This window comes from Pinus tabuliformis, chromosome Q (genome assembly GCF_031772625.1).
Source record: "Pinus tabuliformis cultivar Carrire ecotype Pingquan chromosome Q, CPIR1, whole genome shotgun sequence".
Classification (NCBI taxonomy): domain Eukaryota; kingdom Viridiplantae; phylum Streptophyta; class Pinopsida; order Pinales; family Pinaceae; genus Pinus; species Pinus tabuliformis.
In genome coordinates, this window is record NC_142296.1 from 843729300 (window position 1) to 843801388 (window position 72089).

Consider the following 72089-nt stretch of genomic DNA (forward strand, 5'->3'; position numbering starts at 1 on the left):
TTGTTCTGGAATAGTATTCTTTTGTTAAAGTTATGTGTTTGGCAAAAGAGTCATTCACCTTTGTCTAAAGAGGTGGGCACTGCCCAAGTAGGAATTCCCTTATTGCAACAAGTAGTAACCATCTTTGGGGAAAAGCAAGCCTCACCCATTAAAACAAATGTTTTGAAGGATAAGTAGGGGCAGCCTCCAAAGAAAGAGATTCTATTGTTGTGATATAGGGTAACCATATTTGAGTAACCCAATGATAGACATCGCCGAAGAAAGAGATTGATTTGCGGCAGCAAATAGAACCCTCTTCGGATAATAAGAAAGAGGCAAGCCTCCCTCAATAATACCAATGTTTTGTCTTTGAGTAGTGTCCTTCTCTTGTCACAAATAGCTGTTCGTTAAAAGTTGGGCCGACGGGAAGACAAGTACCGCGTAAGACCCCTTAAAATAACGAGAAGACTAGTATCGTTAACATTAGATTGGCAAGATGACAAGTAGCTGTGAACACCCAAAGAAAAGCAGAGGTGGGGGAGAGGAGGGGCAGCCTCGAAATTCTATCCTATACCTGGGGGCATGCAAACCTTCTGGAGTGCAAGCTAGGGGCGGTTATTTATCTGGTTTTAAGATTAACCGTTTTTTGAACTTACACAAAGGAAGGATGAGTTGGAGCATAGCTGTGGTAAGGCGCAAGCTCTATAAAAAATGGATCCTTAGAGGAGGCATTCTTATTTTATGACTGGTATTTCGAGCAGTTTTAGCACATAGTTCATGCTCGTTAAAAAATAAACGCAAGATCCGAGCAGTTTTAGCGCATAGTTCATGCTCGTTAAAAAATAAACATAAGTTTATGAGCAGGCTTTCCTTTAGAGTTCAAGCTCATTCAGAAAAAATGAACCGGTAAATACCTTTTTGAGATCGTAAATTCATCAGCCATAAAAGCCTTGGTCGTGTTTGTGCACCGTCACCTCCACCGTCATTTGGCCGATCATTCACTTCCATTTGTGTGTTTACCCATTTTGAGGAACATCTGCGAAGAGTGATTTCACCTAGCCATCCTTGTGACACTGCCGTGATTGGAAAATTCCAACTTGTACCTGGAATCAGTTGCTATCCCTGTTTATCACTCGTTCCTCAAAAGACGAGTCTTCTTTGAGCTCTTTTCACTGACTCGTAAAATATGAAAAGTTTGCCGAGTTTTGGCCTTCCAGCTCGTTAAACAACCGGAGCGCTATCCCTCCTCTAGATTTTAATCTTTTTGGACCTGAGGGATTATTGCACAAAAAGATCGAGCGCTTGTTTTGTTCGGCTCGTTAAAGCAATCGAAAATTCATCCCTTCTGTATTGTTTTATACTTTTTCGGACTTAAGGGATTAGATGACAAAAAAGGAATTCTGGAGTTGACTTTATGTACCTTTTCAGACTCTCTAAAAGTGAAAAGGACCGAGTTTTCCTTGTCGTTAGACTCGTTAAAATGATTAAATAGCGACAAACTTGTCTTTAGACGAGAACGAGTTTCCCTATCGCTAAGCTCGTTAAATCATAGCGATGGGCTTGCCCGAAGGGCAGGTTATAGAACAAGCATATGTTATCCTCCTCAAGCTTGACAAAAATAAAGAGGTACTGGTCAGAAATGACTGGGGAAAAATTGGGAGAACATCAAAGTTTAATGGTAGCAAGTCGCTCTTGAACATGACACTTTTCCTCCGTACTACATCGGGTTGGGTTGTTTCATTCACCGGTCTCATCACCATGGTCTTCGCCAAACCGTCCACTTTTGGGGTAATGCTACCGATCCATCGCATCAGTGTCGTTATGTGTTCAAGAGAGGTCATTCTGAAAGTGTCAACCGTGTCCCATCCACTGCCATACATTATCCTTCATCCATTCATGATCGCCACCCTGAATCATATATCACAGTTTGTTTTCACCTCCACTAAAATCATTAGCTCCGTTCCGTGTCATTGATGTGGGATTCATTAAGGCCCTCCTTTGACGGATCGCTTCTTGTCGACTTCAGCTCATTATCCAAGAAGTTGATCTAGGAACAACCCCATCAGTACTTTGAAGCTTGCATGCCTCAATGGCAAGTTTCTCACTTCCGGCGACAGGTATACATCAATGACCTTCGACCAGAAGATTTTGCGTGGCGTTCGACGCCAAGTCCTTTATTCACGCCACGTGAATTGTACTGCAGTACCTTGAGGGTCATTATCATTATCGGTGATTCCTCTCGCGCTTGTTAACGGTTTTCATCATTGACCGGTAATCAAGCGATGTCTTTCCATGTTCGACTTCAGCGAAATTCTCACATGGATCGACTCGTACTTAGAGTGAAGATCGAACGAGTTTGAAGACCCCGGATCTAGTTTCATCCATCCGGGCTGCGATACATATTCAGGAAATATAAAAGCATTTGTCATGTACATCATTGCAGCAAATGATCATCCTACTCAAAGGATGATAATTTCAGCAGAGAATTATCAGTCTACCATCAGACGATCGTCTGTTCTATGTACCAAAATGTATTTATAAAGCTGAGCATGGGAATGCCCGCCTCAGCTAGATCATGAAAACAAAATGAAAAATAATGTATTGTATTGTATTGTATTACAGGGCGCCTCCTCAGCACTGGAATGAACTTCGGACCCTCTAGATAAAGCATTTCACCCGATAAACGGCCTCATACTTTAGGGGGCAACTGTTATAGACATTTTTGTGCCTCGCAGCATGGAGCATGAAATGTCAATAATTACAGGGATCCTCAGTCCCTAAACATGTTGTTCTTACCCCTAGAAGAACAAGGTCAGCAAACCACAGCACTTCCCATCAGTTCTCCACCTGAAAACACTCAAAAACAGGCTATTTTTGGATCATGTCAGCTGCTCCACTGAGCATCTGCGCTGGAATGCAACTGCTCCTCCTTGTACCTGCGCTGAAAGTCAAATCTAATGAAGGCTACCTGCGCTGGGCGAGATTGGCCAAGTGGCACAGTCATTCTGCAAGGTGTCAATTGCCCAGGAAGCTTCCAAACTGACACTTGGTTCAAGGGATTTGCCCTGTGATGAGTAAGAGGTACTTGATCTCCATGTGTAAGCAAGGATCTCCAAGTGGACTCAAGAACTGAAGTTTAACTGAAGAGGGAGAGGACACAAGGCAGCTTTATGTCAGTCTCAAGCTGACTCATCCTTTCTTCTTCTATCCTATATATAGAGCTCTTCTATGAGGTCTAAGGAGGCTGGAATTTTGTGCAAAGCAAGGAAGTGCTGTTGGTTTACAGTTAGAGCTATTGGGTGATTGCTTTTATAGAGGGGAAGAGGAGATTTCTTGCTGCTGGGGAGGTGCTGCTGGATTGGAGCCATTGATGGTTGTAACCTTCTCAGAACCCTTTTACTTCTATCAATAAAGCTTTGAATGTTCTCCTATATACTTGTATTGCATTGATGTATTGTATTTACTTGTATATCTGATTCACTCTAATCCATGCATCAGTTATGAGTACATGTTTCTTGTAGTTTTCCTTCTCTTGTTTGTGCAGGATCTTTGTGTAGCTGGGCCGGCAAAGGGAGCAAGGAGCTGGGAACAAGAGACAAAGAGAGAGGATAGGATCGACAAAAGCGAAAGACACTGGTTGGTCAATCTTTTCTTCCTTCTCTGTACTTTCATAAAGGAAAATATCAAAGCTTTACTTTCAGTTGTTGCTAAGGACTGTCACCCTTAGAGTAGGGATAGGGTCATCCGAGTCGGATACTTTTCCCCACAACAGAGAGCTACTCTACTGTATTAATGAAGAAAACAACTTGTAATGCTAACTCACATCAGACCCTAACTAACCATCTAAACAACTATGTGAAGCAGAATTGCTAAAAACATCACTAATCTAGTGCTACTATCTAAGTTGCAGAAGTAAAAAGCATCAAAACTAGACTAAGGGGTAAGAAAAGGAAATTAAGCTAAGTACGTGTTTAAGCGGAAGAGCAGTCGAAGATCAAAATTCGTCAAAAGGGGACGTAAGGGACTGACAGCGCATAAGAAACGTTGGATCAGTCGGGTGAAAGGAAAACGAATGGCTGAGATTGGATCAGGAGGGTATGTCAGTAGATGGGCGAATAGGGTTAACTAACAGGATGGATGGCTGAGATTATACCGCGGAGGCTAAGTCAAGAGATGGATGAACAGGATTAATCAATAGATGGATGGAAGAGATTAGATCACAGGAAAAATAAACGTGCGGAAATGGTAGCGGGTTTGCAGAGGTGGTAAGCTGTATTTCTTGTGCCCTCAAAACCATAAGTTGTATTTTGAAATTTCATGCAATTAGCCTTACTGAGAGACACGTAGCACGAGAAAACCACTTTTCTCGTGTGCTCTTGATAGATAATGGTTGGACAAAAATCAGCGTGATATGGCGCGATAACCGTTGGATCTAGCTAGGCAGATCAACGGTGGAGATGGGACAAGCTAGTTGGTGAGCGGGTGATGCGATGGCTGTTAGGTAAGGAGATAGATCAATAGAGGAGATTGGAGCACATAAAGGAATGTGCGGAAATGAGGGAGCAGGTTTAGAAGGCGGTAAGTTGTATTTCGTGTGCCCTCAAAGCTGTAAGGTGTTTTCTAAAATTTTACGTGATTAGTCTCCCTGGGTGACACGTAGCATGAGGAAACCACTCTTATCACGTGCCCTCGGGCAGATAATGATTGGATAGAAATCCACATGATATCGCACGATAGCCATCGGATCTGGTGAGACAAATCAACGGTGGAGATTTGACCGAGCTAGTTGGTGAGCGGGTGCGCAATAGCCATCGAATCAGATAAGGTAGATCGACAGTGGGGATTTAAAGTGAATAAAGTCAGCATTGAAAATGAATTGGGTGGTGATTGGTCAGGTTTTGCTGTGTAAGGAAATCTACAGGTAAAAAACCGATTACAATGTGAATTAACAGCTTCTACTTAGGTGTTGCATGCTAAAGGAGAATATGCATATAAGTGAGGTCTTAGATAGAGGGTGAAGGAACAGATGACCAGGAAATGAATGAATGACCATGAAATGAACCATGTAACTACATCAAACAACAAACTCCATGCAAAACTAAACCTCTGTGTTTTTGGGGTTGCTTCATGGTTTCTTCCTCACGTCATGGTCCTAGAGGGAGGAGGTGAGGCCGAGACACCTATGGAAAACCTTATGAATCTTATCTTTGCTAACCTGTGAATTGAATGAAAGAATAAATTATCTACTCTACACTACTGTAATGTGAATGCAACTATTTAAGCAAATGAACAATTAAACAATAAACCTCTGTAATGAAAATGAAGCTACTTAAACAAATAACCAGTTAAACAATGAATCATCTACTCTATACTATGGTGATGCAAATGCAACTACTTAAGCAAATAAACAACTAAACCATGAAGCTATGCTAGTGTTGTAATGGAAATTAACTACTTAATCAAATGAATAGGAAACCATGAATCTATACTACTGTTGTAATGAAAATGCATCTAATTAAGCAAATGAATAGAAAACAAGAATCTACTCTAGCATAACAATGCAATAAAGAGGAGCTTTGGCTGCTAGGGTTAGGCCCTAACCCAAGAGCTTCAGCTCTCTGAGTTAACTCATTGTTGGCTTAAAACAATTCTCATCTTCATTATAAATAAAAAATTGTTACAAGACTTGCAGCTTGAAAACAAAGTAGAGTTCTATAGTGAGAAGTCTGAATTCTTGCGAAGTCTTCGTAACTAAAAAAAACTGAGGTCCTAAGCCTATCTACTTATACATCTGAAGTCTCCAATGACTTCCTTCAAAATTAGGGAGGCATAGCTCCCAATTCAATGATAAACTCGTGCTTTCCCTTTCACTAGCTTGACCGCCTTATAGCATGGAGGCTTGGCTCCCAACCCAAGATAAACTCTTACTTTCACTTGCTTGGCTGCCTTCTAGTACACATTATTTGGCTTTTTCACTCTCACTTACTTGGCTGCCTTCTAGAAGGGGGGTTTTTTGTACTTTCAGCTGATGGAGGGATATTAGAATGGAGGGGTAGTAAATGAGGAGGATTTACCTCCTGTAATTCCTCTCCCTTGTCCCATTCGAGCTTTTACCAAGGTCTTCACCATAGTTCCTTGCTTTTATCTTTTATCCTTACCTTTTCCTTTCTTTTATCCTTTATTCCTGCATTACATGCACATTAGACCATAATGCAAAATATCCATCTCTACTCATCTCATAAACAAAATATAATCAAAAGTATGCAATAAGTTGTGAGAATAGTTGGTTTGACTAAGCTAGGAGGTGAATTAAGGTCAATTAAGGCCCATATAATTACTCAATGATGAGGCTCATCACATAGTTGAAATTGTGTGTTTAATACTATATAGATCTGGCTCCTAAAATAATTCCTATCAGAGCTCATCTAGATTTGAATCCTCCCAATATCCTAGATAATCATGAGAAATTGATAAGGAAGAAAAGCTTGATAGAAAGTCAAGGGAGTAACAGTCCTCTGCTAAGAGCCAATTCTTTTCCAGACAGCTTTTTTACCATTGAAAACATTCAATTTGATCTACCCTTTGAAATCAGTTTGTTTATAACCAAATATTAAAGCTTTTCAGCTGAAACTATCATTGATGAGTTGGTGTTAAGAGCATACATATCTCAAAATCAGTCTATAGACTAGGATTTTGACAAACAAGCTCTCCAGCAGTTTGAAAAATTAGAAGACCTAGTGATAGAACTAGACCAAGCTATCCATAGATCTTACATCTAGCAATCATTTGAAATTTCATCCCTATAATTTTCTATTTCCTCTCCCATTACACAATCTTTACATCCTATTTCCACTAGTTCCATCTCTTCAACAATTTCCACAACCTCCCCATCAACATCACAAACCATAATTCAAACTATTTTAATCCCTTCCACATCTACACCTCTTACAGGTTCATCTATTGTTCACCCCCATATACAAATCATGGCAACTTGATATGCTCCCCTAGTTTTACCTGCCCAATTACATAACATGCCTCAAGGCTATCGAAATAGGATTCCTAGGTTTGATGCACTAGATCCATCACTAGACAACAACATGTAGATAAATTGAATGGCTACTTTTACCTTCAGGAGGTTGATGAAGAAGATGTGAAGATGAGGCTTTTTTCCCAAAGCCTTCATGGAGAGGTAAGAAAATGGTTTAAATTTTTACCATCAGCTACCATAAATAACCTTACTACGTTTCATCAATATTTTCTCAATAGATGGGAGACTAAAAAGAATCCCCTCGAGATCTTAAATGAATATAAAAATCTAAAAAGAGGCCCCAATGAAACTGTTGAAGAATAATTTAATAGGTTTAATCGAGTCTATAATTTCATTCCAGTTGCTATAGAGCCCCCACCAGGGTTAGCCCTTATTGATTTCCCTGAAGGATTTGATGTTGACATGGCCTACCAATTAAGAGAAAGAGACCCTACCACACTTGAATATGTGAAAAGTAGCGTTTTCAAAGTAGAGGCAAATTTATTAGCCAAAAAGCCAAGCTTAAAACATAAAGAAGAGTTACCATTAAGGAGGAACCTTCCTCCTCTTCATCAGACTTAAAACTACACAACCTAGTCAAAACCATGGAAATAATGATGGAGAGGATGACAGTGGTTGACAAAACCCCTCCTAGGCATAGCCAAGGAAATTATCAAAACAGAAACCAGAATTTCAAGAGAAATCCACCTTTGATAAATCAAAGGGAACAAAGGGGCCCTAATGATCAACAACTTAGGCCTCCTTTCCAGGAAAACTATGTCAAATAAGAAGTGGAGCTAGAAGAATATTTAGAGGAAAACCAAATTAATTTGTTTGGGGAGACAAAAATTGATCATATATTTTTTACCAAATAAGAGAAAGATCAATTTTTGCTTTCACAACCAGAAACAATTCCATTAGAGTCTAAAGAATACAAACAAGGTTATTAGAATGCCATAATGGAAGTGCATAGGCAATATAACCTAAGGAGAAGAAAAACTGTTGATACTCCTCAGAAGAAAATCCCTGATACTCCTTCCAAAAATACTACTGATAATCCACCCAAGAAAAATTAGAATTGTGTCCCTTCTTCTAGTCAAACTCAAGATGTTCCTTCCTCCAATCAATCTAAAGAAGATTCTGGAAAAGAAAACCTTAAAAAACAGGATTAGAACATCAAGTAAACAGAGAAGCCACAAACCTCTTTCAACATAGAAAATGAATTGTCTAAATTTAAAATTCCAATGCCCCTCACTGAACTGATGAATAAGAATACATATAGGACACAAGTAATGAAAGCATTAAAAGTAGGAGAAGGAACAAATGTTGTAAACCTCACTGATGACAAGCCTCAACAATTGTTTGGTCCAAAGGTAGCAGGTAAACCCTAATATGGAATTGTTCCCACTTTCTAAATCAATCTTAATATCCTTGATAAAATCCTTCACACTTCCATGCTCGAATTTAGTGCCTCACATAATTTAATGCCCCAAGCCATAATGGAGAAATTGAATCTTGACATCACTAGGTCATATAAACATTTGTATTCATTTGATTCCAACAAGGTAAGATGCATTGGTCTCATCAAAGACCTTTGTGTCACCCTAACTCAAATCACTGCCAAAATCCTATGTATGGATATTGTAGTGACAGACATACCCCAAAAGTATGGAATTCTACTCTCTAGATCATGGGGAGGGGGAAGCTGAAAGGCACCCTACAAATGGATATGAGTTATGCTACCTTACCTATTTTTGGTTCAACCTAGGAGACTTTACAAAGAAACACTAATGAAATACATGGTTAGCAATCAAGATAGACCAAACAACCATCCCTTTGTATTTATTCCATTCAGACCTAGATTCTTTTATCTTGTATAATGAGAGAGGAATAGAAGAAAAAATCCCTAACTTTGAAAGTTATTTGTGTGATATGGAAGAAATCAAAACATACATTGTAAAATTGGATGAATAAAATGAGGCTTTATGGAACATGGATTTTGATGGAGCTGTAAGAAGGGAAGGATCAGGAGCAAGTGTGTGGGTTTTCAATTCACAAACTAGAAAAATAGAAGGACATCCATATAAATTGAGTTTTCAATGTACCAATAATATAGATAAGAATGAAGCCTTAATCCTAGGATTGTAGCTTTTGAAAAGATTAGGTTCCAAAATAATTTCACTTCATGGAGATTCTGAGCTCATAATTAAACAAATCAAAGGGGAATACTAAGCTAAACATCCAAGGTTAAGGGCTTATAGAAATGTTTTTCTAGATTTCCTTGAACGTTTTTTTGAATATGAGTTATCTGTAGTTCCAAAAGGTCAAAATATCACAGCTGATGGAATGGCTACTTCAGCAAGTACTTGCAAAATGCCCTATCACCCAGCTCACCAATACACAGTTGAAGTTAAAAGCAGACGAGTTGTCCCAGATAATATTAGGTACTGGAAAGTTTTTGGTAATGATGAACAAATTCAATTTTTTTTGTAGTCAAAGGATGAATTTGAGTGTGCAAATATAGACATAGAATATGATGTAGATAATAATGTAGATAAGATGATGAATACAGTAGAATTAGATAAAGATCAAGAAGAGTTAAAAATTTTTCAATTGAAGGATAATGTTTTGCCTAGAGGGTTAGTTCCCTTAGAAGAGTTATTTGATTTTAATAATGTGGCTAAAAATCCTAAAATAGAATCTACTGGAGCCCATGTGGAAGAATGAAATATAAGAACCGAAGAAAAGCCTAAAATAGTTAATTTTTCCAAATCTTTACCTTTTCCTGAAAAACAAAAGTACATAGAGCTTTTCAAAGAATTCATAGATGTATCTTCCTGGAGTTCTGAGGATTTATAGTCCCATGACACCAACATTATACAACATAAAATTCCTATAAAAAAGGACCATAAACCTTTTAAACAGAAACTCAAAAGGATCAACCCAATGCTTTTTCCCCTAGTTGTGAAAAAAGTTAAAAAGAATTATGATGCCAAAATCATTGTATCGTTATGGTTATCAAAATGGGTATCAAACTTAGTTCCTACTAGAAAAAAGACTGGGGAGATTAGACTATGTATTGATTTTATAAATCTCAATAAAACTTCTCTGAAAGACAACTACCATTTTCCCAAATTAGACCACATCCTGTAGAAGGTAGTTGGATCAACGAGAATTTCCTTATTAGATGGATTTTCTGGTTACAACCAGGTTCTAGTACATCTAGACAACCAAGAGAAGGTGGTGTTTGCAACAACTTTGGGCACTTTCATGTATGTGAAAATGCCTTTAGGTCTAATGAATGTTGGTGCTACATTCCAAAGAGTAATGGATATTTCCTTTGTATATGAATTAGGTAGGTTTATAGAGATTTATTTAGATGATATCATTATCTTCTCAAATACAGATGAGGAAATTTTAGGAGAGTTCTCAAAAAGTTTCTAAAATTTGGTATCTCTCTTAACCCTACAAAAACATTATTTGGCCTAGAAGAGGGAAAACTACTAGGACACATCACCTCAAAGGATGACATAAAAATTGACCCTAGCAGAGTGGAAGAAATATTTAAAATAGAACCCCCTAGGAACAAAAAATAAGTCCAATCCTTTATTGTAAAAATAAACTTTCTTCGGATATTTATACCAAATTTGGTTGAAATCTTAAAAGCAATAACTGACATGTTAAAGAATGATACTAAAATTAAATGGGATAATGATGCAAAGGATTCTTTCACTAAACTAAAGAAGGCATTAACAACTGAACCAATTCTAATAAGTCCTAATTTTACAAAGGGTTTCATGATATTCTCTTTTGCATCTGATCATATAATAGCAGCTATGTTGTTGCAAAATAATGTTCAAGGACATGAACAACCAATTTCCTGTTTTAGTAAACTATTGAGAGATGCATCCCATTGGTAAAGGAACTTAAATATTTTAGGGTTTATATTCTACATTCACACAATATTGGTTTTGTCCCAAGTGTAGTTGTCAAGGACATACTCACTCAAACAGATCTAGATGGAAGAAGGGGCAAGTGGATTGCAATCATTCTGGAATATGATATTGAAATCAGACCAACAAATCTTATCAAGGGTTAAGGGTTAGCGAAAATCATGGAAGATTCTAATTGTAATGTTTTAGACATCAATTTTATTGTAGAATTAGATGAACAAGAAGATCACGTGAGTCCATCGATCTCAGAAGTTTTCATCTCATCACCATGGTATGTAGACATAATTTTTGTCTTACAGAACTTATATGCTCCTCCTAGTTTAACAAAAACCAAAGTGAGGTTCCTTAAAATGGGATCTTTGAAATTCTGAATTCTTGATAAGAATTTATATTGGAAATATGCTTGAGGGATGTTACTAAAGTGCTTATTGAAAGATGAATTAGATTGGGTCCTGAAGAAATTTCATCAAGGAGACTGTGGTGGCCATCTATACTGGAAATCTACAGCCAACAAAATCCTTAGAGATGGTTTTTACTGGCCAACCCTATTGCATGATGTACATAAAAAGGTCACCTCCTTCCATCAGTGCCAAATATTTGAAGGTAAAAGAATGTTACTACCTTTACCATTAAAACAAATTTCAGTAGAATTCCCTTTCCAACAATGTGGTTTAGACTTCATTAGTGAAATCCACCCTAGTTCCTCAAGCCAACACAAATGGAATTTGATAGCAACAGACTACTTTACCAAATTGATAGAGTCCATTCCCACTAGACAAGCCACTGATACCATTATTATCCAATTTCTGGAAGGAAATATATTATCTAGGTTTGGCCACCCCCATAAAATTATAACTGACAATGCTGCTGCATTCAAGTCTAGGAAAATGATAGATTTTTGTAAAAAATATCAGATTAAGTTAGTGCACTCTACTGCTTATTACCGACAGGGTAATGGGTTAGCTGAGTCCCCAAATAAGAGTTTGGTTAATATTAGCAAGAATTTATTGCAGGAGAATAAGAAGTCATGACACAAAAAATTAATCAATGCACTATGGGTGATTGAGTTACTACCAATAACTCCAATGGAATTTCAACATTCTAGATAGTGTATGGGATATATGTAGTTTTCCCAACTTCTTTGGGAATTCTATTGCTCAAACTTCTGTAGGAAACACAATTGGAGACCAATGATATGGAAAGAAGGATAAACCAAACTATTCAGTTACAATAGTCAAGGGAGGAAGTCTATCATAAAACTCAATTCATACAAGAAAATATTAAAAGTATTTATGATATAAGTACTAAAGCAGATGATTTTCAACTCAGTGATCTTGTTTTGAAATGGGATTCCATAAATGAGGATAAACGAAAACATGGTAAATTTGACAACTTATGGAAAGGACCTTTTAATATTGATGCGTTTAGAGGTAACAATGCATTCATTTTGTCATATTTGAAAGGAGAAGAGCTACCAGGTGGACCAGTGAATGGAAGACAGGTAAAGCATTATTTCCTACCTTATTAGATTAATTCATTCATCAATATTGTAAAATATCATTTTAATTTTATATTTCAAGAGTGCATGCGACTCCCAGCAAAAGTTGAAGCCCATAGAGGAGGCCCTAAGCCTCTGATGGTGTCTTACCATAGGCATGAATAATAAACAGGTATAACAGTTTAGTTGTAATATTTTTGAAACAGGCCCAAGGAATCAGGCTACTAGTCTACGGTGTTCTTTGGCACCTCATTGGGAGGATGCGATCCCTAGTTGCAGCCACTATTAGGGTCCTATATTTCATAGGATGAGTAGTTTTTACCTGATGATTTATATTTGAAAAATGTAAATAATGCTTCATGTTCGAAAAATTTTTCCAAAAGAAAATAAAAAGAATTTATAGAAAAATAAATTGTAGGGGATAGAAAAAATAAAATAAAGAAAGAAATGAAAGAAAATAAAATAAAAACAAAAAGAGAAAAATATATGAAAATGCCCCCCTAGGTGAGAAAGTCTAAATGACGCCAAGAAAAATCAAAAGTGCATGAAAGCATACTTCAATAACTTTTGTAAATAAAGTGTGCATCTTGTTTAAATGCCACATTGTAAATAGGGCAATTAGAAATAGTTAGTCTAATCACACCTTTTAAAGGTGATTAGATTGAAAATAAATTTAATTAGGTGAGTGAATAAATCAATCACACAATTTAATCGTGATTGAGATAGATTAGTGTAGATAATCACACCATTTAATCGTGGTTAACTGACAAAGAAAAAAATCATTAAAAACCTTAGAAAAATGAATAAAAAGGGCTTGCAAATCAAAATGTTCCTTTATAATAGATTAATCATGCTTAGGATAAATTAATTAGCTTTAAAATAATTAATCATGATATTTAATTACGATTAACCATTTGTAATAATGCATATGACACTAATTTTTTGTTTTATGATAAAATGAAAAAATGGTTTGTCGACATGTGATTATCAAAGGTGCAAGACTCAACAGCTGAGATCTCCCCTACCCAGATCAACTGCAGGGAGTGATTTCAGCCCCCCCTGAGCTCCATTATGTTTTATCCATGGTGGGGTCTAAAATGGTTTGACCCACTCTTCTACATGTCACCCCCGCAACGTTTTGCACCCCCCTTGCCTTTTCACTCATCGTGCCCCCCCTCTGAAAAGTCTTCCAGTGTTGACTGCTCACCCCTCCATCAGTCCCCATTTGCCATGACACCCTTCCTGACCCCAATCACCATCCTCCAACTTAGCCTAGTGGACCCCACTCCCAAAACCTTCCCTTCCATTTAACCTATCCCAGGGAATCTGTCCCACTCTCAATAAAAGCCTTCCATCTGGAACACCCCTGCCCATGTCAGTAAACCATTACGCCAATTGAATCTTTTCCCTCTCCTTTTGCAACAGACCCGGTCCCGATAACGATAAAAATAAAACGGTAACTTCTAAATTAGCTTATTACGCACTGTTAAGCCACAAAATTCCCTTCTTTCATTGTTTTTCACATTTTTTTTTATTTTTCACTCCTCCACACTATTGCAGTAACCAAAAAATTACCCAGCGATAGTGATCCAATCACTATCAGAGACCCCACTCCAACATTCTCCAGTCAGCGTCCCGTTCCAGGTAATCCTAGTGTTTTTGTCCCTCTGTTTTTACTTTTAAAGATTGATAATGCATCCTAAGAGTAGAACCCCTAAGGACAAGGGAAAGAAACTAGAGGAAAATCCCATGCTACCCCCTCCTATTGACTTGGATCATCTACTCATAGTTGATCTACAATATAAAATCGTTGAGACACATTGTGAATTCAACTTGTTCAAACTTCACAGTTTTTTGAACCAAAAATTATTAAACTAAAGCGATAAATTGAATCTATGGGAGTCTACCCTCCCCCAATTCATGTTCCCACAAACACATCATTTATTTGAGCTAGTCTTCTAGTGTGAATTGAGCTACGTACCCTCCCAAAGAGAAATTATGAGTCAAAATGGTGAAATTCTGATCACAATCACAACCAAAGCTATATCTAAAATGCTACTGGTGATAATTTGAAAGTCTTCCAAGCCACTATTGGAAGACTCTCTCGCAAAGCTCTATAAGAATTTAACCTTTCCACAGAGAGCTAAGATATTTGAAATTTTTTCTTCCTGAAGATGCCCAATTAGTGAAAAAAAACCCTCCATATTCCTCTTTCATGTTACCTAAGGTAACCAAGCAAATAATTAGCATTCTATTATACCTACTTGGTTATCGCTTTGATCACTGGGTTGATGAGGCCATTGTTGGCTTCTTGTCAATTTTTACCACCGGTGAGAAACCTGTTATTTTTAATTCCAGCAAATTTATTGTAGAGGCAATGCATGATCAATTCGTTAACTTTCCTATAGAGGGAGCTTTCAAATCTTCTATTACTTTGGTTTACACGTTTATTTATCACTAAGTAGATAGGTTTCCCTTTACTTTGCAGAAGATGGATGAGAAGGGTAATGCTCAATGAGTCATACATTGGACCTCTCTGGTTAGGAAAAACTCCATAGATTTTACTTTCACAGAGTATCTTGGTCAGTTTTTGTATACAATTATTTGTCTGCTACGTAGTGACTTTGAGCTTAAGATAGGAGTAGATATCAAAAAGGTTTCACATCTTAGTGACCAGGTGAAGATAGGTGACAGGTATTTATACCAGAACTAGACTGAGATCAAAATATATAGGTGTGATTTCCACCCTATAGGCTGCCAAACCTTTTTCCCATGAGACTGTTCTCATTAGAGTACATTAGAAAAATGATACATATGGATGACATACATTTTTTGGTAGCTAAGAAGAATGCACAGTTTAAAATCAAAGCATGGGTAGGACCTTTTGTGTGCAATATTAGAACAACTAGTAAAGAAGCTAATTTATTATTGAAGCAATTAAATTTTGAATTGAGCTTTGCTTGGTCTTATGATCCTTTTGGTATAATTTCAAAGCTGAGGGTGGAGCAAAAGACTACTCACTACACACATATTCCTCGGTCTGAGATTGAGCAATACATGAACAAAGATCAGTGGGAGGAGAACACCTTGCAGGAAGCATAGGAGCACATTTTATCTACAACCACCTCACATACAATAGTCCCTTAGGAGAAGCATGATAAAAGGCCCAGAGAAGAAGAGTCTTCTCCAGTAATATAAATTGAAGCTAAGCAATTCTTAATTTATACAAAGAATCCTAAAAACAATCCACCACCAGTTTTTATGCAGGAGGAAGAAGGACAAACTACTATAGTCATGATAGGTAAACATGTTTCAACAACATCAGAAGACATATTTGGAGGTACAAGACAAGAGAACATTTTTCTAGGCTCTCCATCTTCCTCTATTCCACAAGATCCTCCAGAAACACCAAAAACAGGTGAATTGGATCAAGACACTGCCGAGCCTAATATTTTTTCCAAATACAGAGAAATCAAAAAGAGGAATGAGATGCTAAAATCCACAACCTACACACAATTTTGGAAGCAAACAACTACATCACAGCACAAGCTTCTTTTAGCATTTGACATGGAAAAAAGGAAAAATGAAAATTGCGTTCCTTGAAGCTAAAGTGTTAGCCCCAAGGACACCAGCAGATTATAAATAATTTATGTTCACTTTTGATACACAAAAAATTCATCCAATAGATCAAACGGACATGCACAAAGAAACTAGTGAAATGATGTATTCTACACTAACTAATACTGCCATGTTTGCTTCTAGATCGCATGTATCATTAAACGACACACATTCACAACTAAAGTTAGAAACGATTTCATCCTTAGCCAAGGATACCAAGATCAAGTCATTGGAAAACTTGGTGATCAAATTGGGATATAATCCCAAGGATGTAAAGGCAGCATAAGAGATTGTGAAAATAAAGGATGTTGATATTTCAGCATTGAGGAAGAAACTAAAATTGCCCACTACAGAAGATCCATAGGCTAAGGAAGTGGGAGAGATGGACGAGAAGAAATAAGATATATTATGAATAATGATTGAACAAAATAGTCAGATCCGAGATATGGAAGTAGAACTGGAGACACTGCTCATAAAGAAAGAGTAGGCATCACAATTTCCCATAGTTCCACTTACAACAGTCCTAATTTTTGTGACCACAACCCCATGAGCATCTACATCAACTTCAGCACAAACACAAACATCGAATTCTGCAAGTGATCTTGTTAAAGCCGTGGACGATCTGTCCATTCAGGAACAATAAATTGTTAAGTTAAAAGCTCAGCTCAAGAAACTGTCAGAACATAAATTACATATTGATAATTTTTATGTGGCAGAGTTGTAGAAAACCCATCAACTCAATCTAAAAATTGAGCAGTTACAAAGTCAATCAGTTATGGCTCAAACTCTGGCCCAAGCTAAAGAAAACATATGGGCAGAAATCAGTGAAACCATCACAAACATATGGCCTTCCATACAGATTATTTTCAAGAAACAAGAATTAATATAGAGGTCCAAAGAGGTAATAAGGAAAATCAAAATACACTTAGGACATAAAACTGGCGAAGAAACAACACTTATCAAATTCTTGAATTCCAAAAATAGAGAAGAATTAGAGCAGTTAGGAATTTAAGATAGGATAGAGACTATTCTAGAAGTGAAGAGGATGAAAACCAAAAGAAAGCTTATGCTATAACTAGACAATAAATGTCAAAGTATAGAGACCAGCATACATAGATTTCATAAGAAAATGGAGCTATTGAACAGGAATGGTCTACCTGGATTGATTGGTATGGAAGATAAACTCATGAGCTTGACAGAGTACCAGGAGGAACTATGCACTAATGCCTAAGACAAGTCAAGATTTATAGGTATAAGGGGGAACATAACAGGGAAATCATTCTTGGAGGCCTTAGATTTCGATTTTTTCATCATTCATGAGCTCAGACATTTTCTCATTATCAAACCAACTTTCTAGAGGTACACAGATGTGGATGAGACCTATAGAAAATTAGTTAAATTTTATATCCCTAGTGAAGACAGATGGGATAAGCTCTGTGAATTACTTGGGTAATTTTTATCTTCAACAACAAGGCAAACAACACAACAAATTTGGAGACTTAGTCATCAAAAATCATCCTCAACAATAGGGCCAACAGTTCTAGCAGTTCAAAAATTCCTAAATTTTTGTAATACTTTTGTAATCAGTTTTTAGATATTTTTAGGATCCTATCCTGATGTTTAGAATCAAGATATTTTGTAATATTTTCTATAAGTACTTCATAATTAAAAGTATTAAGGGTTGGGACTTATTTGAATAAAAGGACCTGTATTGTAAAGCAACTCACAAAGCCACCATTGATTAGATTTTCAGTAATACAGTGCAATCATTACAGGATTCTTGTGTCCATTTTATTTTGAAGTAAATATCTCTTTGTCAATTTGTTTTATTTTTATTCTCATACGTGATTCTAAAATATGACTTATTTTAAGAAGATAAAGAACATAATTTGTTTGAATGTACACTCTGTCTGTGGCTTAAGAATAATTTTTATGTTTTCCACTAAAGATTAAAATCAGAATTCTTAACTACTCTATTTTTAATTGGACTCCTAAATATTTCCTCTCCTTAACACCATATATCTTAAAGGATCCAATTAATTTTCCTAGCCTGCCTTGTAATTTTATCTTATAAACATTGTTTTTGATCAACCAAAACCTGTGACTCCATTTTCCCAATGGCCTTTCTTCCCAGTTTCAACCCAACAACAAAAAAAATCGAAATCTGAGCTTAATAACTAACCTAATACCTTCAGTCAAAAAAAGCTAAATCATAAACATAGATCCCTCTTTAAAAATGTAAGGGCCAGATTCCTAGTTTCCAAAGTGGTGATGTGGTTACCTCTGTGATTTTTTCTCCAACCTCAAAAGTTACGAAGTGGTAACAGGGCCCACAAAATCTTAGTATTACATCTCTTGGGGTTAAGGTTTTGGCTGTTTAGGGTTTTCCCATGTTTTTCAATAATAAATAGGCCCTTGAGCCTGATTGTAAAATAGTTCAAAGGCATGTAACCGCCAAAATCTCTTCTCATAGATAAGCTACCATTGCCCGAGTTAGTCTTATTTCCATTCTGTTTGTAAGCATATTTCAGTATTTGATATTAATGAAATGAAGTGTTATTTCTGCTACATCTTTGTATTTATGGTTATATCTGTAATTTTTCGTGTTCCTGTTTAAAATTAGATTAGTGGTATCATAGCGATTTTGCTCTTTCTCTATTTTTCTTTGCATGTATCCATTGAGGTCGGGATATAAGGAGTTAGGGCTTGAATTGATCGAACCTTTGCAAGACCAGCCTCACAAATCTTGACGACCTCCCATGGGGGAAGAAAAGAAAGACGAGGGAGCAGGAGATCCTTTTCCCAGATCCTTCAGCGGCTACCCAAAGGCAACACATCTACTTCCATTAGCTACTCTGGAAGCACCACATCCTTTAAGGTACAAGTTAACTTTGACATTCCCATATTTGAGGGTCAGATAGATGCGGGTGCCATAGATAAATGGTTAAATCTACTAGAAGGATATTTTTCTCTTCATGTTTTTTTCCAACTGGGAAAAGATTACTTTTTCTCTTCTAAAAGTTGCCCCCCACGTCAAGGACTGGTGGGAAACCTACTGTGATCAGAAGGATGAAAGTACACCCTCACTATTTTTGGTTGCACCCATTTGGGATTCATTCTAGGATGCTGTTATAGACATTTTTGTGCCTCGCATCATGGAGCATGAAATGTCAATAATTACAGGGATCCTCAGTCCCTAAACATGTTGTTCTTACCCCTAAAAGAACAAGGTCATCAAACAACAGCATTTCCAATCAGTTCTCCACCTGAAAACACTTCAAAACAGGCTTATTTTGGATCATGTCAGCTGCTCCACTGAGCTTCTGCGCTGGAATGCAACTGTCCCTCCTTGTACCTGCGCTGGAAGTCAAAGTTAATGAAGGCTACCTGCGCTGGGCGAGATTGGCCAAGTGGCACAGTCATCCTGCAAGGTGTCAACTGCCCAGGAAGCTTCCAAACTGACACTTGGTTCATGAGATTCGCCCTGTGATGAGTAAGAGGTACTTGATCACCATGTGTAAGCAAGGATCTCCAAGTGGACTCAAGGACTGAAGTTTAACTGAAGAGGGAGAGGACACAAGGCAGCTTCATGTCAGTCTCAAGCTGACTCATCCTCTCTTCTTCTCTCCTATATATAGAGCTCTTCTATGAGGTCTAAGGAGGCTGGAATTTTGTGTAAAGCAAGGAGGTGCTGTTGGTTTACAGTTAGAGCTATTGGGTGATTGTTTTACTAGAGGTGAAGAGGAGAGTTCTTGCTGCTGGGGAGGTGCTGCTGGATTGGAGCCATCATTGGTTGTAACCTTCTCAGAACCCTGTTACTTCTATCAATAAAGTTTTGCATGTTCTCCTATATACTTGTATTACATTGATGTATTGTATTTACATGTATATTTGATTCACTCTAATCCATGCATCAGTTATGAGTACTTGTATCTTGTAGTTTCCTCTCTTGTTTGTGCAGGATCTGTGTGTAGCTGGACCGGCAAAGAGAGCAAGGAGCTGGGAACAAGAGACAAAGAGAGAGGACAAGGATCGACTAAGCGAAAGACACCAGGTTGGTTAATCTTTCTTCATTCTCTCTGTACTTTCATAAAGGAAATCATCAAAACTTTACTTTCAGTTGTTGCTAAAGACTGTCACCTTTAGAGTAGGGATAGGGTCATCCGCATCGGATACTTTTCCCCACAACAAACTGGCGACTCCACTGGGGAGCCTAGTATCTTGTTGGTGTTTGTAGTATTTTGCTATTCGTTTCTTGAAGAAAAGAGTACCAAATCGAAAAGCTTTTGACTATATCAAAAGCGAAGTAGAGGGTCTGCTACTCTTGCTCATTTACTGAGCAAATTCAAGATTTGAAGAGCTTATCTACGAAAGACTCTTTACTCTTTGTGATAGATCTTCATCCTCTTGATCATCCCTTAGCCTGTACTTGACCTATAGCTTTTTATTTCAGCAAAAACAGTGCATTTTTGAGCTTTTTATGACCCGGAAAACTTTGTAGACGTAACTCTCGTGTCCCAGAGCAGGCTGTCCACAAGCAGTCTGCATTACAGCGCAGGTACTCCCTTCGGGAACTGCGCTGAGAGTCAAACTGACAGACCAGAGCCTGCGTTGGTCCAGTTAACCATTGTCTTGCTCAGTTTTCCCATTGTGTCTGAGCCCTGTTTTCACTGATTTTTTGCTGATTGCTTGCTGGTCATTGTACTTGCTGTAGACCACTCCTCCTTGACATTATTCCGCCTCAGTTGTGTGATGAAACTGTGAATGTTCTTTCAGTATTTCTTGTTTCAGTTACAGTTTCCCATTGTGAAAAGCGAACCAGTATAGTTGTGACCTCTTAGATCCTGAACTGTAAAAGTGTCTTTGTGATCTTAAGAGCTAGTTTTATTACTGTTCATGGCTGTTTGAGTTTGTTTGTTTTTCATCTTATGGTTTGAATTCGTATATTTTTAGTGTTAAAACAAGTACCTGTAAGGTGTCTTTTCATGTTAGACGAAACTTGTTTGTTTACACTTCAAATTGAATTCGAAAATTATACAACAATTTCCTTTTGTCTACATCAACATTAAGGGAAAAGAAAAGAAATACATGCATCTTGCATTTGCATTTTTGATAAGTTTGTGTGTCTGATCTAGGAGAAAGTGCATTAGTTTTTGCTTTGTGCTCTGTGTGGAAAGATATTGTTTTTCTCTCCCCTCAGTAGTTAGGATTTTCAAAGCTAAAAAGATTGTAAAAGCTCGCTTATCATTTTAGCTGCATTTAGGAATTCGTACCAATACATCTCGTGGTGATCCTGAAAGACAAACTGATAAACAAGATCAACTTAAAATATATTGAATGAATCTAAAAACGCATTGTAACATAACGCTCACAGTAGAGGTCTAGGTAGAGACGTGTTCCGGCGTCGTTAAACGTAGTGACTGTCGATCTCTACGAAGGTGGGTGATTCCTCCTGAGAGTCGGTGGCACTAATACGGACTTGAGCTCCCGCGTACCGTCGCGTATATTGGGAGACCCCTATAGGCTTTTATCCTTTATCCTTAGGAAGCCGTGTCGACCGCCCTACTGATCGCGATGCAGTGAACACAGCATTCACGAAGATCGACCACCCGTACCGTAAAACATATTCTGTGGTTTCGCGAAAGGTTTGGCACACCCTCTGCCTAGATCTCCAGAGCAGTTTCTTTTGGCCCTTTTCAAACTCTATAACTGAAAAGGTCCAACCGAGCATTTGTCACTTCGGGCTCGTTAATACATCGAAGGCGACTAGAGTCATCTTTAGCTTTTTCTCGACTCTTAAAACATGAAAAAGCAAAGTTGTGTCTAAAAGCGTCTAATAAAATTCATTCAATACGGAAACATAATTCCCCTTTTTGTATTTTAGTTGATCAAGTAATCCGCAACCGTGGAGGAAAGTCAATTAAAACTCCGTCGTTCGGGGAGACTTGCGAGTCAACCACCTTTGTCTCCGGAACCGAGAGTAGTACGGACAAAGCGAACTCGCTGGACCAGGTCAAAATCTCCTTTTAAAGTTAGAACGGAAGTTCCAACAACATCTGAGATTCTGGTCACTCCCAATATTTCTGGAATCCCTGCCTCTATTGAAGAAGTTCAACGGCAACAGAAGGACAGTGGTACTGATCCTAGTCTGAAGACAAGTACTTGCATAACTGAACCAGTTCCATCTGAAACCGGTCCACAGAGTCTTGTTGTTCAAACGACTGTCGCTGTCGAAGCAACCCCTTCTTCGGCACCAGAAATCTTTTACGGACCTGACGGTCTTCCTCTTCCTCCTGGTCTGATTGCAATAGAGGAAATCGTAGAGGACCAGCAAGCAAATACTCCAATTCATTTTGGAGTAGGTACCCCTCTTTTTCCTTCTGCATCAGAAGTTTGTCTATCGCCACCAGAAGTTCCTGAAGAATCGTTAGGAAGTTTATTGGATAGACTTAAAATGTCTGAACAACCGTCGACATCTAGGACTGTGCCAAATGACACAGCGATAGCAGAAGCTCCTGCTGTCACTCCAACGATGTTTGCCGGCATACCATCTATCCCAACTAGTTCTCATCAACTAGAAGGAGTCCACCCAGGGACTATTATGACAACTTGGTCTGTTCCAGTTTGTTCTTCCGGTATAATACCCGGTAATTCTTATGTTGAAACGAGACAAATTGATCCCTTTGGGAATCAGTTTGGGCCATCCAGTCCTCAAAGGCCATCTATACCCTTGAGCTCCGGATTGTTACCGTATGGGGGGCAATATGCCCTTTCATTTCCCCTTTCGGGGGGATACCCATACGGCAGTTTTCAACCACATTCAGGTTTGACTGAAGTAACGACGAGTGGTTGGGTACCTATGTTACCCCAACAACCAAGAGTTGTATATTCCATGCAACAATGTGTACCTATGTCTAGTATCCCGACGACGCCAGCAATTGTAACCGTGTCGCAAGTTCAATCGATGCCTGTTGTATGTCAACCCCAAGTTGTAATGCAACAGCCTATTGACCCTGCAACACAACCACAATCGCCAACTGCCGGGACGACACAGATACAAACGGGAACCATAACCCCGCGTCTTGGTCCGTCGGTTAGTGTCGCACAACAAAACATGGCTTCACAACCATGGATGGTGCAATACCAACAACCTCAGTTTCAACAGGTGTACCAGGGGTCTGAGCAACAGATCTTTGCAAATAGTGGGCAACCCTATATTCAGAATGGGTTAAACCAACCACTTTACAGTGGCCAAGCCCACCAACCATATCAGTCATATCAACATCAGTTGCATTATACTGGTGTGCAAAGACCTACTGCTCAGGCGATTCCATCATATCCTGGGTACGCCTCGCCAAACCTGAATCAGCAGTTGCCATTCGTGGTGACCTTAGAATTACCAGATTTACATTGATTGACGAACGATCCAATCGCCTATGCCCATTGGTGGCCAGCGATTCCTCACAAACTTCCTTCGGACATTCCTAAATTCAATGGAAATCCGGGCGAAGACCTGTCGAATCATGTGATGACATTCCATCTGTGGTGTTCGTCGAATACCTTGAATGATGATTCGATAAGGCTTCGTCTTTTCCAGAGGACATTGACTGGTCCGGCGGCTAAATGGTATATTGAATTACCTAGAGCCTCTTTCGACAATTTTAGTTCCCTAGCCACGACTTTCTTAACACACTTTCAGTTACCTATAAGGTACGAAACTGGGACGGAGATCTTGACCAATTTCAAGCAGACAACGGCCACACATATATCAGATCATATACATGAGTGGCGTCGTCGTCGCAGAATGGTAAAGACCTATGTTCCAGATCAGCTATTGGCTGAGTGGTTTATAAAGTCGCTTCTGCCTGCTATAACAGAAGATGTGGCCAAGGGAGGCGTCGTAATAGAGGAGCAGGTTATTGCTCGTGCTCAATATTTGGACTTAGTATATACTCAGTCGGGCACGCTCTATGATAAGATACCTAACGCCCCCAGACCGGAATTTTCAATCCCTCCTCCTCCCGGATCAAATAGTGACTCTCATGCCGGTGATGGCGTGATTGGAACTGCAAACGCTAAGTCGACAAGGGATTCAGATAAGAAAGCCTGTAAGACTTCGAATCAAAAAGCAAATCAAGAGATTCTTGCTTCGGAGGTAAATGCTGTATCTACGGATAAAGGCAAAAACTCCAATCAACCAGGAAGCAAGAAGAATCAAAACAAAGGGAAGAAGAAGAAACAAGGAGAGTCATCTCCTCGAAAAACTTCTTCAAGCCCTCCTCGAGATAGGAAACCACCTTATGGGTGTCAGATATGTGATGAGGATCACTGGACGAGAGAATGTCCATACAAAGCTGATCTAAAAAGATTCTTAAAGAGTTCGCAAACTCCAGCTGTGTTAACTGATCCGTTTCCCGATCGAGGAAAAAATCTGGTTGGTAGTGGAAATGCTTCACCGTCGCAAGTGCTTATGTTATCGATATCGAAGCAACAGGATGATGCTTTAATTTCGACAAGGTACAAAGATTACGGGAATTCACAGGTGTCGAACGATAAAGGTAAAGATCAACCTAGCAGTTCGACAACAACTTCGGCAGAAGTTGTACCCCCCATCACACATGAATTAACAATAAAACCGCCAAAGGGAGTAGTACACAAGTCGACATTTAATCCTCGTGCCAGAGCGGCACAACATTATAATATAGTGGAAGATTTGGCGCAATCACCATCTGCTATGTCGACTCTTGAGGTACTACAACATTGCCCATCCCAAAGGCAGGCATTGTTATCAGCAATTGGTGGGGTGGATCCTAAAGATTCCAATCTTGTATCCTTTGATCACAAAGGATATGATCCTTAGTTACCAGCTCAACTAGCTTTCCTCATCCAAGTGAAAGCCCTCAACAAAACTGTTCATCGAACAATTATTGATGAGGGGGCATCGACATGTATTATGTCGATGAGTTGCTGGAAAACTTTAGGATCTCCAACCTTGACGCGATCATCAACAACATTAAAAGCATGCGACGGAAGGACATATACCCCTTACGGTATCCTTAGTAACTTGAGAGTTGAACTAGGGGGAAAAACAGTAGAAATAGATGTTGAAGTCATCGATGGCAATCTTGACTATAACATCCTACTGGGAAGACCATGGATTTATGCCATGGAAGCTGTTGTGTCGACCTATTTTAGGAAAATCGCATTCCCCTTTCAAGGAGAGATTACGATCATTGACCAACAAAATTTCCTCCCTAATGGTTCACAAGTTACAGGAAGCGTTCCTCTGATCCATGGAAGCGACCATTCGTTTCAAAATATCGGAATAGGTCTCCTAAAAGACCCTGCCTTAATGGGTACTTTCGCCCTACCGCCTCCAATTAATCTGGCGGAAGTGGCCACGGTGGAAACCTACAAAATGAAATCTAATCCAATCTTCTGGTTGGATTCGGAAGATTCCTAGATATTTGGTCGGCATTGAGGATAGTTCCTATCTCAGGTCAACCTCGTTAAAAAATGAAAAACCATGAGGATAGTTCTTTTACTATGTCAACCTCATTAAAAAATGAAACAATCCCCTTTCCAGATCTCAATGGTAAACCTTCATTCCAATCAACAAAGTTGAATGCAATGAAGCTTGGGGGGCATGCACCTCGATTTGTATTATTATGCTGGGGGCATGCAAACTTATCATCGAGCAGTTTTAGCGCATAGTTCATGCTCGTTAAAAAATAAACGCAAGATCCGAGCAGTTTTAGCACATAGTTCATGCTCGTTAAAAAATAAACATAAGTTGTGAGCAATCTTCCCCTAGAGTTCAAGCTCACCCAGAAAAAATGAACCGGTAAATAACCTTGGTAAATGTAACCTTTGACAGCCATATTAAAGCCCTTGGTCGTGTTCTTGCAGTCTCACCTCCATCCGTTCATTTGGCCAATCGTTCATCTCCATATGTTTGTTTACCCTTTTTGAAGAACAGCTGCGAAGAGTGATTTCACTTAGCCATTCTTGTGACACTGCCGTGATTGGAAAATTCCAATTTGTACCTGGAATCTGCTGCTATCCCTGTTTATCACTCGTTCCTCAAAAAACGAGTCTTCTTTGAGCTCTTTTCACTGACTCGTAAAATATGAAAAGTTTGCCGAGTTTTGGCCTTCCAGCTCGTTAAACGACCAGGAACGCTATCCCTCCTCTAAATTTTAATCTTTTTGGACCTGAGGGATTATTGCACAAAAGGATCGAGCGCTTGTCTTGTTCGGCTCGTTAAAAGTACCGAACAGCCATCCCTTCTGTATCATTTTATACTTTTTCGGACTTAAGGGATTAGCTGACGAAAAAGGAATTATGGAGTTAACTTTCTGTACCTTTTCAGACTCTCTAAAAATGAAAAGGACCGAGTTTTCCTTGTCGTTAGACTCGTTAAAATGATTAAATAGCGACAAACTTGTCTTTAGACGAGAACGAGTTTCCCTATCGCTAGGCTCGTTAAATCATAGCGATGGGCTTGCCCGAAGGGCAGGCTATAGAACAAGCATATGTTATCCTCCTCAAGCTTGACAAAAATAAAGAGGTACTGGTCAGAAATGACTGGGGAAAAATTGGGAGAACATCAAAGTTTAATGGTAGCAAGTCACTCTTGAACATGACACTTTTCCTCCGTACCACATCGGGTTGGGTTGTTTCATTCACCGGTCTCATCGCCATGGTCCTCGCCAAACCATCCACTTTTGGGGTAATGCTACCGATCCATCGCATCAGTGTCGTTATATGTTCAAGAGGGGTCATTCTGAAAGTGTCAACCGTGTCCCATCCACTGCCATACATTATCCTTCGTCCATTCATGATCGCCACCCTGAATCATATGTCACAATTTGTTTTCACCTCCACTAAAATCATTAGCTCCGTTCCGTGTCATTGATGTGGGATTCATTAAGGCCCTCCTTTGACGGATCGCTTCTTGTCGACTTCAGCTCATTATCCAAGAAGTTGATCTAGGAACACCCCCATCAGTACTTTGAAGCTTGCATGCCTCAATGGCAAGTTTCTCACTTCCGGCGACAGGTATACATCAATGACCTTCGACCAGAAGATTTTGCGTGGCGTTCGATGCCAAGTCCTTTATTCACGCCACGTGAATTGTACTGCAGTACCTTGAGGGTCATCGTCATTATTGGTGATTCCTCTCGCGCTTGTTAACGGTTTTCATTATTGACCGGTAATCAAGCGATGTCTTTCCATGTTCGACTTCAGCAAAATTCTCGCATGGATCGACTTGTACTTAGAGTGAAGATCGAACGAGTTCGAAGACCCCGGATCTAGTTTCATCCATCCGGGCTGCGATATATATTCAGGGAATATAAAAGCATTTGCCATGTACATCATTGCAGTAGATGATCATCCTATTCAAAGGATGATAATTTCAGCAGAAAATTATCAGTCTACCTTCAGACGATCGTCTGCTATATGTACCAAAATGTATTTATAAAGCTGAGCATGGGAATGCCCGCCTCAGCTAGATCATGAAAATAGAATGAAAAATAATGTATTGTATTGTATTGTATTACAGGGCTCCTCCTCAGCACTGGAACGAACTTCGGACCCTCTAGATAAAGCATTTCACCCGATAAACGGCCTCATACTTTAGGGGGCAACTGTTATAGACATTTTTGTGCCTCGCATCATGGAGCATGAAATGTAAATAATTACAGGGATCCTCAGTCCCTAAACATGTTGTTCTTACCCCTAAAAGAACAAGGTCATCAAACAACAGCATTTCCAATCAGTTCTCCACCTGAAAACACTTCAAAACAGGCTTATTTTGGATCATGTCAGCTGCTCCACTGAGCTTCTGCGCTGGAATGCAACTGTCCCTCCTTGTACCTGCGCTGGAAGTCAAAGTTAATGAAGGCTACCTGCGCTGGGCGAGATTGGCCAAGTGGCACAGTCATCCTGCAAGGTGTCAACTGCCCAGGAAGCTTCCAAACTGACACTTGGTTCATGAGATTCGCCCTGTGATGAGTAAGAGGTACTTGATCACCATGTGTAAGCAAGGATCTCCAAGTGGACTCAAGGACTGAAGTTTAACTGAAGAGGGAGAGGACACAAGGCAGCTTCATGTCAGTCTCAAGCTGACTCATCCTCTCTTCTTCTCTCCTATATATAGAGCTCTTCTATGAGGTCTAAGGAGGCTGGAATTTTGTGTAAAGCAAGGAGGTGCTGTTGGTTTACAGTTAGAGCTATTGGGTGATTGTTTTACTAGAGGTGAAGAGGAGAGTTCTTGCTGCTGGGGAGGTGCTGCTGGATTGGAGCCATCATTGGTTGTAACCTTCTCAGAACCCTGTTACTTCTATCAATAAAGTTTTGCATGTTCTCCTATATACTTGTATTACATTGATGTATTGTATTTACATGTATATTTGATTCACTCTAATCCATGCATCAGTTATGAGTACTTGTATCTTGTAGTTTCCTCTCTTGTTTGTGCAGGATCTGTGTGTAGCTGGACCGGCAAAGAGAGCAAGGAGCTGGGAACAAGAGACAAAGAGAGAGGACAAGGATCGACTAAGCGAAAGACACCAGGTTGGTTAATCTTTCTTCATTCTCTCTGTACTTTCATAAAGGAAATCATCAAAACTTTACTTTCAGTTGTTGCTAAAGACTGTCACCTTTAGAGTAGGGATAGGGTCATCCGCATCGGATACTTTTCCCCACAACAGATGCCATCAAGGAGAAGTACTACCCTGTTGGGAGCTATGATGATAACTAAATAAAGTGGACGACTGGGAATGGACCAAGATGTGTCGAAGTTTACCAATTTTTTTCATACCCTTTGCACGAAGTTGGGTATCAAGGATTTTGAGAAACATTTGGTACTCAAGTACCATGGCTACCTACATAGCTATATCCAAGATGAAATGGAGTTCCTGGATATCTCCTCACTCGGCATGGCATCTTGATATGCTGTCAAGATCGAGAAAAATCTTAAACATATAAAAGGGAGACTTTGGATTTGCGAATTTGAAGCAAGGGAAAAACACCCCTAAACCATTGAGGAAATGGCAAAGCCAAGTTAAGGTGACCTAGGATAACCTACCGAAGCCGCATGTAAAGAAAAACACCACGAAGACAAATAAGGACACAGGAATGTGGTGTGAGTTCCATAAGATCTCCACTCACAACACGAGTGTTGGGCGAAGTAGTCACTAGTGGTCGAGCTGAAGGCTTCTGAGTCTCACGCATGTTCTGACTCTAAGTCAGAACCCAACAAGGGGAATGACAAAGGGAAGTAGATCATTGATGCGGAGACTAGTGCCACTGTGGCCACCACTAAGATCTAGAAGATTGAACCTGAAGACCAAGAAGAGGGGGAGCACCTATTCCACTCATAAATGTGGGTGAAGGGTTCTCCACTATAGTTCATTGTCAATAGTAGGATCCAAAAGAACCTCATTTTAGCAGAGGCCATGAAGTGGTTGGGCCTACCGACCACAAAAAATCCATAGTTGTATACCATTAGGTGGCACCAAGGATGAGATCTTTGCGTTAGCCAGCAATGTCACCTTCACCATAGCATCAAGCCCTTCACAGATGAGGTATTCTATGATGTTGCTCCTCTTGAAGTTTGTGATGTATCATTAGGAAAACCATACTTATGGAAGAAAAATTGTGTATATGAGTCTAGACCTTGCCTTGTTATTATTTCTTTGGGTACTAAGTTGTATAGGATACCGGAGGTAGCCCCACCTACTGCCATATCTTTGATCTCTGGTAAGAAATGCAGTAATGTCATCTCCCAGACTGGGATTTTTTTCTTTTCTTTCTGATTCACTCTCAAAGTAAGGGGAAGGTCATAGCCACAGCCATGGCCCCTAGGAAGGGTTCCTCCAAGTAGTAGAGGAAGGTGGATATGGTTGTGGAAGAATACAAGGATATCTTCTTCTCACCCATAGGGGTAACCTTCCATTGGAAGGTTAAGCATTCAATCGATTTGACTCTCTTAGCACCTCTACCCAACGAGCCAATATATCACCGCTCCACTCTGGAAAATGAAGATATCAAGTGGAAAATCCAGGAGTTTCTACAGAAAGGGAACATCCAACCAATTTCCTCGCCTTGTGGGAGCCTGATTATATTTTTATAGACGAAGGATGGGACTTGGAGGCTCTGCTTTGAATATCGGGCACTAAAAAAAATCACTATCAGGAATAGGTATCTAATCCCATAGATTGATGACCTGCTAGACTAACTCAAGGGGGCCAAGTATTTCAACAAGATTGATCTCAAATTTGGTTATCACCAGGTTCTAATAGAGCCCATAGTTGTATGGAAGACTCCCTTTAAATCTAAGGAAGGATTTTTTGAATGGTTGGTTATGCCCTTCAGGTTGACAAATGCTCCTACTACTTTTATGAGGCTAATGGATGATATATTATGGCCCTTCACCAACTCATTCATGGTGGTTTATCTGGACAACATCCTCGTCTTCAATAAGAGTTGGGAAGAACACTTGCAACATATTCGACAGGTCCTTCAAACCCTTCGGTAGCAGAAACTATGTGCCAACTTGGAGAAATGCACCTTTGGCATGACCCAGGTCTGATACTTGGGTTACATCATAGATGAGCTTGGCGTGCATGTGGACTCGGCCAAGATCCAAGTCATTTGAACCGGCCAGCCCTGACCACTCTAATGAAACTTTGCAGCTTTTTGGGCATTGCAAATTTCTATCGGGGGTTTGTGTTGGGATTCTCCCATATAATTTGGTCCTTGAGTCAGATTATTAAGGGTGGGGTGAAAGAAAATTTTTCCTGGTCTAAGTCCCAATAGAAGGCGTTCATTGAGTTGAAGCACCACCTCTGCTCTACATCGGTACTCACATTGCCAGTCCTGCAGTAGCCATTTGAAATCAAGACAGACACCTCAAACTATGCTATTGGTATAGTCCCCACCCAACACAGGCATCCATTAGCCTATCATAGTGAGACACTTTCTAATACAATTTGAAAGTATCCCACCTATGATAAAGAGATATATTCCATCATGCAAGCTTACCAATAATGGAAGCACTACATTCTGGGGAAGGAGATGGCTATTCACACCGATCACTGACCTTTTCTGTTTATATAGACACAGGGGAATTTATAGAATGATCGCCATCAAAAGTGGCCTGGGATCCCACAAAACATTATATCAGATCGGGATAGCAGGTTCCTGAGCACATTTTGGTCAAGCCTCTTGACACTATTGGACACCAAGCTAACCAAATCAACTGCCTTCCATCCCCAAACTAATGGTCAAATGGAGGTCGTCAATAGGATGACAATTCACATACTCAGCATGTACAACTATAAGCACCCTCGAACCTAGGATGAGAGCTGTCCATATGTGCATCACAGTTATAATAAATCTCTCCATAGCTCGACTGGTCATAGTCCCTTTCAAGTGGGTCTCGGATTTCAACCATTTTGTTTGATTGATGTTTCCATGCCTAATGGGACTACGCAAATAGAATCCACACATGTACTATCTAAGGCTGATAAAGTGACCATATTTATTGAATTCATCCAATACATCCGCTGGCAGGTTCAAGACATTTAGGAGAAGTCAAATGACAAGTACAAGAAACGACATGATCAACATCGGGTGCCACACAAGTTTCAAGTGGGCGAAAAAGTCTGCTTGCATTTGCAGAAAGAATGCCTTACTAGAGCCCAACGGAAGCTCATATCATCACCATTACCAAGGCTATGGTAGATAACTCTTTTTAGCTCACCATTCCCCTAGTGTTCAATGTGGACCACCTTTGACCATACTTCCCACCATTTTTGGACACATTAGACATTGCAAAACAGCTCACACCAACAGAGTTAAAAATAGAATGTATGGAACATGCCACAACTGACTAGATTATGGACATACAGGTCAAGCAAACTTGCCAAAAAAAGATCCAACTATATTGGGTTGTCAAAGCTAGCCAACTTCTACACTAATGCAAGTGGCTCACCAAGGACCAGGTTCAACAAAAGTTTCCTCACCTCATGGAGGCTTTGCACATGATGGGGACCATTGATTCCTAAGGGGGGAGGAATGATCCAGTTGGATATTGGTGGCCACCCACCTATCCCTTCTAGATCTCTAGAGAGTTTCTTTTGTTTCCTTGTTTATTCTAGCATTTACTATTTTTAGTAGTTTTTCGTGTCCTGAACTTTCGAGCAGTTTTGACCCCCTAAATGGAATTTTTTTTAAGTTCATTGGAGGCCCATTAACATGGGTAGGGGCATGTAGATTAACTTGTAGTACTCAAAGATACCTTTCCGATAAGGTATCACACGGGCTAAACGGAGATAATATGACCAAGTTATGAACCCAGGAAGTTTGCTGCCCAACTAACCCGAACTAGGCCAAAAACTCTTGGCATTACATCTCCCGAGGTTACGGTTTTCTCATGTTTTTCAATAATAAATAGGCCTTTGAGCCTCATTGTAACATAGTTCAGAGGCATGTATCCACCACATCGTTTCTCTAAGGTAAGTTACCATCACCCGAGCTGGTCTTATTCCATTTTGTTTGTGAGCATATTTCAGTATTTGATATTAATGAATGAAGTGTTAATTTTGTCGCACCTTTGTATTTATGGTTGTATTTGTAATTTTGTTGTGTTCCTGTCTAAATATGGATCACCTATAGATTCACATCTCATGTAAGTTACTAAAACACAACACAAGAATCTACTCTAATCTTTAAACAATGGAAACTAATGATCGATGAAAACAATAATCGACAAGAGAAAGATAATCAAAGACACTAACACAATTTTTTTGCTGGGGAAAGTCACTTCTCAAAACCTCTATTATATATTGCATTAATTAGAAATTTCAGTGATAATACAAAGCTTGTTCTCACAAGAACAATTCTGCACAAGTATGATCAACTCTCTGCCTCACAAGACCACACTGACCAACACTGAGTCAATTTTTGCTGCATGCTTAGCCCCTATTTCCTGTGAGGAATAACCCATATTTAATTGGGACTTCCTTCCTTCATAACTTCGGAATCCAAATCTAGGTCCTCTTCTAATTGCATGCATTATCTGTACAACTCAGATCATTCTACAACTGATAGTACATTGTCCTTGCACCCTAGTCTCAACTAGGTCTTTCTCTTAACTGAAATGAATGAGTTTCTCATGAGGAAATATTTAGTTAGATAGAGTGCACTATGAATGCACCAGTGCAACAACTCACTACTAGACCTCTACTAGTTCCACAAACAATTAGAACTAGCTTAATTGACCATAACTTAGTCAAATTGAGTTATCTAATTACCACTCAAATAAAATCATCTTGGACCCCTAAAATTTAGGGAGAAGATATACATAACTACATAAAGAGTTTCAACCCAAAATTCCTAAGCTAATTAAGTCAATTAAACTTAATTAACTATTTACAAGTTGCTATGAGAACATAATTCAATTTTTTTTTTAATTCACAATTTAATTCAAGGACAAACTAAATTGGAATTTCTTGTTTCCATTTCTCAACAATCCCTCTCAACAAGAAAGGGATTATCAGCTACCCTGATCCTATCTCTTTGAAACTCGAAATTACATCTTGACAATTCCTTTGTCAAAATGTCAACATCCGCCTTAATATACAATCTCTGAGATGATGATATCAGATATCAATATGCTTGGACTGATCTTGAAAAACTGGATTTTCAAAGAGTTTGATACAACTATGATTATTACAGTAAATCATTGTTGGATCCATCTGCGGATGAAACAAACCAACTAGGATCTTCCTCATCCATATGGCCTCACATGCTACCTAACTTGCAACCATGTACTCTTCCTTTTCCGAACTGAGTGCAACTGATCTCTCTTTCCTGTTGTACTAAGAAATTGTTGCTGACCCAATATTGAAGATCCCTCCCAATGTGCTCTTCCTATTGGATGGAATCCCTGTCCAATATGCATCAGTGAGGCCTTGAAGCTTCACTCCCTCTATCTGCCTATACCACAATACATACTAAGTAGTTCCCTTTAGCTATCTCAACACATGCTTTTCCACCTTCCAATACAACTTGGTAGGCCTAACCATTGCATGACTAAGATGGTTAACTACATAGCACATATCTGGTCATGTGTTCACCAAATACATGAGTGAATCCACAAGCTACATGTAAATAGTAGCTACCACTACTTCCCTGAAGTAACATCCTACTTCCTCCAATTACCTGCCAGAGCAGTCTCCATGGATTTGTTGCTCTCCATGCGGAATCTCCTGAGTATCTCATTGGCATCAATACCCTAAGACAAAAATAGTTTCCCATCACCCTGCCATACTGCCATGCCTAGAAATAAATGCATGAGCCCCATGTCCTTCATCTCAAACTCTCTTCAAAGGCACTCCTTGCAAGAATTGATCAGCTGATTATCACCTGTCAAAATCAAATCGTCGACATATAACACAATGTTCAACAATTTACCTTCCACCACTATGTGGTACATGTTTGCATTTGCTTCATTCTTGGTGAAGACCGACCCAGTGAAGTAGTTATTGATCCTAGTGTATCAAGCATGGGGTGCTTGCTTCAGCCCATACAATGCCCTCTTTAGTTGGGACACATAGGACTCATGGTCAAAGGTCTAAAAACCTTCAGGCTACTCTATGTACACCTCTTCTTTAGTCATGCCATTAAGGAAGGTTGTCTTTACATCCATCTAATCTATCTTCCAACCCATCTGTGTTGATAGTGCACATATGGATCTGATCGATAAGTAGCTTGCAATATGAGAAAAGGTATCATCATAGTCAATCACCTCTACCTATCAAAAGCCACCGGCCACAAACCTGGCCTTATGCTTCTCCATACTAACATCTACAACTTGCTTTACCCTGTAAATCAATTGGGATCTCGAGACTGACTTATTGTCTAGTATCGAGACCACATCCCAAACACTGTTACAAACTATGGAGTCATACTCCTCCACCATGGCATCAACCCAAACCAGCTGCTGCACTGCCTCCTCAAAGGAATATGGATCTGTCTCAACAAATCCGCTCATAAGAGCCATGTATCTAGTGTACCTCTTAAGTGACCTCCTCTAGATGTACTGACATTTGGTTTCTCCCACATTCTCCCATGCATCATGCAATAACTTGTTAGCCTCCCTGCTTCACTTTCTCCCATATCTAGAAGAATCTTCCTGAGTGGTTACTACCACTCTCGGATCCTTTGCATGTGACTTATCCACATCGATATGAGGCTCCTCAAATGTAGGAGATAAAATATAACATCCCTGCAAACCACTGTCAACCTATTGGTCGGAAAGTACACCCGATAGTTGTGAGGTTTATCAATGAAACCCCACAAATATCCCCAACTCTATTATCAGATCAAGCTTCTTTCGTGCATATTTGATCACATTGCAATATAATGATGACCCAAAAATCCTAAAGTGACCAACATCTGGTCTCTTATTGGAATAAGCCTCCTCTAGTGTCGTCATCCCAAGAATTAGATGTAGGTTATGGTTCTACAAATAAATTGTTGTGTTGCATGCCTCAACCCACAAGAGTAGTGTTAGGCCTTAATCATGCAACATCACCCACGCTGCCCCTACAATGCTTCAATTATACCTCTCGGCCACCCCATTCTACTGTGGGTTATGGGTGGGTATGCCCCTACAATGCTGCATAGAAGTTCTTAAATTCATTTGAGACATACCCACCCTTGTTATCACTCCTTACAGCTTTGACCTTCTTGCTAGACTCTTTCTCGACCAATGATTTAAATTCACAAAAAATTTTGAAGGTTTGATCCTTCTTTTGCATGAAAAATATCGACCATTTACGAGAAAAGTCATCAACGAATATAACATAATACCTATGTTTGGTCATGGATGTTGTCGAGAATGTTCCACACACATATGAATGGACTTGTTCTAGAATTGCCTCTACTCAACTGTGTCTCTCGTGAAAGGAAGCCTTGGTGTATTTTCCCCAAGTGCACCCGTTGCATATATCAACTTGCTCTAGTGTACCTTTGGGAAGATAAGTAGAGATCCGTAGCATGATTTTCAAAGGTTTATGATGCAAGTGGCCCAATCTATTGCTAAAAGAAGCACAATCCACTAACTCTATCTTATAGAGATTCTTAACTCAAATCCCTATCTTCTTTACTTGACTCACGGCTATGTGTAAAAGGAACACCTTTCCTTTCAAGAAAATCACATCATAGCCTCTATCCTCAGGAATGGCGACTGATACTAGGTTCTTCTTCAACACGGGCACATACGTAACATCCTTCAAGGCGAGAGGAGCACCCTGATCCATCTGAAAAGTAACCGTGCCCAATCTAGTAGCACTATACCTCCCGTTGTCACCCATCTCGATATGCATCTGGAGATCTTTCTCCTCCAGTTCACTGAACAACTCCTCGTCACCAGTCATGTGGAATGAAGCTCCATTTTCAAGGTACCATACACTACCTATCATTGATGACACCATGAATGCAATGAGAGTAAAGTCTAATTCGAATTGGGAGGTCAAAGCCTCACCCGCTACTCCTCATGAGGACTTCTTCGATTTCTTGAGCAGACAATTTGTTTAAAAATGGCCTAGCTTGTGACAGTGAAAGCACTAAACTTTCATCATGTATTTCTTCTTACCTCCATGGAAATAATTTGATTTGGAATGGGATGACTTCCCTTTCCCTTCCTCTCTTACTCGCTAACGCACATTTTTCCTCATCATTAGTCTTTGGTGATGAGCCATCTCTGGTGTTCCTTCTAATCTCCTCTTGCATCAAATCCAACCACAATCATTCCCAGTTTGGTAGCTTCTTTCTCCCATTGACAGAGTCCTGATAGCTATTCCAACTCTTGGGTAGGCCTAGGAAAGCTAGGCTAACCATATCATCCTGAACAATGGTTATTCCAACACTTCCAATCTCAACACGGTAGTGAGTGAACTTGGTCATGTATTTTGGAATGATCTCGCCTTTATCCATCTTGATTTTTTGAGCTTTGCCTTTTGGTGCTAACTTCCTATGGTCAGTTTTGTTCTGGAATAGGTTCATCAATGCTTTCCAAATAGCATACGGAGTTTCCTTCCCATGGACACTTGAGACAATGTTGTCTCGAACTCCCTCAAGGATTATCTTCCTCGCCTTCGCCACACACTTTTTCCATTCGGCCAAATTTTCTACATTTGATGTTGCTGGATTAGGAATTTCTTGATCAATGAATTCCTTCAAGCCATTGTACTCTAGCACAACTTCCATTCTGTCCTTCCAAACTATATAATTTGAGTTTCCTTCCAAGGAATACTCAAGTTGCAAACTGTAGAATGCCATCTACCGATCCTGAATTATGTATTGCAAATTCGAATTTCACCTATAACCCAAAACTCAAAACTTCGAAATCTCCTCTAGTATATTGTCTTCATCTCCGATACCATGTACATTTTCCTGTAGATTCACAACTCATGTCATGTACTAAAACACACGACAAGGATCTACTCTACTCTTCAAACAACGAAAACTAATGATTGATGAAAACAATAATTGATAAGAGGAATATAATCAAAGACACATAACACAATTGTTTCTCTGGGGAAATCCATTTCTCAAAACCCAAACTATCTATTGCATTAATAAAAAATCTGAGTGATAATACAAATCTTGTTCTCATAAGAACAATTCCATACAAGTATGATTAATTCTTTGTTAGGTCCCTATACTACCAATGTAACCCCTTATTTTTATTAGTGAAACCCCCTTATTCTATTATTTCTCCCATATAGTTCCCATGTTGTTATTATTATGCTCCATATAAGCCCACTATTGTTATTGTTGTGCCCCTACAATATCATTGTTATGTAGGCTCTAATTATATTGGGACCCCTTAGACTCCTATATATAGAAAGGAGGCCTTGTCATTTGTATCATCCAAGAATTATTCATTCGTGTAATGTAAATGAGTTTCCCCCTCGAAGAGGATTATTTTGAAGGCATTGATCTATCTTTTCTATATTTTTGTGAGTTGGTTTCATAACATTTGGTTTCAGAGCTTTGGATTCTAGGGTTTCGTTGCTCCAAAATAGGTCATCATGGAATGTTTTCTATAACTTTTTTTCTGCGACAATTAAGAAGCTAAAACTAAAACCCATTTTAGAAGAAATCATGATGATCCCTAGGTCCGAATATATGATCTTGTCTCTCTATAGTTGTGGAGATATGAATTGAGGAATTTAGGGTTTTTCCAAGCTCTGGAATTCCATCTCAAACATGTCATCTTGAAATGTTCGCTATAAGTTGTTTTCTAAGAAGGGTCAGACACTAAAATTAAAACCCATTTGAGATGATATCTTAATTACACTCGGGCCCAAATTTCAGATCTTGTTTCACTATATTTTCGGAGATAAGGTCCAAGCCATTTAGGATTTCTGAAGGCTCCGGAATTACATTCCAAATAGGTGACCTTGGAAAGATCATCATAACTTTATCTCTGAGCATCAGATTGAAATTTCGTAAGCAGTTACAGAAATAGGATGGACTGTAGTTTTCTGTGTATCCGAGGTCAAAACAATGACATGTGGTATATCGTACAAGTTCACTCTACTAAAAAAGTATATAATCAAGTCATCTTGGGAGATTAGGCACAACGATTCTTTGGAAAATCCAATTTCGGTCAGACTGGTGGCATTGGAAAGAGGGTGCAGAGGGCTACTGTAGGTCGCAATTTCATAATTTGGAAATTTAAAACTACAATGTTACGTTCGTTTCAAGATCGAGCTTCTAAAAGCAAGAAAAAGATATATGAGGAAGTTTGATGGCAAGGTTCTAGCAACATGGATACTACAGATGGAGAAATATTTTGATCTACATGATGTGAAACTATTACAAAAGGTACATATTGCATCTTTATATTTAGAACCAAATCAGTTTGTATGGTATAGAGGGTTGTGTTCTCATAAATCACTTGCCACATAATCAATTTTCACGGAGGAAATGATAGCAGGAATTACCACTCCTCAAACTCTCAAGATAGGACATATCAAGAAGAAAAAGGTTCCAGCAATGAAAGATCACATCGAGCATCAACAACAAGTTCTCCAACTTTTAAAGGATAACCTCACTTTGGCGCAGAACCTTGTATGGTTGTAGTCATAGAAGTACCCAGTCACCTACATCAAAACTTCTTATCTTCCTTGTCCCTCAAGGAAGATAAGAAGGATAATAAATTATCACCAAAGTATTATGGTCCATACAAGGTGTTACAAAATATTGGTACTATGGAATACCAATTGGAGCTTCCTGCATCTTCCAGAGTGTACCCATTTTTCCATGTTTCATGCTTAAAGAAGGTTATAGGTGAGAAGATCCCAATTCAAACAATATTGCCAAAAATTGACGAGGAAGGAAAAATCATATTGGAACCGGAGGCAGTCACAAAAACAAGAAATCGAAAGCTACGAAATTGATCAATTTTAGAGTAGTTCATCAAGTAGAAGAACTTATCCGTTGAAGATTCCACATGGGAGGATACAAATTTTATACAGAAGCATCCAGAACTACTCAAGCATTCAAGACAACACTTATTGAAAGGAGAGGGTCATGTTAGGTCCCTATACTACTAGTGTAACCCCTTATTGTTATTAGTGAAACCCCCTTATTCTATTATTGTGCCCATATAGTCCCCATGTTGTTATTCTTATTCCCCATAGAAACCCATTATTGTTATTGTTGTGCCCCTACAATATTATTGTTATGTATGCTCTGATTGTATTGGGACCCCTTAGACTCATATATATATAAAGGAGGTCTTGTCATTTGTACCATCCAAGAATTATTCATTTGTGTAATGTAAATGAGGTTACCCCCTCAAAGAGGCTTATTTTGAAGGCGTTGATCTCTCTTTTCTATCTTTTTTTGAGATGGTTTCATTACACTCTCTACCTCACAAGCCTGCACTGACCAACACTTAGCCATTTTCTGTTTCCTACTAAGCCCCTATTTACTTGCACAATTTCTATGAGGAATAGCCCATATTTTATTGCGAATTCCTTCTTCCATAATTGCGCAATCCAAATCTAGATCCTCTTCTGATTGCATCCATGATCTGTGCAACTCAGATCATTCTACAACTGATAGTACATTGTCTCTGCACTCTAGTCTCAACTAGGTCTTTCTCTGAACTGACATGCATGAGTTTCTCATGGGGGAATATTCAGTTAGCTAGAGTAGCACTAAGGATGCACCAATGCACCAACTCACTACTAGACCTCTAGTAGTTCCAAAAATAGTTAGAACTAGTTTAACCGACCATAACTCAGTCAAACTGAGTTATCTAATTACAACTCAAATAAAGTCATCCTGTATCCCTAAAATTTAGGGATAACATAGACATGACTACATAAATACTTCCAACTCGAAATTCATGAGCTAATTAAGTCAAATAATCTTAATTAACTATTTACAAGTTTCTATGAGAATATAATTCGATTTTTTTTCATTCATAGTTTAATTCAAGGACAAATTAAACTTGAATTTCTTGTTGCCATATATCAACATCTCTTACAGAGGTTTGTGACATATCATTTTTGGGATCATTCACACTATTCTAAGGCACATTGACGACTATTTTGGAGCAATATTTGTGGGTTGATTTGGATCCCTTTGTGAATGTTTTCTTTGAGTATAGATCTATATCCGTGAAACTCATTTCAAATAATATAAAATATTTTTTTGACGCTTTATTTGATTCTTGTACTAAACTCTCTTTAGGAAAGCAGTTGCAATTTCTATCAAATTTATACATGTTATCAGAGCCCTCAAATCACATTATAACTAGTATTTTGAACTTGTCTCTCAGGAATTTTGATTTGGCATATTTAGTTTAGTAGTTTTTCTTCACGATTGGGAGAATGTCCTTCAACGAGCTAATATTGGAGCATGCCTTGGAGGGTATCTAAAATTTCATTGCCTAGAAGGATAAAATGGAAGAAATGCTCAATGACAATGGTGTGTTAGAATATTTTAAAACTGACTTTGCAAAAACCTAGTAGTCTGATGCACAACAATTATCCCAATGGAAGAAGGGTGTCTCAAAGTCTAGGAGAATTCTTCTGGAAGGTGTGAGAGACCATGTAGCCTCAATACTCCATGGAAAAGAGACACCATTTTCTATCTGGAAGAAACTAACTGAGCCATTCAAAAATAGGAGTGACCATAGAAATTGGCCCTGAAACACAAACTTTGAAACATAAGAATGCAGAAGAATGATACTTTTCCACAATACCTCTCCAGGTTTACTCATGTTCATGATGATCTTGGATGGGTTGGGGTGAATGTTGCAAAATATGACCTGGTGAGCCTAGCTCTTTTAGGCCTTCCAAAATCTTAGCACGAGTTCAAGGACTCTGTGAATGGAAGGGAAAAATTACCAAATTAGGAAAGGTTCTGGTTAGATTTGGTTCAAGGAGAGTTCAGGAGAAATAGAAAATATGGGACATCATCCAAAGCCGACGATGAAGAGAATTTTTCCTTGGTTGAAAAGAGGGAGAAGAGAAAAGGGAAGTAGACCTAGAGAAAAGTTGAATCCAACAACATAATCGCAAGAATAAACACTTGAGAAATATAAAATGCTTCCACTAGCATGAATTCATGCATTATGCAAAAAAATGTATGTGCAAGAAGTCTGCCAATAATCCTTTAAGTGGAGCAGGAGGTGAAGCACTGGCTTCACAATTCGAATTATACTTCACCCTAATAGCGAGCATGGCCAACAGTACTGTGGGGAGTGTGTGGTACCTTGATTATGGTACCTCATTCCATATGAAAGAGTGCAAGGAGTTTTCAATAGCCTGGAGGAGAAGGATCTGTAGATGCATATGAAAATGGGGGATGACGGGGAATGCTACAGGGATTGGTAATGTCACCTTTGAGAGGGAGAAAGCCTCTCCTCTTCACCTCAAATACGTTATGTTTTTACTTGGGATGAAGAAGAAACTGATCTCTATAGAAGTATTGGAGGATAATGGATATGTTGTTATTTTCAGTAAAGGGAAGTCGTTTATGAGACACATAGCTACCGAGAAAGCGAAGAAGATCAAGGTTTGTGTGAAGAACCTATAAAAACTTGAGGTGGGAGATTGCACTGCATTGAGCAGTAAGGTTGAAAAAGTGAAAATTCGAGATGTTGAAGAACTCTAGAAAAAGAGATTGGGTCATCTACACCATGGTGCCTTAAAAATCATGCATAAAATTCTACCACCATGGCATCAACCCAAATAGGTTGATAAACTTCTTCCTCAAACGAAAAAGGCTTTGTCTCAATGAGATCTATCATGAGATCCATGTACCCATTATACCTATCAGGTGACCTCCTCTACCTGCATTATGATGTGGGGGCTCCCACATCCTCCCTTATATCCTGCAACAATTCTAGTTGTGTGGGTTCTCCTATCTCCTAAATCTCATCTTGAGGCTCCTCCTTTGGAGCTGGAAGCTCCTGCTCTATTGGGATAGTCAAATATTGTTCTAGAGAGCATCTCATAGCCTTCACCTCATCGAACTCGACATCTCTCCTTACAACTGTCATCCTTAGTGAAGGAAAATACACTCTGTAATTGTGTAGAGTTTTGATGTATCCTACAAAAACTCCAGAATATATTGCAGCATCAAGTTTATTCCTCAAATCCTTGGAGACATGACAATAAATCGAAGCACCAAAGTTTTGAAATGAGACATATCAAGCTTTCTCCTAGAGAAATATTCCTCCCATGTGACCATACCAAGTATTCTATGAGGACTCTGGTTCTACAAGTTGACTATTGTGTTGCATGCTTCTACCCATATATGCAATGGAATCCCATGATCATGAAACATGAAACATGACCCTTGCTTCTCCCACTACGCTCATATTCTTCCTCTCATCCACCCTATTTTGCTGTGGGTTATGGGGTTATATAAATTCCCTTCAAACACCTTCCTTTGCATAGAAATCCTTGAAAGAATGAGAAACAATATTGGAGCATGCCTTGGAGGGTATCTCAAATTTCATAGCCTAGAAGGAAAAAATGGAAGCAATGCTCAATGACAATGGTGTGTTAGAATATGTTAAAACTGACTTTGCAAAAACCCAGTAGTCTGATGCACAACAATTATCCCAATGGAAGAAGGTTGTTGCAAAGTCTAGGAGAATTCTTCTGGAAGGTGTGAGAGACCATGTAGCCTCAATTCTCCATGGAAAAGAGACACCATTTTCTATCTGGAAGAAACTGACTGAGCTATTCGAAAATAGGAGTGACCATACAAATTGGCCCTGAAACACAAACTGTGAAACATAAGAATGCAGAAGAATGATACTTTTCCACAATACCTCTCCAGGTTTACTCAAGTTCATGATGATCTTGGAGGGGTTGGGGTGAATGTTGCAGAAGATGACCTGGTGAGCCTAGCTCTTTTAGGCCTTCCAAAATCTTGGCACAAGTTCAAGGACTCTGTGAATGGAAGGGAAAAATTACCAAATTAGGAAAGGTTATGGTCAGATTTGGTTCAAGGAGAGTTCTAGAGAAATAGAAAAGATGGGACATCATCCAAAGTCGAGGATGAAGAGAATTTTTCCTTGGTTGGAAAGAGGGAGAAGAGAAAAGGTAAGTAGACCTAGAGAAAACCTAAATCCAACAACATAATCGCAAGAATAAACACTTGAGAAATATAAAATGCTTCCACTAGCATGAATTCATGCATTATGCAAAAAAATGTATGTGCAAGGAGTCTGCCAATAATCCTTTAAGTGGAGCAGGAGGTGAAGCACTGGCTTCACAATTCCAATTATACTTCATCCTAGTAGCAAGCATGGCCAATAGTACTGTGGGGAGTGTGTGGTACCTTGATTATGGTACCTCATTCCATATGAAAGAGTGCAAGGAGTTTTCAATAGCCTAGAGGAGAAGGATCTGTAGATGCATATCAAAATGGGGGATGACGGGAGGTACAATGCTACATGGATTGGTATTGTCACCTTTGAGAGGGAGAAAGCCTCCCATCTTCACCTCAAATACGTTATGTTTTTACCTAGGATGAAGAAGAACCTGATCTCTATAGAAGTATTGGAGGATAATGGATATGATGTTATTTTCAGTAAAGGGAAGTCCTTTATGAGACACATAGCTACCGGGAAAGTGAAGAAGATCAAGGTTTGTGTGAAGAACCTATAAAAACTTGAGGTGGGAGATTCCACTGCATTGAGCAGTAAGGTTGAAAAAGTGAAAATTCGAGATTTTGAAGAACTCTAGAATAGGAGATTGGGTCATCTACACCATGGTGCCTTAAAAATCATGCATAAAATTCTACCACCATGGCATCAACCCAAATAGGTTGAGAAACTTCTTCCTCAAATGAAAAAGGATTTGTCTCAATGAGATCTATCATGAGATCCATGTACCCATTATACCTATCAGGTGACCTCCTCTACCTGCATTATGATGTGGGGCCTCCCACATCCTCCCTTATATCCTACGACAATTCTAGTTGTGTGGGTTCTCCTATCTCCTAAATCTCATCTTGAGGATCCTCCTTTGGAGCTGGAAGCTCCTGCTCTGTTGGGATAGTCAAATATTGTTCTAGAGAGCATCTCATAGTCTTCACCTCATCGAACTAGACATCTCTCCTCACAATTGTCATCCTTAGTGAAGGAAAATACACTCTGTAATTGTGTAGAGTTTTGATGTATCCCACAAAAACTCCAGAATATATTGTAGGGTCAAGTTTATTCCTCAAATCCTTGGAGACATGACAATAAATCGAAGCTCCAAAATTTTGAAATGAGACATTTCAAGCTTTCTCCTAGAGAAATATTCCTCTCGTGTGACCATACCAAGTATTCTATGAGGACTCTGGTTGTACAAGTTGACTATTGTGTTGCATGCTTCTACCCATATATGCAATGGAATCCCATGATCATGAAACATGACCCTTGCTTCTCCCACTATGCTCATATTCTTCCTCTCATCCACCCTATTTTGCTGTGGGTTATGGGGTTCTATAAATTCCCTTCAAACACCTTCCTTTGCATAGAAATCCTCAAAAGAATGAGAAACAATATTGGAGCATGCCTTGGAGGGTATCTCAAATTTCATAGCCTAGAAGGATAAAATGGAAGCAATGCTCAATGACAATGGTGTGTTAGAATATGTTAAAACTAACTTTGCAAAAACCCAGTAATCTGATGCACAACAATTATCCCAATGGAAGAAGGGTGTTGCAAATTCTAGGAGAATTCTTCTGGAAGGTGTGAGAGACCATGTAGCCTCAATTCTCCATGGAAAAGAGACACCATTTTCTATCTGGAAGAAACTGACTGAGCTATTCGAAAATAGCAGTGACCATAGAAATTGGCCCTGAAACACAAACTTTGAAACATAAGAATGCAGAAGAATGATACTTTTCCACAATACCTCTCCAGGTTTACTCAAGTTCATGATGATCTTGGAGGGGTTGGGGTGAATGTTGCAGAAGATGACCTGGTGAGCCTAGCTCTTTTAGGCCTTCCAAAATCTTGGCACAAGTTCAAGGACTCTGTGAATGGAAGGGAAAAATTACCAAATTAGGAAAGGTTATGGCCAGATTTGGTTCAAGGAGAGTTCAGGAGAAACAGAAAAGATGGAACATCATCCAAAGCCGAGGATGAAGAGAATTTTTCCTTGGTTGGAAAGAGGGAGAAGAGAAAAGGGAAGTAGACCTAGAGAAAACCTGAATCCAACAACATAATCGCAAGAATAAACACTTGAGAAATATAAAATGCTTCCACTAGCATGAATTCATGCATTATGCCAAAAAATGTATGTGCAAGGAGTCTGCCAATAATCCTTTAAGTGGAGCAGGAGGTGAAGCACTGGTTTCACAATTCGAATTATACTTCACCCTAATAGCAAGCATGGCCAATAGTACTGTGGGGAGTGTGTGGTACCTTGATTATGGTACCTCATTCCATATGAAAGAGTGCAAGGAGTTTTCAATATCCTGGAGGAGAAGGATCTGTAGATGCCTATCAAAATGGGGGATGACGAGAGGTACAATGCTATAAGGATTGTTAATGTCACCTTTGAGAGGGAGAAAGCCTCTCCTCTTCACCTCAAATACGTTATGTTTTTACCTGGGATGAAAAAGAACCTAATCTCTATAGAAGTATTGGAGGATAATGGATATGATGTTATTTTCAGTAAAGGGAAGTCCTTTATGAGACACATAGCTACCGATAAAGTGAAGAAGATCAAGGTTTGTGTGAAGAACCTATAAAAACTTAAGGTGGGAGATTGCACTGCATTGAGCAGTAAGGTTGAAAATGTGAAAATTCGAGATGTTGAAGAACTCTAGAATAGGAGATTGGGTCATCTACACCATGGTGCCTTAAAATTCATGCATAAAATTCTACCACCATGGCATCAACCCAAATAGGTTGAGAAACTTCTTCCTCAAATGAAAAAGGCTTTGTCTCAATGAGATCTATCATGAGATCCATGTACCGATTATACCTATCAGGTGACCTCCTCTACCTGCATTATGACGTGGGGGCTCCCACATCCTCCCTTATATCCTGCAACAATTCTAGTTGTGTGGGTTCTCCTATCTCCTAAATCTCATCTTGAGGCTCCTCCTTTGGGGATGGAAGCTCTTGCTCTGTTGGGATAGTCAAATATTGTTCTAGAGAGCATCTCATAGCCTTCACCTCATCGAACTCGACATCTCTCCTCACAACTGTCATCCTTAGTGAAGGAAAATACACTCTGTAATTGTGTAGAGTTTTGATGTATCCTACAAAAACTCCAGAATATATTGTAGGATCAAGTTTATTCCTCAAATCCTTGGAGACATGACAATAAATTGAATCTCCAAAATTTTGAAATGAGACATATCAAGCTTTCTCCTAGAGAAATATTCCTCCCGTGTGACCATACCAAGTATTCTATGAGGACTCTGGTTCTACAAGTTGACTATTGTGTTGCATGCTTCTACCCATATATGCAATGGAATCCCATGATCATGAAACATGAACCTTGCTTCTCCCACTATGCTCATATTCTTCCTCTCATCCACCCTGTTTTGTTGTGGGTTATGGGTTCTATAAATTCCCTTCAAACACCTTCCTTTGCATAGAAATCCTTGAAAGAATGAGAAACAATATTGGAGCATGCCTTGGAGGGTATCTCAAATTTCATAGCCTAGAAGGATAAAATGGAAGCAATGCTCAATGACAATGGTGTGTTAGAATATGTTAAAACTGACTTTGCAAAAACCCAGTAGTTTGATGCACAACAATTATCCCAATGGAAGAAGGGTGTTGCAAAGTCTAGGAGAATTCTTCTAGAAGGTGTGAGAGACCATGTAGCCTCAATTCTCCATGGAAAAGAGACACCATTTTCTATCTAGAAGAAACTGACTGAGCTATTCGAAAATATCAGTGACCATAGAAATTGGCCCTGAAACACAAACTGTGAAACATAAGAATGCAGAAGAATGATACTTTTCCACAATACCTCTCCAGGTTTACTCAAGTTCATGATGATCTTGGAGGGGTTGGGGTGAATGTTGCAGAAGATGACCTGGTGAGCCTAGCTCTTTTAGGCCTTCCAAAATCTTGGCACAAGTTCAAGGACTCTGTGAATGGAAGGGAAAAATTACCAAATTAGGAAAGGTTATGGTCAGATTTGGTTCAAGGAGAGTTCAGGAGAAATAGAAAAGATGGGACATCATCCAAAGCCGAGGATGAAGAGAATTTTTCCTTGGTTGGAAGGAGGGAGAAGAGAAAAGGGAAGTAGACCTAGAGAAAAGCTGAATCCAACAACATAATCGCAAGAATAAACACTTGAGAAATATAAAATGCTTCCACTAGCATGAATTCATGCATTATGCAAAAAAATGTATGTGCAAGGAGTCTGCCAATAATCCTTTAAGTGGAGCAGCAGGTGAAGCACTGGCTTCACAATTCAAATTATACTTCACCCTAATAGCATGCATGGCCAACAGTACTGTGGGGAGTGTGTGGTACCTTGATTATGGTACCTCATTCCATATGAAAGAGTGCAAGGAGTTTTCAATAGCCTGGAGGAGAAGGATCTGTATATGCATATCAAAATGGGAGATGACGAGAGGTACAATGCTACAGGGATTGGTAATGTCACCTTTGAGAGGGAGAAAGCCTCTCCTCTTCACCTCAAATACGTTATGTTTTTACCTGGGATGAAGAAGAACCTAATCTCTATAGAAGTATTGGAGGATAATGGATATGATGTTATTTTCAGTAAAGGGAAGTCCTTTATGAGACACATAGCTACCGAGAAAGTGAAGAAGATCAAGGTTTGTGTGAAGAACCTATAAAAACTTGAGGTGGGAGATTCCACTGCATTGAGCAGTAAGGTTGAAAAAGTGAAAATTCGAGATGTTGAAGAACTCTAGAATAGGAGATTGGGTCATCTACACCATGGTGGCTAGAAGTATGGCAAGGTGATGATGAATTTTTTGTATCTCATGAGAAGTATGAGTTTGAAATGCTTAATATATTTTACTTGGATAATTGTAAGCCCATGGACATACCTCTAGCTACAAACTAGAGGAAGGTTGAAGGCCGCTTCAGGTGAAGAGGTTGATGCTACCATTTATAGGCATCTTGTTAGGTCTTTGATGTATTTTGTGAACACAAGACCCGAGATGTGCTATGTAGTAAACCAGCTGAGTCAAGCTATGGTAAGGCATACCAAGCTATATTGGAAGGAAACAAAGCATGTGTTACGGTACCTCAGAGGCACTACCGAGTATAGATTATGGTAAAATAGGATAAAGGGAGTGAATATCCAAGGCTTCACTGATTCATATTGGGCAGTGATTCCATCAGACAGGAAAAGTATTTTAGGTGCTATCTTCAGTGTTGGGTCCACAACTATTTCCTGGTACAACAGGAAGTAGAGGTTTGGGAGTTCGTCTCAGTAGAGGTTGATTACATGCCTGCAAGTCAAACAACATGTGAGGATATATGGATTTGCAAAATACTTGTGGGTCTTTTGAGTTAGAAGATGGATCCAACAATGATATATTGTGATAATCAGATTTGCATTAAGCTCTCTGAGAATCCAATATTACATGATAAGTCCAAGCACATTGATATTTGGAATCATCATTTGTGAGATGGTGTGTACAAGAAAATTATGTTGCTACAATACATTGAAACTAAGGAGAAATATGCTGACATTTTGAGAAAGGCATTTTCAAGAGGTAAATTTGAATTCCACAGGTGCAGGATAGGGGTGGTGAAAAATAACTTTCTTGCTAAGAAGGCTTGTTGAAAAAATGTAGCAAGAAAGGCTCAAATTGACTTTAGCCTTAGTCAAATTAAGTAAATAAAATTTTCACATCAACAGGACAACTTGAAGGCAGTTAACTAGTGTGACATGGATCTTGTCACTTAGTTAGCTTAGTATATTCAAGTTAGGGGCCTTGGAGTTCAGTTATACATGTGTGATTGCTAAATTTTAGTAATGTGGTTCAATTATTTTTAGTTTTATTTAGTTGACTAACCTTTAACTATTGATAGAGTCAGTGAAAGGTCAATTGTGTAGTGGGACAACAATTTAACTCAGAGATATGTCAGTTAACTAATCAATCAACCCAAAATAGCTAGTGCATGCAAGGAATTTCAGTTCCTTAGATGAAGTGGAGATGACAAGGCACTGCAACATCATTTGTAAGTTAGTTTGAGTGTACAGGTGTTGCATGAGGTCAGGTGATCCATCCTTGGGAATTGTGCAATCAATTTGGAGGAAATTACTATATTTTAGGGGCTAATTTCTCAGGATTTGTGGAAGGAATAGGAGGCTTGGTTAGAAAATAATTGGCTAAGTGTTGGCCAAAGTTTGTCATTGAGCAGAGAGAACAATTATTCTTTTGCAGGTTGAGCTCAGAGCTAGTGCTAGAAATTGTAATAGTTTCTCTATCCAACTGATTAATGCAAAGATTCTTGAGGGGTTTTTCCCAGTTGGGTTCCGCTATAAATCACTGTGTATTTGTGGTTTTTCTTATTGCATGTATATGCATGTTGTTTTAAATTGTTATTTCCATTCTATACATCAGTAAAGTAGAATTTTGTCTCTTGTTTTTCAATTAGAAATCTTGAGTAGTTGCAATTTCTATCAACTTTCTACATATAGTTTTCTTTTTTTAGCCTTATATACATATAACATTGTTTTTGTTCCTTGAGAGTACTATAGCTATCATAATGTACTGCTAGGATTTGTATGAAAGCATAACTATGAGTATGTTGCTAGTTTTTTTAGTGAATATATATTGCACAAATTAATTAACTTGAGATATTGTCTTGCTGGAGCAAGAGATGGAGTAGGTTCCATGAATTATATTGCAGAGAATATGAGGAACATGACATTATTGAAGATATTTCTAAGTGTTTTGATAATGTTTTCCATATCAGTTTTTTGCATAATATTGTTCCTAGGGCTTGATGTATTGTTGAGTGTCCTATGGTTAGGGTTTGGCTTGATATGTTGCTACTACAAATGTTAGAGTTGTCGAGAAATTATTGAACAATTGTGTATGTTTCTCCTAGGGTATGAATGTGAGCTCTTATAATGATAGAGTCTGAAATGATTTAAATTGATTGGTATGCTGCAATATGTGTTGAGGTAGTAGTGGCAGTGACAATATTATTGTGAGAGTATTATGATAGTTGAACCGATGCTATGATAGTACAATGATAGTACATGGTATTGACAACAGTGACAATAGGGATTAACAGCTTGATGTGTATGTTGAGTAGAGAGTAATGTTTATTAGGTGTAGTGACTAAGTAGTGTAACCAATATGATCTACCTTATTTCTTTCATCTTCTATTTTTAGGGCGATTGGTTGGCATAAGGCGGAGATTGGAGTCTTCTTCTGGTTGGAGCCTGAGAACACTTCAAGTTAGTCAGGTGATGTTAGGGTACGTTGGAGTGTATGCAAGGTGTTGGAGCTAATAAAATTAAGGCATTGGATTTTCCTTCTATTTGGAGTAGGTAAATAAGGGCATTGGAGCATCCTTCCAGTTGGTGCTGATAAATCAGGGAATTGGAGCATCCTTCCAATTGGAGCTAGTAAATTAGGATGTTGAAGCATCATTTCAGTTAGAGATGATTTATTAGGGGGTTGGAGCCTCCTTCTAGTTGTTGCTATAGAATCTTGGAATTTGGAGCTTCCTATTGATGTAATGTTTAAATGCCTATATTAGAAGTGTTTGGTGGTTTTTGGTGGAGTGTATGCAAGGTGTTGGAGCTAATAAAATTAAGGCATTGGATTTTCCTTCTATTTGGAGTAGGTAAATAAGGGCATTGGAGCATCCTTCCAGTTGGTGCTGATAAATCAGGGAATTGGAGCATCCTTCCAATTGGAGCTACTAAATTAGGATGTTGAAGCATCATTTCAGTTAGAGATGATTTATTAGGGGGTTGGAGCCTCCTTCCAGTTGTTGCTATAGAATCTTGGAATTTGGAGCTTCCTATTGATGTAATGTTTAAATGCCTATATTAGAAGTGTTTGGTGGTTTTTCTCCCCAAAGGATTTCCATGTAAAAATCTCTTATGTATTGCATTTTATGTTGTCAATTATTGAATGGTGTTGTTGATTTATGTTTTGATCTAATGCTAATATTATTTAATGCTTTGAAGATTAAAAATTAACTTATTTAAGTGAAATATTGATTCACCCCGTTCTTAGTATTTCCAACATTTGGTATCAAAGCAATTTCCTTCAGTTGAAACTTAAAAGTTAGAAGGTAGGTCTCAGGAGATGATAATGGGAAGGTCAAAGAAGTAAGCTACCAAATATTCAAAGGAATCAAAGGAAGTCTAAGATATTGCAATTGGTTCAGAACCTATGACAATTAATAAAGAGAATCGGGTTGGTCTAATTCCTTTCTTTGATGAAGTATGCTTTGAATGATCCGAACTTACACAAGAATGCAACAACTTATAGATATAATCATAATTACAGATATGCAGCAGAAAAACACTTCATTTCATTAATAGAAAAATATTGAACTATGCTTACAAACAGAATGGAAATAAGATAGCTTGGGCGATGGTAGCTTATCTTTGAGAAGAGATGTGGTGGTTAAAAGCCTCTGAAATGTGTTACAATGAGACTCAAAGGCCTGTTTATTATTGACAAACAATGGAAAAGTATAAACAACCAAAAACCTAACCCTAAGAGATGAAGCGCCAAAACTGTGGGCCCTGTTTGGGTAAATTGGTACATCAACTTCCTAGGGTCGTAACTTTGGCATACGATCTCTGTTTGGCTATCATAATACCTCGTTTTGAAGATCTTGAAGTGAAGGAAAAAACCAAACTTGCAAGCTAGTTTGGAATATTTCCAATCTCTCCATTTTCCATAGAAACGTCATTTAGGGCCTCAAAACGGCTCTAGAAGTTCAGGACCAGAAAAACTGCCAAAAATAGTAAACTATGCTACAATTAAGGAAACTGAAAAATTGAAAGAGACAGTGTTGGCGGTCCAAGTGGAATATGTGGGTGGCCACCAATATCCACCTGGATCATTGAATTTTGGAAAGATAGAAATAAATAATATTTGGGAGCCCTTGGATATGATGTATGGTATTCTGTCATTTCTGGAGACACGTCTACGAATGAATCAAGAAGGTGCAGTGCAAAATAATTGAATTTCATTCTAAGTGCCATGCCAAATTTTGTGAAGGCCACAGTAGATCAATGCTCATCAACCAAACAACTTTGGGAGAAGGTTCAAAGATTTCACTTAAAGAAGAATGGAGGTTAACATGAATATGCTGAGCTCGATCATGATTCATATAGAGTAGATACTCAGGTCAAATAATCTGATGATGAAGAAGAAGAAGAAGAAGAAGTGGACATGGAGAGATAATTGATCAACGCTTTAAGTGATCTAAATAAATAAAGGATTCAAGCAAAATCAAATGCTCGAAGAAGAAGTCAACCTCCTAAGATTCCAAGTGGAGGAATCAAAGAAAGAGAAAATATTGACAGGTCATCTAAAGGAATATGTTTAAAAGTATGAGGAATAAATTATTCAAAATGAAAAGGAAATTGATGTACCTCTAGATGAAATAAATATGTTCAAGGAATGGCAGACAGAGAAATTTCAAGATGTCAAAAGAGAGAATCATGTCATTAATGAGAAGGATCAAGCAGATACTCTCTTGAAGATGAAGGAAAAATAAGTAGTCGAATCGCCCTGCAATGAAGGCATAGACTATGAGCCCCCACATATCAAGATTGATGAGAAGCATAATAGAAAGATCCCTCAAAGGATAAATCAAGGTCAAGGACAAAAAAAGATTGAAAGTGATGCTACTCCAAGAAGTCATGTTGAGGCAATCAAGGACAAGGAACAAGAAAGGATTGATTCTCCTCCAAGGAATAATGTCTTCAGAAGATCAACAACATGAAGGAAAGTTGTGTCATCTAGGTACCCTAGTATATTTCCTCATTATTATTATTCATGTACTAACTTTGGGCACAAGGCTAGGGATTGCAGAGCTTATGGAAAGGATGATTATCAAGGCCTCTATCAAAACCCTAGATTTCCCTGATCAAAATATAGATATCCAAATGGATTTCTCAATATAAAGTATATGTCAATTTCTCCATCATTAAGGTGCCATATAGAATTCTTCAAATTTCATAAATATGGACACATAGCTCATGATTGTAGGTACATGATGGAATATTCCATAAAGGAGAACTCTAATATCAGGTACAAGAAGGTTTTGATAAGAAAACAAAAGCAAGAATATGAAGTGAATGAAAAAATCTTAGTAGTCATGCTCTCAGGATTTATGAAGTTACAGTACCATGATATAATATAATATGTCAAGTTTTAGAATGATTTGACTACAGAGCTGGTGCATACATTCTTCTGAACAATCGAACTTCGAGATTCACTATCCTATGAATGTTGAAGAGGGGGGGTCTAAGAAACAATAGTTGAAAATTTGAAGATCTATCCTTCAAAATTTTGATTTGACAGACAGTAGATGTGAAAAAGTCATTAGAGCATGATCATGATTGTGGGAAGAATAATTACCTTTCTATTTAGTAGAGTAGCATATTTGGAAGGCAAATTTAGGGAAAAAATTGTATACAAATAGAATCAGTTGTGGAAAGATGTGAATGGAATAACATGTTGTGGGAGAGATGTTGTTAAATGAAGAAAGGTTATAGGAAGATAGAGGAATATATTCATGGGTAGCAACCCCTTTCCATTCATGTCAATGGGGAAAGAAATCAAGAAAGGAAGATTAGAAGCATGGAAACATGGGGAGTAGTAATTGTAGGGGGAGTATGTGTGTTTCCATCAATGACAAAGGGGGATATTGTTGAATTCTTTTTTAATTATGTCAACATTGGGATTTGAATGCTATTTGTATATATATTGCATAGATTGGAAGCTCAATTGGTTAAGAATCCCTAGAATGATAATGTGGTCATCATATCCCACGTTTGATTTAGAATTTGGATAGAAAAATAAATGTTATTTCTCTTAATACAATCTTCATTTTATTCTCCTCATCGTGTTGGTTGCAATGGTAGGTGGAACTTTTCATAACTCCTCATAGTTGAGGAGATATGCTTGATCCAAGTTTGTGTCCTATTCCATGGTCAAGAAGCCCCTAATCAGAATACTAATGATAACTTGATGATTGGTTAGTTTTAGAATTAAATATGGTGTTATATATATATATATATATATATATATATATATATATATATATATTATGGGGGTTGAATTTCCCAAATCAATCCTGCTTCAAGCAAGTAAACATTACTTCAAGTCAACCTCCAAGGAGAATTAAATTTGGATCCAAATATATGTTTTGAAAATAAAAATAAAATTGTTTGTGAGGTCAACTCCATGACAATTGGCTAGGTTGGCCCCTCTAGAAGCCCCACACCCCACCACCCCCCATTACCACTCTCATTGTGAATAACTACATGGTTTGTTTTCCATCCAAAGTCATGAATTGAACACAAATATCTTGTGAATTTTTTCTGTGATTCATGTGACCTTGTGTAGCCACACCTAGATGGAGAAGAAGGTCGAATTTGGAGAGGTTTTTGGGATTATTTATTTTCTTTTAATAGAGCTTTTTTCTCTGGGTTTGTGATTTTATTTAACAAGGTTCATGTAGGAATTTACAGGGTAAGTTCCTCAGAAAGAACACCAAAAGGACACCGCTCACAACTAGATCTCAAATCAATACACCAGTATTTTTGACGTGGTTAAAACCCTCAAAGTGCAAGGAGGGAAACAGTCCACGGCCTGTCCCAACATAGGTACTACAGGCAATTTATTAATCAAAGAATGAAAATTTACATAAGCTTCTCTCATGCACGGATTACCCGAACAAAGACCCTCCATGTGCTTTAAATAGAACTCATGGACCAATCGGGTGTCAAGCCACGGATCAAGTGTTGGTAATACCGAGGAGAGAGTGAACCGTCGGATCACTACATATCGTGACTGTCGGATTGTAAGTTACAAAATGTACAACGGTAAAGAAACACACTTTACCTAACTCTATGCCTAACTCTACACTAGACCAAGTTGAACTTAACTATATCCTATGTGTCGGAATATCCTAACATCCCCCCTTAAGAACAACGTGGGATAGGATTGAAGGATTTACAAATATGACACAATAGGAGAAGGAAGGAGGCACTAGAGCCTATCCCCCCTTAGTGACAACTTCCTGAAATCCAAGCATATATCGAATTTTAGTGAACTTCGCCTCTGTGAGAGCCTTTGTAAAGATGTCTGCAACCTGATCATCTGTTGGACAATATTGCACTTCAAGAACATGGTCATGAATGAGCTTTCTGATGAAGTGCATGTGTAGTTCAATGTGTTTGCTGCGTTGATGCTGGACTGGATCTTTGCATAGCTGAATGGAACTTTGATTATCACACCAAAGTGTTGTTGGGAAAAGTATCCAATACGGAATGACCCTATCCCACTCTAAGGGTGATAGTACCTCAGCAACAACTGAATAAAAAACTATTCAAGATTACTTCTTTATGAGATGTAAGAGAGAGGAGAAACGGATCCACTAACCGTTGTCTTCCGCTAATGGTTGATCCAATCTTCCCTCTTTGTTGCTTGCTCCCAGCTCCTTGCTCTTTCACTGGCCCAGCTACACAAAGATCCTGCAAAAGCACAAGAAAGGGAAACTACAAGAAGCATACATCCATAACTGATTCAAGGATTAGAATAAATCAAATATACAAGCATCAATACGCCACAAAGACACATGCATATAGAAGAACCTCAAATGCTTTATTAATGGAAGAAGTAAAGTTCTGAGAGTGTTACAACCATAAGAGGCCCAATCCAGCAACACCTCCCAGCAGAAAGAAATCTCCTCTTCACCTCCTTCAAAGCAATCACCCAATAGTTCTATGCACAAACCAACAGCACTTCCTTACATTCACAAAATTCCAGCCCCCTTAGACCTCATGAGAGAGCTCTATATATAGGAGTTTTGGAGAAAGGATGAGTCAGCTTGAGCTTGGCATGAAGCTGACTAGTGTCCTCTCCCACTTCAGTTATACTTCAGTTCTTGAGTCCACTTGGAGTTTCTTGCTTCCACTTGGAGATCTAGATCCTCTTACTCATCACAAGGTGAATTCCCTGATCCAAGTGTCATTTTGGAAGCTTCCTGGGCATTTGACACCTTGCAGAATGACTGTGCCACTTGGCCAATCTCGCCCAGCGCAGGTAGCCTTCATTGCTTTTGACATTCAGCGCAGGTACAGAGTGGAGCAGTTGACATTCAGCGCAGATGCTTAGTGGAGCAGCTGACATGATCCAGAAATAGCTTGTTTTTGAGTGTTTTCAGGTGGAGAACTGATTTTTAGTGCTGTGGTTTGCTGACCTTGTTCCTCTAGGGGTAGGAACAACATGTTTAGGGACTTTGGATCCCTTAGATTATTGACATTTCATGCTTCATGCTGTTAGGCACAAAAATGTCTATAACAGTTGCCCCCTAAAGTATGAGGTCGTTTATCGGGTGAAATGCTTTATCAGGAGGATCCGAAGTTCATTCAATCGCTGAGAGGTGCCCTGTAATAAAATACAATACAATACATTATTTTTCATTCTGCTTTCATGATCTAGCTGAGGCGGGCATTCCCATGCTCAGCTTTATAAATTCATTTTGGTACATAGAACAGACGATCATCTGATGGTAGACTGATAATTCTCTGCTGAAATTATCATCCTTTGAGTAGGATGATCATCTGCTGCAATGATGTACATAACAAATGTCTTTATATCCTGAATATATATCGCAGCCCGGATGGATGAAACTAGATCCGGGGTCTTCAAACTCATTTGATCTTCACTCTAAGTACAAGTCGATCCATGTGAGAATTGCGCTGAAGTCAAACATGGAAAGACATCGCTTGATTACCGGTCAATAATGTAAACCGTTAACAAGCGCGAGAGGAATCACCAATAATGACAATGACCCTCAAGGTACTGCAGTACAATTCACGTGGTGTGAATAAAGGACTTGGCGTCGAACACCACGCAAAATCTTCTGGTCGAAGGTCATTAATGTATACCTGTTGCCGGAAGTGAGAAACTTGCCATTGAGGCATGCAAGCTTCAAAGTACTGGGGGGTTTGTTCCTAGATCAACTTCTTGGATAATGAGCTGAAGTCGACAAGAAGTGATCCGTCAAAGGAGGGCCTTAATGAATCCCACATTAGTGACACGGAACGGAGCTAATGATTTTAGTGGAGGTGAAAACAATCTGTGAAATATGATTCAGGGTGGCGATCATGGGTGGATGAAGGATAATGTATGGCAGTGGATGGGGCACGGTTGACTCTTTCTGAACAACATCTCTTGAACATATAATGACACTGATGTGATGGATCGGTAGCATTACCCCAAATGTGGATGGTTTGGCGAGGACCATGGTGATGAGACCGGTGAATGAAACAACCCAACCTGATGTGATACGGAGGAAAAAGTGTCATGTTCAAGAGCGACTTGCTACCATTAAAGCTTTGAGGTTCTCCCAATTTTTCCCCAGTCATTTCTGACCAGTACCTCTTTATTTTTGTCAAGCTTGAGGAGGATAACATATGCTTGTTCTATAACCTGCCCTTCGGGCAAGCCCATCGCTATGTTTTAACGAGCCTAGCGATAGGGAAACTCGTTCTCGTCTAAAGACAAGTTTGTCGCTATTTAATCATTTTAACGAGTCTAACGACAAGGAAAACTCGGTCCTTTTCAATGTTAGAGAGTCTGAAAAGGTACAGAAAGTTAACTCCAAAATTCCTTTTTCGTCATCTAATCCCTTAAGTCCGAAAAAGTATAAAACAATACAGAAGGGATGAGTTTTCGATTACTTTAACGAGCTGAATAAAACAAGCGCTCGACCTTTTTGTGCAATAATCCCTCAGGTCCAAAAAGATTAAAATCTAGAGGAGGGATAGCTCTTCCGGTCCTTTTAACGAGCTGGAAGGCCAAAACTCGGCAAACTTTTCATATTTTACGAGTCAGATGAAAAGAGCTCAAAGAAGACTCATCTTTTGAGGAACGAGTGATAAACAGGGATAGCAGCAGATTCCAGGTACAGGTTGGAATTTCCAATCATGGCAGTGTCACAAGGATGGCTAAGTGAAATCACTCTTCGCAGCTGTTCCTCAAAATGGGTAAACAATCATATGGAGGTGAACGATTGGCCAAATGGAATGGAGGTGGCGGGTGCAAACACGACCAAGGCTTTTTATGGCTAATAAATTTACGATCACAATGGTTATTTACCGGTATAGGTTCATTTTTTAATGAGCTTGAACTCTGGAGGAAACTCTTGCTCACGCTTTTCTATTTTTTAACGAGCATAAATTCCATGGTAAAACTGCTCGATCTTATGTTTATTTTTTAACGAGCATGAACTATGTGCTAAAACTGCTCGGATCACATGGTCAAATTTTGATTTTTTACCATTACTAGCTTTTCTATTTTCAAATATAGTACTGCTTTTTCAATTGCTACAACAAACCTTGTTAGAAATGAATAATATTGGCATGAAAATGAGATTATAACCCTAATATTTCACTTTAAACTGTGTAAAAAGCCATTAAAAGGTGTTTTTAGCTCTCATTTACCATTTCATTTGCATTTGGTTTGTTGGAGCTCTGGAGGTGCCTCTTCCCCCTTGATTTTCACCAGCTGATTCCGGGAGATTCTGCGGACGATTTTCGGTGCCGTCTGGACCAGGTAGGAGCTAAACCCTAGCTCTTTCTTTTCATGGTTTCCTTTTCCTGTTTTTTGCCTGTTTTCTGGTCTTTCTGAGCCCCTGGGGTTTTGCCAGGGTGCCCTAGGATCAGCGCAGGTTTCCCTTTCGAAACCTGCACTGAAGGTCAAGCTGCCTTAAGGCAGCCTGACCCTCAGCGCAAGTGGGGGAATTCTTGCCTACGATGGGCTCAAAAGACTGAGTTTTAAGGTTATTTTTTATGATTTTTTCCCCAGTTTTTCATCAAATCAGGAATTCACTCTTTCTCTTGTTTACTTTGCAGGGAACCTTGAACAAAATGTCCCTTACATGGTGAGAACGAGAACATGAAGAGGAGGACATGATTGCTCTCCATGACCCGGCCACGGTGAACGCGCTGCGGAACTGTGGCCTGCTGAAGTTCTTCCGTATCTCTAGCATGAGAGCACAGATTTCTTTACTGCAGTATATGCTGGATGCTTGGGATCCTGTTAACCAAGTGTTCCAGATTAGGGGGAAGACCATCCCCTTGACCATAGAGGACATGTACTTCTTGACTGGATTGTCAAGACGAGGTGCCCCCATTTCCTTATCAGGTACGGCCCGGGGGAGTGATTCCACCAGAGATTATGTCCGCCAGTATTGCAGGGAAGGTTCTCAGCCGAGCAGAGACGGCAAGATTGTTATCCGTGAGATTACTAATCGAGCTCTCAGGTCCATTCTGTTCACTATTGGTAGGATGGCCGGTAGCGCAGCTCTACATGTTGCCAACAGGTCTTATATGCAGTACGCCTTGGAGTGTCTCCAACCGAAAGTATTCAAATGGTGTGATGCAGTACTTGTTCAGATGAAAAGTCAATTGACCAAGGTAAAGGACGGGAAGCTGAAGAACTTTGGATTTGGTTCTATTCTGACTGCCTTCGCCTTGGAGAAAATCCCACTGATGCAGCCTCAATACATCATACTTGACTTGCCTTCTCCGACCGAACCATGCATGCAGAGGTGGGTTGACCACATGTCTAGGCATGCAGGTCAACCTCAGATTACTTTTACTGAGGCCTTCTTTAGGTGGTTCGAGCGCCAGGAGATGGCGTTTTCTGAGTATCCATATGTGGGTTTGGATTTCCGAGGTGATCCGGATTTGGTGCTACCGGATGGCGAGCAGTGGGGAGCCATTGGTAAACTCTTTGACCATATTATTGTTTATTGTTCTTACTCATAATGTTGCTGTGCTTTATTTTATCAAGACTTTTAATTGTACTCTTGGGTGCATGCAGATATTGGTCCTGTTCGTCCAGCAGTTCGTCTGAGATCGCCAGTTGCTGCCCCGGTAGGGGAGCCTGCTAGGAGAGTTGTTATTCGCGATCTTGACGACACCGAGACCCTTACAGCTGTGCAGAAGCAGGTTGAGAGCCTTACTCGTGGCCTTCTGGATGTACAGATTGACGAGTTACCTTTACAGATGCAGCGGCATACCATCGGTGTGCCTAGACGATGGACTCGTCTTTTGCGCATGATTGCACATGCCGTGACGTACTATCATGAGCACCACTAGGCTAGGGTGCCCCCTAGCATCTTTTTTGAGTTTTTAGGTCATATGACCAATTTTGTCTTGGTTACAGAACATTATGTATGAACTTATATAAACAGCTTATATGTATTTTGATTTTCGGGTTTTATTCTGGTTGATTTATATGATCCATATGTACAATCTTTAATGATGTGTCCTTTTTATAAATGTTGCAAATGTCTATCTAACACATAGTTTGCTAATGAGTCAGTTAATGTGTTTAAGTTTCTTGAAATATGTTGATATTGAATTGAATCAAATCGTCTTTCCAAGATCTTAACCCTTAGGAACATGCGATAGATAGTTGGATTGCGAACAGAATATATACCATTGAGTTGTAGTATTACTAGCTGTGAGTCTAGCCTGACAATTAGTCGGCATATGCCACGTGTGACGGCATCAGAGAGTAGTTCTATCAACGCGCTATACTCAGCGATGTTATTCGTTGATTTCCCAATACATACACCTCTGAAACTTACTAACTCGCCGCTTGGATCAAAAATGGCCCAGGCTGCGGAGGACAGGTTCCGCGAACTACGACTCGCTCCGTCAGCATATCCAACACATGTCTCCAGAAGGTTCGACATCTGCAACGGAAAAAGGGGGGATCACTCGACCAGAACAAATACTTTAGCGAAAACAAAACACAACAAAAGCATGCAGGTTACTATTTAAGCATAGTAACGCTTGAGGTACAACCCGTTGCGGGGCTGCGCCAGTGGAATTCCATCATAATCCATTAACTCGTAGGCTCCTTTTGCTAACACCCTTTTAACAATACAGGGGCCCATCCATAAGGACTTGAATTTACCTGCTCCCAATTTATCGGATTCTTGGTCATAAACCAAGACCAAATCACCTTCTGAGAAGACATGGGGTTTGACATTTTTGTCGAACTGAGCCTTGACTCGTTTCTTATGAGCTTCGTTAGCCAAAGCGGCGTCACGACGGGTTTCATCCAACTGGATTAATTTCAAGAAACGAGCCTCTTCTTCTGAGGTTCCGGGGAGAAGATCGATTGCGAGTTTAAGCGACGAAATTTCGCACTGGATTGGTAAGACTGCTTCCAGGCCATACACCAGTTGAAAAGGTGTGAACCCGGTTGCATTCTTTACCGATGTTCGGTAAGCCCACAAGGCTGAGTACAGGATTAGGTGCCACCTTCTTTTATGAACCCCAATCATCCTCTGCAACATACGCTTCAGGACCTTGTTGATTGCCTCAACTTGTCCGTTGGCTTGTGGATAATATGGGGTAGAGCTGTCGTGAGATAGCCCTAGCTTGGTAGCTAATTCGACCATCATGTGATTGCGAAAATGCGACCCATGATCTGTAACTATAGCCTGTGGTACGCCGAACCTGGTGACTACATGATTGAAAAAGAAAAGGGCAGCTGTTTCACCAGTGTTATCCAATGTAGGCATCGCCTCGGCCCATTTGGTAAAATAGTCAACAGCGACTATAATATACCCATGCCCCCCGGTCGAGGTGGGGTTACATTGCATGAAATTGATGCCCCACTTGGCGAAGGGCCCAATAGCAACTATCGGCTGTAAGGGTGCGGGTGGTCGTCTGGTTTTGCTGTCAAAGATTTGACAAGCATGACAACTTCTGACTGCGGTTATGCAATCTTTGAACATGGTTGGCCAGAAGTATCCTGCTCGTAAGATTCTTTGTGCTGTTGCATATCCGGACTGATGCCCCCCACACGCGCCTGAATGACAATCATTTAGGGCTTTTTCGGCCTCCTCATGGGTAAGGCACCTCCTCAGAACTGTATCGACACCACGACGGTAAAGTGTATCACCGACGATCATGTAGTCTTTTGCTTGGTATCGTATACGTTTTTGTTCGTAGCAAGAGGTGTTAGGCCTGAACTTTTGGGTTTGGAGATAAACTATGATATCTCCATACCACTCATCGCTTACAGATATCAGAAACAAACTTTTGTCCACGATTGACTCTTCCGATGTTTCATCGTTGGATGATGATGGGAGATCGCACAATAATTCTGCGAAAACTAGGGCTTTCTTTGATTTGGATTTTACAAATTCCAGATCAAACTCTTGAAGGATCGCTATCCATTTTGAATATTTGACCCCCATCAACTGTCGCGACAGTATATAAGTCATGGGGTTGCAATCTGACAAGATGGTAGTTTTCCGAAAGAGGACATAATGTCGAAACCTTTGAATCGCTTGAACAGCTGCAAGCGCTAGTTTTTCAACATAAGAATATTTACTTTCTGTATCGTTTAAGTTTTTACTTAAATAATAGATAGGATGTTCTATTCCATCGACTTCTTGAACTAAAACCATTGCAATGGTCGTATCTGCTGCAGCCAGATACAGGTTAAAATCTCTTTGATAGTCCGGGGCGTACATTAATGTTGCTTTTACTAGACAATCTTTCAGAGCATCAAAGGAAGCTTGCGCCACCTGGTCCCAGACAAAAGGTACATCCTTTTTCAAAAGACGAGTATAACCCTTAGCAAGTTCTGCGTAATTTGGAATGAACCTCCTCAGAAAGTTTGCTTTCCCTTGGAGTTTCTGAATCTGAAGCAAATTTGAAGGTGGAGTGTCGTGGCGGAAAAAGTCGTTTGTGCGGACACAACTGACCTCCCTAGGAGTCTAAACTCTCTAGCGACAAACAAGACAAAATGGAGTGATCTTTCTCTAAATATACCTTTTAAAACATGAAAACTACAAGTGTTTAGGCTTACCTTATTCTAAAACGCTGTTGTTGTAGTCCGTCCTTGCCGATCCGGATGAGCTCCTCCTTCACATCAATTCCTACAACCACAAACAATTAAACAATTACCAAGCACATGCATTTCATATAATAAAACATATATTCAACATGCAGACCAAGGAACACATGAAATAACTCATTAACACAAGCTATTGAGAAAAATAAACCAGTTTGTATTAATAACGAAACAAAGAAACTCTTACAACCTGGCCTTGGTGTTGTGCAAGTTCCTCCCAGGGTCCATCAAGGGTTTTCCTCTACTTTGACAAAGCTCACCCACTTCCAAGTAGAATCAAGCAAAGACAATCTCTCCTCACAAGGTTCTAAATGGGAGTCCTAATTCCTGCAACATTTACCCAAAGAAAATGTATAGCTTCAACCTCTTCTCCCTCTGGCTCAATGCCTTTATTTATAGTGCTGTAAAGAGGTTATTCAGGTCCACCATCAATGGGATAATCCCCCTCTTTGGGTGGGATAGCTCCCTTATTGATGGGATAAGTTCCTCCTTAATAGGGATACATGAACCAACTGGAGGCGCATCCATTTCATCAAACCGACCTCTAGAAAGTTCTAGAAGTAACCACAAGTAACGTTTTTAAGATGAAACTTGCACATTTTGCCTTTTACAGAAGGATGCACCTGTCCCTTAACATACAGAGCGTCCAAGGACGCAGCTTTTGTGAACATTGTGAGCGTCCCCGCAGGTAAGGCTTGAGAGAACCTGCGTCCCCAGAGATAAAAACATTTTTTACAAGACTTTCTCTCTTCTTTGAGTTTGAGATGGATAGCAGAGGCATAAGACTTGCCTAAGAGGGTAGCATGACTGTTGATTTGAGCCATACTAACTGTAAGTAGTCATGGTGACATTTTTTAGTGTAACAGATTGCCCCCTAAAGTGCGAAGCCTGGAATAGATTAGGGTTTTGTAATTCTAGGAAGGGTGAAGCGCTTTATCATTTCAAGGATTGTCTTGTGGATGACCTGGTTGGAACCTGCAATTTTCAACACAAAATACATGTATAAGATTATATCATCACTGAGGTAGGCATTCCCATACTCAGATTCAAAACTTTAACTAATGGACTAACTATTCTGATACAGGAATGATCTTGCAGTACATCATTTTTTATAGACTTTTGTAGACACAGTATGGACGCAGCCATCTGTTTATGATTAGTCTACATAGATAATGAATACAAAACTCCTCGCAGCCTGGATGGTAGAAACTAGATCCAGGGTCTTCACTTCTACTTCCCGAATTGGTACGATTCTAGCCATGTGATTAAATGATTTGATGTCGAACATGTTAGAAACCACTTGATTACCAGTCGATGATGTAAACTGTTAACAAGCGTGAGAGAGACCACCAGTAATGTCAATGGTTCTCAAAGTACCAAGCACAACTCGTGAAATGTGAATAGATGTTTTGATGTCGAACACTTCACGGAATCCTTTGATCGAAAGTCAATGATGTAAACTGACGTCAAAGGCGAGAAACCTGCCATTGATGCATGCAGACTTCAAGGTACTGTCGATTCCTAAGTCATCTTTCTAGATAATGTGTCGATGTCGATAGAAAGCGACCCGTTGCAGGCAAGCCCGCAACACGAAATCATTGTTCAAGTTGAAGAAATGTTGCTGTAAGGACTGACTCAGGGATGGTCAAATGGATGACAAGTATTTTGCAGATGAAAGTTTTGCTTGCAGACCTCTTGAACACATAACGACACGACAGATGGCTTGGTGACGAATAACTCAAAGTTAATCCCCGGAACCTGGTTAAAGACTTTCAAAGTGGTTTGATCAACTGCGAGGTAAAAGATTTCCCAACCCAGGTGAATGAAAAAGTGTCGTGTTCAAGAGTGGTAATAAAGTTTCTTTTGAGACAAAAGGTAACAAACAGGTTCATTCTTCTCTCTTTTCCCCCACCATTTCTGGCAAGTACCTCTTTATTTTTAACAAGCTTGAGGAGGATAACATATGCTTGATTATAAGCTCATCCTTCGGACGAGTCCAACCTAGTTTAAATTCGAACCCTAGGAAGGAGTGGTTCGTTCCTGTTTGTAATTGAACAGGTCCTCTACTGTAAAAGTTTAACGAGCCCAGTATAGGAGAAACTCGGCGTTTTTCAATTTTAGAGAGTCTGAAAAAAAAAAAAAACTAAAGGAGACTCCACGTTGAACTTTTTCGTACATTTGTGTCCCTCAAGCCCGAAAAAGTATAAAATAATACCTGGGGGAACCTCTTGATCTTGCGACCAAGTAGGAGAAACTCGGCGTTTTTCAATTTTAGAGAGTCTGAAAAAAAAAAAAAACTAAAGGAGACTCCACGTTGAACTTTTTCGTACATTTGTGTCCCTCAAGCCCGAAAAAGTATAAAATAATACCTGGGGGAGCCGCTTGATCTTGCGACCAAGGAGTACTTTCATAATAGTGCCACTAAACTGAAAAGTAAAAAGCGATCAAGGACACGTCGTTTTATTTCCTTATCGAGTTTGAAACGACAAAAACCCGGCAATCTTTTCCTGATTTTACGGTCAGAAAAGAGCTATAAGGGGACCGTCTTTTAATTCCATTTCAATTTAAGGAGTCAGAAAAAGGCTTAAAAGATGACTCTAAGGTTTCATTTTTTCGTAAGTTTTAACGAGTTCGAAAAAATGATAAAAATGTACTCATCGACATTTTCATTTGTTTTACGAGAATGAAAAATAGCAAAATAATCTCGGGATTTTCATGAGTTTAACGAGTCTTGAAAATAACTGAAATTGACTCGAGATAGGTTTCATTTTTACAAAAGCTTGAAACAGATAAAAACTATGCTTCAAAGTAGTTTCATTTTTACACAAGCTTGAAACAGAGATAAAACTGTGCTTGATGCCCCCTAAGCATAACTGTTAGAGTGCATGCCCCCCCAGCTTCATTTCATTCAACTAAGGTGGATGAAATGAAGGTTCAAGTACGAGATCATTTGAAAGACTTGACCTAAAACTGTAAGAAAATTATGCAAAAAACTGAAATAACTAACCTAAATACTTAACATCTATAAGATCTAGTCAATCTCTCGACTCAAGTAGAGGAGGATTTGTTTCATTTTTTAATGAGCTTGACACAGGAAAAGAACTATGCTCGGATTCGGTTTCATGTTTATGCAAGCTTGAAACGAAAAACTATGCTTGTTATAAGTTCACATGCCCCCAGCATAATGATGCAAATCAAGGTACATGCCCCCCAAGCTTCATTGCATTCAATGAGGTGGATGGAATGAAGCTTTACTTTCAAGATCTTGGAAAGACTTGTGGGAGTTGTTTCATTTTTTAACGAGCTTGACACAAGACAAGGAACTTTGCTCATAACTACTCTCTACAATCTACCTAACAAAAACTTTACTCTAAAAACCTTGATTCATTTTTTTAACGAGCTTGACACAAGACAAGGAACTATGCTCTAAAATCCTTGATTCATTTTTTAATGAGCTTGACACAAGACAAGGAACTATGCTCATGACTACTCGCTACAATCTACCTACTTAACCTACCCGTGTTTCATTTTTTAACGAGCTTGACACAAGACAAGGAACTATGCTCAAAAATTTCGCATGCCCCCAGCATAATGACGCAAAGCGAGGTACATGCCCCCCAGGCTTCATTGCATTCAACCGGCTGGATGAAATGAAGGTTTACTTTCAATATTTAACTTGAAAAGGGAGTTGTTTCATTTTTAAGGAGGTTGACACAAGAAAAGAACTATCCTCATACCTGATTCATTTTTTAACGAGGTTGACTCAGTAACAGGAACTATCCTCGTACACACTTACTTTCTACAATCTACCTACATATCCTAAAACCTACCTGATTCATTTTTTAATGAGGTTGACTCAGTAAAAGAACTATCCTCATGCTAGCCTGGTTCATTTTTTAACGAGGTTGATACAGGAAAAACTATCCTCGTATACACTGATTCATTTTTTAACGAGGTTGACACAGTAAAAATAACTTTCCTCACAACTCCTTGTTTCATTTTTTAACGAGGTTGAGAGAGGAACAAACTATCCTCGTCCACACTGATCATGGCTTCCAACTAGACGAAAGACATGTCAATGGACACACCTTGATCATGGCTTCCAAAAGGTCTTCATCAGAAGGAAGAACACTTCTTTGGAAGGAACACATGTCAAGGGACTCAAGAGGGATAAGAACATCGTGTTCAAATAATCCCATAGAGTTTTCCATGTCAATTACCGGATCTAAATCAACAGTGAGAGGCTCACTTACATCGGTAACTGAAAACATGGGACCAGTTGCCACATAATTAACCCGTGGCAGGGTAGATACCACTTTAGAATCAGGAACATTTAGGGGTGTCATATTATTGGTAGTTGAAACAAGACTAGGGAACGAAAGCTGGTCTACAGTCACAATACTGCCATTGTGAGGGAAAGACATCACGCGAAAGAGTGTCGATACGACAGCCTTCATTGCATAAACATAGTCTCGCCCAAGGAGTAAATTGAAATCCAAGGGACCTCGAACTACCATAAGATCAATACAGACAGTTTTACCTTCCAAGGTAATAGAAAACTTAGGAAGGATCCCTAAAGGTTCACTAACGGTTCGGTTAAAAGCTTTCAGATTCTGCGTAATAGGTGCAAGCTAAGGGGAACCCAAAGCTTTCCAAACAGTTGAGGATAAAATACTAACAGAAGCACCCTCATCTACCTGAGTACGATGTATGTCCCTACCACCAGCCTTGACAATGATTTGGAAAGGGATGGAGGAAGGAAGACGAGGTTCTGTCAGTCTATTCCAATCAAAGGAAAAGACCTCAGTGCTTGGAGGGGGTTCTATAGAAACAGGTGAAATGCCCCCCGGCATAGAAGAATCTGATGTAACAAGAAGAACCTGAGCGGTATGAAATTCACTCTCTAAAGGGAAAGTGGGATCGACTCTTTGTGAAATTGAATCGACCACTTGATCAACTAATTGATCACCAACCTGAGCGACATGAGTTTCATTCTCCAATGGGAGAGTGTGATCGACTGTTCTTGAATTTAGATCAATCACTCCGTCAGTTGACGGTAGGTTGGGAGAAAGTTTACGGTAACCAGTTGGAAATTCTTGCTGTGGAACAGTAAGGTTTTCCAACAATGTTGAGGCTTCATCCATGTGAGGGCAAATGTGAGTTTGATGACTCCCTTTGCATAACTTACAAGGAAACCTAACTTTACCCTTTTTCCCAGGAACCTGACTATCACTGGTTGATGGATCAATGGAAAGTTGATGAGTTTTTTCTGACCATACTCCCAAGACCTTTGGAATACCAGGACAATTGACAAGGAAGTGGTCACCCTTACAAAGCCTGCAAGGGTATTTGGGTTTACGATGCATCTCGGAATTTTCTTCAACACAACTAACACTTACAGCCATGGTTGGTTGGTTGACTTCTTGCTTATCTTGCTTCTTCTTCTTCTTCTTCTTCTTCCCTTTCTTCTTCTTCTTAGCCTCCTGGTTACTAGCATCAAGGCTTTTACCAAGCGAAGAGGAAGAAGTGGAGGAAGAAAAATTAGGCGAAGAAGGTAAAGGGTCAACAGAAGGTTGGTGATGTTGAGATGGTGAACTCTGTTGAGGTGAAGCATCCGGTTGAGATGGAACAATTGGAGTACTTTGGGCCAACGAAGTTGAAAATAACCATATCGGTAATCCTATTGTAAATCCAGGTAATGACAAAGTAGCCATATAAGGAGGACCAACATTTCCAAAGTAAGGAAAAGTACTAGGATTCTCATTAGGAGGGGTTCCTAGGTTGATAAATTCCGGAACATTTGCCATTATATTCAACTTCAGTGAATTTTATTAACAATTTAAAACTAAAATTAACAATTCACAATTCACACTTAACAACTAAAATTCACAATTCACACCTATGGTCTCTAAAAGTAAAAACAAACAAATTAACACACGCTATCAAATCTAGGAGTCAAACCACACACAAACAGTAAGCTCTCCGGACCGAAAACACTAGTTGGTGATGAAGCCCAACCTCGCAGAATTCAGTACAGAAATGGCGGGTGGAACAGTTACCCCGGCAACCTGCTTAATGAATAGACCGGCACAAGTTCCTCCACTTTAACCGTCTCGAAGTGAAGTGAACCCCCCGGAAAATCCAAGTGAGTATAACCGACGTCTGCTCCAGGTACAGTGGGACCTTCCCTCCACCGTCACCTCAGTAGAACCCTAAAGATTATGGTCACTAAGGTCACCAACAGTAACAAATACACCTGGGGGAACAGTCTAAACTCTGACAGCACGCAAGGGCAGAGTAGCAAGCTCAATCCCCTTACCGGCTCCTTGACAACAATCCAAGGTTTACCGATAAGTGACCCCTGGCTCCTCGACAATGGTTAATCCGAGGTTTACCGTTTGTAATACGTACTGTCTGGCGTCGTTCCCAACGAGGGGGGAATGATCCCCTCACTGGTTCGGACACGAGCTCGTGCTTCTCCTTTAAGAGGAGCTTTCCCAGAGTGCAATTGAAACAATTGGATTTATTCTACTCAAGATAAACTATCTGTTTGGTTTTGTAGTCTTGGAGAGTTAAGTACTCACCTACTCCAAGACCCTAGCCTAAGCTATGTTGGTGTTTCAGAGCCCTAGAAATGTAGAAATTACTAGATGAATTTTAATCAAGCGCTGTGTTATTAAGGCTGTTATTACTCAAATGGGTAAATGGAGATGAAACCAATGGTGTTATGACCCGACTCAACTGAATGCAATCGAATATGATAATGCAATCCTTTCAATTCGATGAATCCTAACTAGAGTAAGGAGAGAGTTTCCATTCACTTCCAACAATGCAAAAAATTGATCATTAAGAGAAAATTTAACAAATTCTCTAATGCACTAATTTCATCAAGAAAAACTAATGCAAATCAATTCCAAACCAATTTTTATTTTTATTTTTGTGTAAATTCAAATCAAAGAAAGCTGATCTAAATCTACGATTGATTTTTCAGAATGTAAACTATGCAATTGTAATCTATGCACAATTCACATGAAAAGTATGCAAATGTAATCTATGCACATTTTTCATTCATATTCTGAAACTGAGAACTCTAATTATGCAAATGTGATCTATGCAAGAGAATTCTCAAACACAAGATGATTCTAATGTAATCTAAGAACCAATCAAGTGCAAGTCGAGAAAATTGGGTGAGAGTTCCAAAGATCAAAACATAAAAACACTCAAAGGCAATTAACACTCATACACAATTTAGCCCCCCCGGCGAATGAGGGGAAATTTTTTGCAAAAACAAAAGCAAAAAGATGCAAAATTGTGAAAAGACTGAGAGAAACCTCCAAGTAATGACCAAAGGAAATCAAATTAAGAATTTCTCAAAAAAGAGACTCAAAACACCCAATTGATGAAAGCTAAAAGCAGGAATGCTAATGAAACAAGTTCAGGTGAAAATTTTTGACAGGGTAATAAAGGATCTGGGCAGAAAACACTAAGAAAAACCAAAATCTAAAAGCAATTAAAGCAAAAATGGAGTTTTCCTAAGTTTTTACAGGAAGACGCAGGCAACCCGTTAGAACAGGCGCGGGCCCGCTCTGCGCAAACGGCAACAACGCGTCCAAAGACACACTGTGCAGTACTCAGAGGGTGCATCCTTCTGGAAAAGTTAAGAAAAACCAAATCTAACTAAATCTAAAGCTAAGCCACCCAAATACTAATTCTCACAGTCAAAAACCAGAAAATAAAAATGATTTTCTCAGAGCAAAGTTCACACAAAGGAAAAGACTTTCACATTAATGGATTCCCCAGTGGAGTCGCCAATTTGTCGTGGCGGAAAAAGTCGTTTGTGCGGACACAACTGACCTCCCTAGGAGTCTAAACTCTCTAGCGACAAACAAGACAAAATGGAGTGATCTTTCTCTAAATATACCTTTTAAAACATGAAAACTACAAGTGTTTAGGCTTACCTTATTCCAAAACGCTGTTGTTGTAGTCCGTCCTTGCCGATCCGGATGAGCTCCTCCTTCACATCAATTCCTGCAACCACAAACAATCAAACAATTACCAAGCACTTGCATTTCATATAATAAAACATATATTCAACATGCAGACCAAGGAACACATGAAATAACTCATTAACACAAGCTATTGAGAAAAATAAACCAGTTTGTATTAATAACGAAACAAAGAAACTCTTACAACCTGGCCTTGGTGTTGTGCAAGTTCCTCCCAGGGTCCATCAAGGGTTTTCCTCTACTTTGACAAAGCTCACCCACTTCCAAGTAGAATCAAGCAAAGACAATCTCTCCTCACAAGGTTCTAAATGGGAGTCCTAATTCCTGCAGCATTT